The 72089-nt window shown below is 30.2% G+C and overlaps 4 protein-coding genes and 1 pseudogene across 4 annotated transcripts; 1 reads left to right on the forward strand and 4 right to left on the reverse strand.

Annotated features, from left to right (window-relative positions):
* Nucleotides 1-23839: 23839 nt before the first annotated feature.
* Nucleotides 23840-25393, reverse strand: LOC125871566 (AT-hook motif nuclear-localized protein 20-like). Its single transcript, XM_049552192.1, has one exon. It carries the CDS (start codon nt 24964-24966, stop codon nt 24109-24111), a length of 858 nt encoding a protein of 285 aa, XP_049408149.1. The 5' UTR covers nt 24967-25393; the 3' UTR covers nt 23840-24108.
* An 8285-nt stretch (nt 25394-33678) lies between these two features.
* Nucleotides 33679-34833, forward strand: LOC125870091 (uncharacterized; annotated as a pseudogene).
* A 2120-nt stretch (nt 34834-36953) lies between these two features.
* LOC125871569 (bet1-like SNARE 1-2) lies at nt 36954-44573 on the reverse strand. Its single transcript, XM_049552195.1, has 6 exons — nt 44348-44573; nt 41429-41585; nt 39367-39423; nt 39178-39237; nt 38956-39041; nt 36954-37401 (listed from the first exon to the last, which is right to left on the reverse strand). The coding sequence occupies exons 1-6, from the start codon at nt 44359-44361 to the stop codon at nt 37374-37376; spliced, it is 402 nt and encodes a 133-aa protein (XP_049408152.1). The 5' UTR covers nt 44362-44573; the 3' UTR covers nt 36954-37373.
* Nucleotides 44574-45614: 1041 nt separating this feature from the next.
* On the reverse strand, nt 45615-47933 carry LOC125871559 (uncharacterized). Its single transcript, XM_049552186.1, has one exon. It carries the CDS (start codon nt 47565-47567, stop codon nt 45771-45773), a length of 1797 nt encoding a protein of 598 aa, XP_049408143.1. The 5' UTR covers nt 47568-47933; the 3' UTR covers nt 45615-45770.
* A 19587-nt stretch (nt 47934-67520) lies between these two features.
* LOC125871570 (uncharacterized protein At4g14450, chloroplastic-like) lies at nt 67521-68108 on the reverse strand. The gene has a single exon (XM_049552196.1). It carries the CDS (start codon nt 68047-68049, stop codon nt 67702-67704), a length of 348 nt encoding a protein of 115 aa, XP_049408153.1. The 5' UTR covers nt 68050-68108; the 3' UTR covers nt 67521-67701.
* Nucleotides 68109-72089: the final 3981 nt, after the last annotated feature.

Genomic DNA, 72089 nt, shown 5'->3' on the forward strand with positions numbered 1-72089 from the left:
AAGGGAACCATCCTTATTCCTTACAAACAAGAGCGGAGCTCCCCAATGTGAGACATTTGGTCAAATAAAACCTTTATCCAGGAAATCTTTCAACTGCTCATCCAACTCTTTTAACTCTGTTGGTGTTATTATATATGGCGGAATAGATATAGGACGAGTATTTGGAAAGAGGTCTATACTGAAGAAAATCTCTCTCTCATGAGGTACTCCGAGAAGATCGTCTGGAAAAACTTCTAGAAACTCTCTTAATTACTACTAAAACTGCCTGAATAAGAGGTATCTCAACACTAGAGTCATTAACTCGGACTAAGTGATAGACACACCCCTTAGAAACCAACTTTCTCGCCTTAAGGTACGAAATAAAATGACTCTTAGGCACTGTTGAACTGTTTTTCCACTCTAATACTGGCTCATTTGGAAACTGAAACTTGACAATTCGAGTTCTATAATCAACTGAGGCATAACAAGAAAGAAGCCAGTCCATACCAAGAACAACATCTAAATCTACCATGTTTAACTCAACTAGATCAACCATGGTACTCTTGTGATTGACGGAAATGGGACAATCACGATAGACTCTCTATACTAGAATAGACTGACCGACAGGTGTAGAAACATTGAATGGTTCACTAAGTTGCTCAGGAATAACATTAAAATTCATCGCAACATACAGAGTTACAAAGGATAAACTCGCTCTTGGGTCTAGCAAAACATAAACATTAGAGTGAAAGACTTGGATCATACTAGTGACAACATCTGGCGAATCCTCTTGCTCTTGGCAACTAGTGATAGCATATAGGCGGTTTGATCTTCCGCCAGTACCTGAAGTAGATCATCTAGGTGCAACTCTGTCTGGTGGAGCGACTGAAGAAGACTGGGCTCTATTGCCCCCATTACTATTACCTTGCTTGTTCTTTAGATATTCTCGCATGAAATAACCATTCTGGCCACACTTGAAACAACCAGTGGAGCCCTCACGACAAGTACCTGAGTGATTCCTACCACACTTAGCGCAGACAGGAGGCTTATGACCCCTTTGTGCCTTACTCCCTTGCGAATGCGCATGTCTAGTTCTGAAGTTCTGAGAATTCTGACTATTGTACTCATATTTATTCCTTGGTGCAGGTTGTTGACACCCAATTTTGGCCCTCCACAATATAAATTAGTCATCGAGCTTCATAAATTTCCAACGATTTGAAATAATTGACTTTATAAAAATAAAAAATATTTTCAAAGTCATTTTAAGTAATTTTGTCACTTTTATAATTTTTAAAAAATAATTTATATATTCTAAGAATTTTGTATGTACTCACTACATTTTATAAATATTCGAAAATCATCTCAAAAAGATTTTGCTTAAATAAATATTTGGTTAATTAATTTAATTATTCAATAGTTTATATTTTTGAGTTAATTATTTTATTTTTGTTAAGAGTAAGAAGCTCATTAGTTAATTATTGATTCATCCTATTTAAATTTTAGCTGAATTTGCCAATCAATTCAATTCGGTTAACTTCTTAAATCCAAATGGCTATAATTTCAATCAATTTGGCCAAACCTTTTATTACAAATCTGACTCATTTTGCCTCCAATCTTGAATCTAATTTGGGCCAATTCCAAAATCCCAAATTCTAGCAGCCCACTTTACAACGCCCAGCCCACAACAACATAGGTACAGTAACACCAAAATGACCCGACCGACCCCATCGTTCTTCTTCTCCAACGCGTGCAACCAATACCTGATCGACCCTTATACGTTTTCTTCTTCTTCTTCCAGCGAGAACAACACGGGATCGCTATACGCGTCTTCTTCTTCTTCCCAGCTCCAGTATGCCGGGAAATCTAGCAGCAAATCTCGGCTGACCCCCATACGTTTTCTTCAACGAAATCAACCCTGTGAAATCCATAACCTAGTGGGCTAGACGATCACTTCGCTATCCCATTATTCCCCCTTTTCAGGGATTTCCCATGCCCTTTCACTATTGCATGGAAAAAGAGCAAAGGAAGTCAAATTCCAAATTTTAAAAAAAATCCACTCATTTTCCCCCCTCAAAAACCAGCCCAAGATTTTCTGTTATTTAAGGCCCTCGTCCCCTTCAAGGAGGAAGTTTTTTTTAGGGGGAGACGAGAGAGAAATACAGAAACATAGCTTCCCAAAAGAAATTGGTTACTATAGTTACAAAGTTTCGAGTTTTGAGTTATAAGGTTTGCTTTTAAAGCTTTCATTAGAACTTTACATCGGTGGTGTGGAAGCTGCATCATAGTCAAGCTCGTTGATTCCAGTCGCTTCCCGAAAAAGGTAATACTCATTTCCCTTATATTCTTTTTTGTTTCTATAGTTATTACGTGATGGATTGACTTTTTCTTGGGCGTTTAGTTAATGTTTCCTTAAATGTTGATGCTTTGATGTTAACAATCATGGATATACATCTGCTCAGCTTATAGTATTTGTGTTTCTACTTCTAGATGGTCTTCTAATTCATTTACATTTGTTCTTGGTCAATATCTTTTTAGTTGTGAACATTAGTCTAGTTGCGATCTAAATACACACTTAATGGTGGATGCTTGACTAGTATGAGATTTGCATAGGGCTTATTGGTTTAGTTTTTGTTTCATGCATGCTAAGTCTTCTGGGAGTCCTTCGTTTTTTCTTCCTGCGTATTATCTATAGCCCACTATCTAGTTTATCCTTTCGACCATAATTTTCTTAGAAATGGTCTTGTGATCTCTATATTACGACCATAATTTTTCTCTGTTCGATGTCGAATTTGCTATGATGAAATGTGCTAATCTCGTGATTAAATTAGACTTGGTTTAATTTCTTTTCTAAGTAAATGTCTTCAGCCCCTTTAGCATTATTCTTGGTGCATTTGATACTATTAATTGTGTTACTTTCCTTGTTCTCTTTCCATTGTTTTAAGAATGGTATATTGGTAGTTTTAGACTTAATTCTAATTAGCTCATGGGCAGAATGTTTTTCTCACCTTTAAATGCATGCTTTATATGGTGTTCTTTTATTCAATATTAACACTTAAATATTGGTATTAGTTTGATTAATTTGCTTTTAAATTAAATAGATTTAATTTCCTCTTGCACAGTGTTTTACTTGTGAATGATGAAGTCTAAGGTGATTCACTGTTTTGCTAGCTCAACATGGATATAATATATATTTTCTTTTTTAAAGCAATATCTTTTAGTAAATCTTTTTTTTTAGTTTGCAATTTATCTCCGTAACATGCATATTGATATTTGTCTTTTGTTTGTTTGCATAGGTTATAGCTACACTATTAATATATAAATCTAAGTAGTATATACTCCTTGTTATTTAGTCTTCTATGGAAAACATAATTTGGGGATTAGGATCATTTAACATGGATACATTTGCTTATTGTACACTTGCGGTGTTGTGTTTGGTTTCATTTTATCACTTGTGAAGCAATGATAAATTCGTTAAATCGTTGATTTATTGTTGGTTAACAATATCTTTGGTAGAATATTTGATACTTGAATCTAGTATGTATTTTGATGTTGGGATTTTGTTTCTTAGTTCTATATCAAAGTCTTGTTCTTTAAATTTATGCATAGATTATCCTATGTTTCTTTTTCTTAATTAATCTGTTCATTGAATTAAAGGTTATTACTCTTTATTTTCAAGCTACCAAACGCTAAAAATGTCAATTTGCTCACGCGCTTAAATTATCTAAAAATGCTAATTTATTGGTCTTTTTTCATTATTATTGGTCTATTGCTTCTTTTTCTCTTCTTTAAAAGATTTAATTGTTGATAGGTTACATGCTTTAGAGAGTAATATTTATCATCTTCTTATTCGTTTCCTTCGCAAATGCTAATTTATTTTTCATTTATTCTTTTTACATGTGATACCAATCCGACTTTACTTTGGACTCATTCCTTGCATTTCTTTGAGTTGAGATCCGCCTTTGAGTCAGGCTCATCTTTGTCCGAAGAAATTGAAAGCTGAAAATGGTCTCGAAAAGCAGAAAAATGGGTTGTATACATCCGATATACACTGATATACAGCAAGTGTATACAAAAAGGAAAATTGAGCCAAGATCCCAAATCAACGCTTCTGGCCCAAAAAGGGCCCAAATTCAATCTCTCTCTTACTCTTCAATTATTTAATTGTGATTCTTTATTGTTTGTTGTTTTATTAACTCTAACTTTAGAATTGTTAATTAACTTAGTTAAATTCCCAGAAGACGAACTATTTCTTTGTGTTGTTTTGTTTTTAACAAATCTCATTTTATCAATTCTTGTATTTTCATTTATAATCTTTAGTCAAAACTTTTTTATTAGTTTAAAATAGTTTTCATATTTTGATTAACCAAAAAATGATTCAAATAAAAAAACCAATTAATCTAGTTTTGTTAAAATTCTAATTACTTGTCTTTAATTCAAATTGTTCAATTAAGGTCTCATTTTCTTAAAAAATAAAAATTGTTCTTTGTTTAACTATCTTCTTAAAGTTAATCGAATATTGTAAATTATTATATTTTTTTTTATGTTAAATCATTTTTCTTAAAAATAGTCAAAAATATTTTAACCAAGTTGTGGGATAACCGCGTGTTAGCGGGTGCTTCAAATGCCTTAAAAACCTTCTTGAAGCGTAAATAAGAATCTCTTACCCATTTTCTTTAAATTTATAAAGACTTAATCTATTAGTGTCTTAGAGTCTTTTTAAATTAAGTTTTCTTAATTTCTTTAAAAGATTAAGTGGCGACTCTTTCTAAGTATTTTTCTCAAATTGTTTTTTACTTGGAACATTTCAAAAAGTGATTTTTCTAAAGATAATAAAATTACGGCATAACACAGGTGCACTAGCATATGATGGAGCAGGTCCTTTTTGCTTATGTTGCAAAGACCGATTCACATTACTCTTTTGCTGCTCGGATTCATTCCCTGATGTCTTAACCCTCTTATTCTTAAACTCTTCTCTATCCTTCAGTTAGTCCTCCTCAACTTGTTGCACATGGATCATCAGCCTTGCTATGCCCATACAACCTATTAGCATGGCTGCCTTACTTTCCTTACTTGACAGACGAGTCAAGCCAACAACAAATAAACTCATCCTGCTCCTCATATCAGCAACCATCTCTTTCTTCACTTAGCTCACGAGGAAAGAAACACCTCATGAAGACACTCTCGACCATAGGCCAGCTCACAATCAGTTACGCGTAAGCAAGTTAGAAAGAAATTGTATAAATGAACCCTATCGCACGAAATAAGTATGAAGAAAGTGAAGAATTTCCTAAAATGTTGCAGCCTCCTAATTATAGATGTGGCGCGCTTCACACCGATAACTAGGACTCTACAGACACGACTTCATAGACTCCCTAGGACTCTTGAACTCTGTGCTCTAATACCAAGTTTGTCACACCCCGAACCTAAACCCTAGGCAAGACTGGCACTCGAGAACTATTATTGGCCCCAAGCGAACCCTTGGCCTGACTTACTTACTCAGCAGAAGACTTAACTCAACAAAGATACATCTATAAAATAAATTGGAATGTTATAAAGGAACATTCAACTGGCCATTAAGGCAAACATAAGTCTCAACATAAGATAATGACAATGAAAAGACTAAAGAACTAACATCTGACTGTCTATCTATGAAGCCTCTAAAACAACTGAGATGGATGTTGGGATAAGACCCTCGATCATCCTAACAAATGAAATACTAAAAGCAAATGATAACAAATGAGCCCTCCGAAAAGCAAGGAGGCTCACCAACTGACTCTGAATGCTCAACTGGATAAAAGAGGCGTTGGATAATGATTCTACTTACCTGCGTCTGCATCATAAGAAGATGCAGGTCAACTGGCATCAGTACATTGAATGTACGAGTATGCGAGTTGGAATGTTAAACATAACTTAAGCTTGAAAGGAACTGAAGAACTTACCTGGCTCAACTCAACTCAACATAACTGAACTCATATCAATATAAAGTAGTTTAAAACAAGTGAAATATAATGAAAAGCTATTTAAAAACATGATGTCAACTTTGTGTGTATACAAAGATACATATAACTCTAAAATGTATGTAAACAATACAATAAATTATGTATATAAGAATACAATTACTTTTGTGGGAGTTTCTCTTAACCGACAACCATCACTTAAGAGCTATTATGATGATACAACATTTTTCCTCATGTTGCCAGAGCCATCATATACCTTGCCGAGGGTATAGAACCTGAACTACTAAGTGAATCTACAAGTCTATGCTAAAAAGTACTAAATGAATCATATAAAAAATATGACCATTTTTAACCCATGATGGCTACATAGTTTATGGGGGCTGTGAGTTGTCTAAACTCTCCCCATATCAGTGCTCAATACTACTCCCAAAATATGATATTAGCTCTTATGTTTAAAAACATACTTCTTTTTGTGATTTGAGATAATTGCTCAAAAACTTAGCTCAAAGGCTATCTTGGAAATCAAAGTTTCCTCTCTCGCTTCATTTAGAAAGCGATTACTCTTTTCTGAAAACTAGCTCAAAGGCTCTTTTAAAATCTCAGTTTCTGTTCTTATTTAAATGTGAAAACATTTTAAACTCTTTGGAAATACATAGTCCCCATTTACTTCTTTGAAGAAATGAACTTCAAACTTTACTCTTTACTTAACTTTAACTTTAAGTCTTAAAACAAAATTAAAAGCATTTGCAAAAGACCTCTTGAAAAGAGTCTAAAAACTTCCTAGACTTGGCTCTTGACTTTCCTTGAATTTGAATTTATGGATTCAACGTTATGATTCATGTTTCTGGAGGATTTCTAGATTTTTAGAAGTCATTTAGAGTAGTTGGATTTAATGAAAAGTGTTAGTACACTTTAGAAGGACTTAAATAGGCTAAACGATGAAAAACTGGTGAAAAACAACAATCCGATCACATCCCTGGCGCGCCGTGCCAGGCCCAACTTATTGGGGCTCTAATCTGGCGCACTGGTGGCACGCCGCGCCTGCCCCTCTGGCGCTACGAGGGCGCATCTCGCCAGCCTCCCTTCAGGCAAAATTCTGACGAACTTTTGATCTCGTTTTCTTATCCTAAATCGTTTTAATTCGATTCTTTTTCTCAAATTCACTTTAGATTCATGTACGCAAATCATATACACAAAATCTAACCCAAACAACTCAAGGAAACAACACTTTAACATCAAGAAACTCCTTAATCCCAACTCATATTCAAGAACGAAATCAATTCAAGAACATCAAATTCTCAATCTTTTTAGGACGAAAAAACGTTAAATTAAACATGCTTGGCGCGTGGATGAACTAACCCAACGCTATGTGATCTCACATACCTCGTAGGGAACACCCCTAGACGAAATCCACAAGTGATTCCTTACGAAGACGAAGAGTATTGAACTTTCTTCTCCTTTCTTCTCTTTTCTCTTTTCTCCAAGCCCTAGCGTGAACTTCAACTTTTCTAAACTGACTAAAATTTGATTTTACCCCAATTAATCTCCTAAAACCGAATTAAAATCATACGGTATGGAAAAGACTAAAATACCCTTCCAAAATCCGGATTGGAGATTTCCTTATTTGAACAACCCAACTTCCAATGGGCATATCTCACTCATACGAACTCGGAATCGCACAAACTCAACGGCGTTGGAAAGATTATTCCAAGATATTTCCTACGAGATCTGTAAACACACCTAAATCATTCTGATCTGGGAGTTATGGTCGTTTGAAGTTGACTAAAAATCCAACTTAACAAATTTTCCAAATTTTTATATTTTTTCCAAAAATGACTATTTCCACTTTTTAACTTGTTTCTAGTTACGGGGTGTTACAAAAATTAGATATTTTAAAAGTAGTATATAAGATAAGGATAATAAAGAAAAAAAGATTTGTTTAGTAACTTGCCTTGTATTTTATATATAGTATCACTTAAGCGAAATTATCAGTCTTAATGATATTAATACAGTATTGTACTGATTTAGTATCAGTTAAGCGAAAATTATCAGTCTTAAGGATACCAATACAATATATGATACTGATTTAGTATCAGTTAAGCGAAAATTATGAGCCTTAATGAATAGGGGGTATGGGCTGTAATTATTTATGAGAGAATAGGCATTTCTGGAGTTACTTTGGGTTTGGGTATGAACTTGTAATTATTTTTTATTTTATGGCTTATTTATGTAGTTTTCTCAATTAACTTTGAACTATGGACCTTGACCCGTCTAAAAAGCCCAACAATTTGGGGCTCCTTTCACTTTCTTTGGATTGGGCTTCGGATTAATTAGCCTAAATTAATCTGAAAATAAAAATGTAGCAGAAAGTATGTAACTGTGTATATACAATATTTTATCTTATCTGAAAATCAAAGACACAATAAAAATTCTAATTTGTATATAGAGAGAGAGCCGTCAATATGGGTTAGGCCCGTTGAGCCGGCATGGCTTAATCCGTGATTTGATAGGGCTGGGTTATGTTTTTTGGAGCTCATTTAAGAAAAGGGCTTTTTAGCCCGGCTTGAATAAGCCTGTCGATTTTTGGAGCTTGAAAAATATGGATAGGGCCGATCGGTGGGCCAAAAAAAATTAATTAAAAAATAAAATAGAGTATTAAAAATAACAAGAGTCTAAACTCAAAATCTGTTTAAAGTTTGAAATATTACAATTTAAATACAAATTATATTTATAAAATATGTAGTACATAAAATTAAAATTCCCTAAAATTTCTAGGGAGTCACTACATCGGCCATAGCCAATGGAATATTGTCATAGTTTTTGTGTTTATTATGATCATTGGAAAACAATTAGGTTAATATTTCTATTTAGCTATTTATGTTTTTACTTGAAAGCAAACTTAATAAATATTATAAAGATAATTTTATTTGTTGATTTGATTAACACGTAGTAACACTAACACCATGTAATTTTGTCTTGTCAATATTTATGATAATATTTTTAAATTATAATTTAATTTAAAAAATTATAAAAAATATACTTTTAAGAAAAGAGGGCTTGCCCGGCAAAGCCCGTAGCCCATGTACTTGTGAGCTGGGCCAATCATTTTCTGGCCCATACCAAAAATGGGCTAGCCCGGCCTGACCAGCCAAATTTCAAAGCTTGTATGAATTAGTCCATATAGGGTGGGGGCCATATTAACATATATATATATATATGCATTATGTGTTTCCAAAGCAAAAGCAGGAATACATTGTCAACTAAATCAAATAACCTATGATATCAGAGACAATAAGATAGAAAGATGTGAATATAATGAATATACTTCATTACTCAAAGGCCAAAATCTTTTGTAGTCAATGGGCTTATAGTTTAGTGACAATCAATAAAATGCTTTTCACCCAAAGGCCAAAATTTGAGATACATATATCTGCACGGGTTAGATATATGCATTTAGGAATCAAAATATGATAGGAATTATAATATTGAAAAAAAATAAAAAATAAATATATATATATAAATATATAATTAGCTCCTAAACTAGTGAGATTTGTGTTGTTTATTCTAAATTAAAAGGATAATTACTAAATCATTCAGCAATCTAATTTACAAAATAAATACCAAGTATATAAATGGTGTATACTTTACATTCAAATACATATACTATTTTAATTGAGTGAATATTTCAATGTTTGCAACTTTGATTATATCTTTATTTTGTAAAAATTAGAAAGTCGTTGATTTTCATTTTTCCTTTAATGGATTTGCAAAATAGATATGTATAAATGTTTATAGGTGATGAGAGTTTAATTATAGTAGCATGAGTTGGCAGGAAGTTTTCATCTCATTAAAAACAAGGATATTATAATATGAATTAAAGAAAAATATGTTGCGTGCTATGCATGGATTATATTTAATTTTATTATGTCATATACTAGTTGGATTTATGAAAACGATTTGTCTCCAAATTGATGTTGACTTTGAATTTGTAAGGATAGTAATTGGCTACTCTGAACCCTATAATCTATATAACTATCAATATTATAGTTACTAGCAAGTTAGGGTGAATTTAGATGGTGTTTGAATTGACTTATGACATAAAATAAGTCGGAAATCAAAGGTAGGTCTCTCCCACTTTTTATTCTTTTATTTAAAAGTTATTTCAATTTAACTTTTTCATTTTTTACTTAAAAACTATTTTTTAAGTCAATCCAAATAGGCTCTTAGGATGGTGAAAGCGAGTTCTCGGGATTTTAATAATTTTTTGTATAGATTTTGTAATTTATTGAAAATTTTATTTAAAATATGGGAAGTATTTGTTGAAAATTTAATAAGTGTTTCTGGCTGATCTCGATAATATTTAGCTAAATATATTTAACCTTCAATTAATTAAAATATGTGTTTTCAATTCGTTTATATAGAAAATATTTGACATCAAGAGTATTTTGAGAACTGTCTCACTCTCAAATGTGAAGTAACAATACATATTTAGCATAATATATTAATAATTGAATTTCTTAGCACATACAGATTTGAGAGATCAAAGTGAATATACATGGCGAGGTCCTGTATTGAGATCTTGACTAATCCAAATTCACGAAACATCTAAAGGGGAAACACTTTTCACTACAATTTTGTTTCATTCACGACTCAAATTAAAGATATTTAATTAAAAATAAACAAATCTTATTCACTTCACTATAACTCTCAACGTATATATAATTCTTTCTTAAAAAACATTCAAGGACTCTCATAAGTAACTATTTTAATTTGAAAATATTTAAAACATCATATATTTGACAGGAAAATTAGCAGACACAGCTTTCATGTACAAGAAGTTAAAATTGTCATTTCAAGCATCTTTATAAAATATACTGTAGATAATATTAGGCCCGTGATACGGGCTCAATATAATAAAAGGCCCGTTTATGAGTCCAATATTACAATATTGTATATATTTATAATAGAAATTTAATTAGTTTTCAAAAAGAAAAATTATTATGACATTTTCAAATAAACATGATAAAATTAATAATAAAATATCAGATGCTCCAGTGATTATTATAAAATCATCTTAAACATATATATTCTAAATAAATAATTAATTTAATGATATTCTTTTTCTATGTTATTTGAAAATTATTCAAGAGAATAGATTAAAATTATTCTCAATCTATTAACAATTTTCATAAAATATATGAAGCAATAAAGTCTATTGATCCATCGATAGATTAATTTTGAATACACTTATAAATTTGTTTTAAAGCTGTTTAACAAGCAAAAATAATGACTTACTTGATGAAAATTAGAATGAATCATTTCATTATTTATAAAGTGATAAAAGGATAAAAAAAGTTATGACTTTATATCTTGTCTTATATTCATTAAACTTAGGAGAACAATCTAGTATAGTAACAAAAGAATTTTTTTCTAAAGTAATTTATATACCCGATAAATGAATGTTTTACCTCAAATAATGAGATTTTAAAAATATTAACAAAAGTTAATATAATATATATTGCAGTAATTTAACATAAGGTAGTTAAAATAATAATTTATATAACTTGCTTAAAATGATTTTAACTGGTGATAAAATAATAGTAATAAATAAATATATGTTTCTCAATAAATTATATAATGACATATATATTACGTGAAAGTTTGGGATTATACATAAAAAGAGAAATCAAGTAAATTAGATACTTCAAAAAGTATCTTTACAGTCCAGAAAGAAAAGCAACCCATGATATTGAAAAGTCTAAAGAGAACCAAAGAAAAGGACATAACATGCTCCGAAATGTTTGAAATTTTTGTTCTTGAAGAGTTTGCTCACTGACTGCATTCCTTATGAATTACGCCTTTTGAGAATTGCAATTGAGATTGATATTAGATTTAACATGTTAACTGGTTCATTATCATATTCATTAGAATGTTTGAAAAATGTGGATCAATTGAATTTTGTTGAAAATTTTGTTATATGGACAAGTTCCAGAAGTGATGTATTCACTAAGAAATAGTAAATTTTACTTTTGTCTTATAATTGTTTTACAAAAGTAGGGTCATTATGTAGGGAATAGATAAAAAATGAAGTTATTAATGTTGAAATTGTGTTATTGGTCTTCCTAATAAGAGATCTATACTGAAGTGTGTAGTATTTAGGATGCAAATTAGAAATAAAGGGTGAGAAATTTTTTGGTATAAGACATGAGAGTGGAGAGAATTGACAGTGAATGAAATGAAGAATGAGTTAGTGTCTATTTATATGTGTCTATCTAGAAAAATCTTATAATTTATAGTTTCTAGAATAATCATGTAACTTATGGAGGAAATTTAGCCACTTGAAATAATATTTTGACAAATTTAAAAATAGAATTTATAGAGTTTTAAAATGAAATATATATGAAATGCCCATATTATCCTTGATCGTCTTCAACTTCATATTTCTATATAATAGAAAAATACCAAATTTTGGCCCGACAACTTTAAATTTAAATCAAACTTACATTAGTACACTATTCTGATTAATATGTTTGAAATCAAATAAAAGTAAAAATTTGATTATATATTTTAATGAAGAACTACTCTTTTATAATCTAGTTAACATTTTTAGTTTACTTTAAATGCAATTATACCATCCTATTCATGTTATTTGTAAAGTTATTGTTTTTCATCTTTTAAAACATTTTTAAAAAAATTGAAACTAATTTTATTTATTCTTTAATTTCAATCAAATATATATTATTAATTTAACACACTTATTTCTTTTCAGGTATATTAATTAGAGCCAAAATAAAAGTGAAAGTAATTAATTATATATTTAAATAATGAATTTTATATTAAAGTAGGCATTTTTGTTAAGTATAATGAATAATTAATTAAATTAAAGTAATAGTAAAATAGAGTAATGAGTAGATGTCACAATAACTCATAAAAAAGGTGAAGTAATAATAAAATGAGTTAATAGTAATAACAATAATTAAAGATGTTTCTAGAACTATTTAGTTTTATTGTTATCATTCTTGGTAGATTTTTGTTTGCGTGAAGTTACGTTTTTACCTTTGATCATCTTTCACTTCATATATAGAAAAATGTTTCTAAAATTATTTATTTTTCTTACTATCTTTCTTAATAGATTTTTGTTATAATGAAATTACATTTTTATTCTTGGTTGTCTTAAATGTAAATATATCATCCTATTCATTTTTATTTGTAATAACAATAACAATAACAAAAGATGTTTCTAGAACTATTTAATTTTCTTGATATCATTTTTGGTAGATTTTTGTTAGCATGAAATTACATTTTTACCCTTAATAATAATTCACTTAATATATAAAAAGATGTTTCTAGAATTATTTACTATATTTCTTAATAGATTTTTGTTAGAATGAAATTATATTTTTACCCTTGGTCGTCCTAGCACTTCAATCTTCTATATAATAGAAATATCTTGTTTCTTGAAAAAGAAAAGTGTTTAAAAATATTCCTGTTTGTGTTTTATATATATGACATGACTATTATATTCCTTCCATTTTATTTTATGTTACCCAAGCTTAAAGTCACTAATTCAAGGGATACTTTCGATATGTGTTTACCAAAAAAATCTAAAATTTTGCGCAATAACAAATATCGTCATATAAAATAAATTAAATGTAATATCTTTTTGATACAGACTAAAATTTTCAATTTTTCAGGATTCTTTTAAACTTTAAATTGTACATTTTACTATTTTTCTTCTCTTTCAAGTGTCGAAATACATATAATCACACCTAATATTTGCACAAACTACAAAACTACTAGAAATGTCTTTTAAATTAAGTCTTAACACTTAATTTGTGATTAATTAAGACAAAATATCACTTTAATATTACTACATCTTAGGTTGATATAAACGTCGATCCCAATAAATTTGCTTTGTATGAAACACAAAATATGTGACATATATGTGTTTTAAATTTAGTCAGAGTTTAACACTTAATTCTGGTAAATTGTGATATATTCTTATTTTAACTTTTGCTAAAGTTACTTACTATTTGATAAGAATATTTCAATAATTTGTTTTTTTAATTATACTTTATCGTGGTGATTACCAAGGGTGAAATGAGATGAATAAGAAAGGACGGAACTAATAATGGTTATAAATTCAATAAAAATAATTTCTTCAAAATTCAATAACTATAAAAAATTATTAATCCAGGATTGTAAAAATTAAAAATTATAGCTCCGTCTTTGAGAATAAGATCACTTCATATTAATGAAAGATATCAATTCAAACTCTTGTAGTAAAAGTTCATAGTAATAAAAAGACTTTTCCCTTTAAATGAATCTTAGTATGAATTAAATTTGAATTAATCGGATCACGAATTCAATCTATATATTTAGAGAACAAGACTGACGCGTTTACACCCCCTTTGTGTTACATCTACCACGTGGCACAATCTTAACGGATAGTTTGGTCAATACCAAAAAAGTGACAAGGACGTGTTTGGTCCCACATTATTTGAATCACCATTATAATTTTTGCTTCTTGTTTTATTAGCTAAATCACTGCCCCCAATTAAATAGTTTTTTCTATTAATAAATGATAAAAATTATTACTCCACCCGTTTAGTTTTACTGTTTCACTTTGAATTTGAACGGTTCTAAAGAAATAACGATTAATATGATATGATATTATAATATTTTAATTAATTAATGTATAATTTTAAAAATAAATAATTAATATTAAAGATGAAACATGAGAAAATAACTATTTTTTAATATATATTAAAAGTGACAAGTAAGCATAAAAAACAAAAAACAAAATATTTTTGAAATACTGACAAGTATAAGTGAATAGAGGGAGCACTCTCTACATTCCAAATAAATGATGTTTTTAATTAGCTTGGGTCCATCTCTTAAGAAATGATTCATTTCGAGAAAGTAAAGTATTTTTTTTGCTAACTTAATAATGCTTCATAAATATCTTGAAAAGACGTAATTGGTTGTTAGTAGTTTGTTAGATATGTAAAACTTTATTTATTTAAATAAGAATAAAATTGAAAGAATCAAAATATCACTTGTTTTAAAATAAAATTAAAAAAAAACTAAAACATCACTTATTTTGAAATTAAGAAAATATACTTATTGTTTAAAAAGCTATGAAGGTGTATAGGAGTGAGAATTAGAAATTTGGGAGTTTTAAATTTTAGGACAGAAGAGAAAAATATTGCAAAGCACTGTGAAAAACATTTTCACCACTATTTCTTATAACTGAGTTGTCAATCAATTTTGTTAGGGATTCACAAGATAATATACATATATATATTTATTAAATTTTCTAATATAAATACATGATCTACGAAAAAATTAGTGAATTCATCCAAACCCACGAACCTCCACCTAGCTCCGCCTCGGAGTATAATATCTAACTAGTAGTACTATATTTGGAATATTGTATGGACATTTAGATGAGGACAGAATACACGTGTTTGCTGATATAGATTTTTCATAATTGATCGAGGTAAGTTAAAGAACTATGTATAACGATGTAATTACTTGTGTGACATTTTTATAATTAACTTACATTAAGAAAAAAAATCTTGAGTGAGTTGATTTTTAGACGTTTCTATATTATTGTGCTAAATTCGTTAATACTTAGCATTTAGACGATTAAAACAAAATTCATTCGAGTGATAATATAGATTGGTTGTCAATCACATCCCCACTTCATGATCAAATTTCGGATCGTCGCATAGAAGAGTCTCAATCTTAGTTAAAAAAATATATATTTACTATTCACGAGATGTGAAATAGTGAACTCATTAAGATTCATATTCATTTTTAAATTTTCCATTCAAGGTATCAACATTGGAGTTTAACTGTTAAATTGAAAGCATTTACTATAAAGAAAATTCATACTAAAAATATGAAATCGTAATCTCTAATTGAGTGAGAATCAGTCTCAGCAAAGAGAGAGTCATATTCACATACCACCAAATAACAAGAAATCAGAAATGTGTCTCCAAAAAGCACAAAGATATTAGGTTAAAGTTAAAAACATTTTGGACCCATAGTATGACGTGTACTTCACGACAAATACAAGTCCTTTTCGATTTGTGCGTCAAAATTTGATTTTGAAAGATCACATATAAAAGTTAAGCCAAGAGCCAATTCTTGTTTTTTTTCTTGAAAAATGGACAAATGTTTATGCCCCCACCACTAATAATATTAATGAAATTTGGTGCACACAATTATTAATGTATTTGAAGGGGCTTATAAATTATAAAATGTATGGTCTACATTTTATTAATGCTAGTTTAATGGATTCCCTTTCATAGTGATGTAATTGTTTCAAATTGGCTTCTTAGAGGTCTTAAAAGTAGCCAAAAGTAGAAGTCACCTCCAATCAATCAATTAGTCATCTTAATCCCTAATTAGTCGAGATCAATTATGTAAATCTGATACCAATAATAGTAGGGGTGAATATTTTTCTTCAAAATTCACAATTTTTAGATAGTCACACAACACAACACAACTTCAACCACACGTACACATAATCGTCTAGGACTTAAAATTATTTCGTAGCAACAAAAATATAATATTATTCTCAGCCCTTTGTAAGCACGTTAGGATGATCCACTACAAAACAAATTTAAATCTATCGTTAAATAACTCATAATTAATAGTAGTTATATGAGATTATGTTAAATATATTATTATTGTTCTTCAGCTTACTGCAATTCTCTTTCTTTATCCAGATTTAAAATCAAAGATATTTTTAATTGATCGAGTACATAGAGTTTGAATTATAATTAAAGTAGTTAGCAAAAATTTGCTAGCGGTGGTGTTATGCCATGACGAAAAGTTAATGCAAATGCGAACAAATGGAAGAACCAATTTGTTCTATATTGGCCCCTTTGGTTTCGAATTAATTAACTATTTTAGTGTAGAGTAGAGAGAAGGGCGAATAATAGTTGAAATTATTGAACCTAATAGGACCCCACTAATATTGAGAGACTTTAGTGTTGGAATGTTGTGACCAATTAGTTGCTAAGTATATTTTTATTAAGATTAAATTAATTAATTAACCTTGTTGACACGTGAATTCATGTGAAGAGGGGACCTTCATGTTTGTAAATCTTTTGTTGGAAAAAATAATACTTAGGATCAGGGCCGTCTCAACCATAAGGCCACTAAAGCCACTAAAGCAATCGCTTGAGATTCCTATTTTCTCTCAAAGATGTATATATATTGTTAACAAAAATTTCATGTATTGATAAATTTGAAGAATTTTTTTTTGTATAGAAAATATAATTGAGAAATTGAATATTATTAGTTGATTGTAGTATCTTTCCTAGATTCTTATGTGGCTAGTTAATTGTAGTATCCTTTCTAATTTCGCATGTGGCTATCTATTTTATTGTTTAGCTCATTTATATTCTGACGATTATCATGTGAACCAACAGTATTGTGTTCTTATACTTACTTTTCTTTATTCTCCTTTCACTATTTTTTATTCTTTCATTATTGAATATTGTGAAGTCTGTCATATGTTCAAACATTCTACATTATGTAAAATCTATTGTTGTGTGTTTATAAAAAGATCAAATTTATTTTTGGTGTCTTATTCAAATTTAAAGCACTAAAGCTAATCAACACTATTTTAATATTATTTATGAACTTATCAAATTCATTGCAATACTATTTTAATATCATCATATTTTTTAAAAATTTTGAGTCATGTTTTATTATTTTAACTTTATATTACATAATTTTCATTGAAAATTTACACTATTTGCATTCTTACTTCATAATGTCTACATATATCCTGTCTCTCCAGACCTCATTTGTAAGATTACACTAAATATGTTATAATTATTCAATTTATATTTGTCAACTAAAAACAATAGAGCCTCATTATAAAATTTGGCTTTAGGCCCCAAACTTATTGAGACGGCCCTGCTTAGGATATAATATTTTGAGTGTTAAGTAGCACTCTTTTTTGAATGATTATGGATATGTTCATAAGTATTTATTGACCATATATGCTTAATTTAGGCATATGATTTTACTGAGTATGAAGTTTGGAATACAAAACTATAACCAAATATCTAGTTAATGGTGAAATAGAAATATGACTTTGGTTTATTATGTGAAAGCATCTAGTAAAAGATTGAGGTTTAGGTCTAATAGCCTTGTGTGACTTCCGTGACGGGAGGCAGGCTGATAAGGACGGGTCAAAGAGAAGAATATGTAGATTTTTAGATTAGTAATCTTCTGAAGGAGTATATATGTCATTTTAGGTAAATTCATATTAAAATAGAGAAGAAAAAAAAGATGACGGATTTTACTGGGCACAATATACAAGTTTACATCGATAATTGCATACCCCAAGAACAAATTTATGGAGTCAATATATTGGACCAAAGTGGACAATGCATGTCATGGATTAAGATAATCACAAATATGATATCAAAGCCTAGCGTTCACTTAATATGGTGATGGGATAAACCTTATTGAGGACGATGAGTTCCTATGAAGGATGTATGTGGTGCGGTGCCTATAACAGTGGGTGACAAATGAGAATGGATCAAAGAAAAAGACTATAATTTTTTAAACTCCCAAGTTTCTAAAAGAAGGGATGAATACAACAATTTAAGAAATTTCACATCGAAATGAAAATTTTAGAAGGCACAACTCAAGTTTTTATTTGATGCACACTAGTCTATGCTAGATAATAGCATAAGCAAAGAAAGACAAATTACATCTGAGCTAAAATGAATAATTTTTATTTAATTTACATCACGTAAATTCTATTTGGAAAAAATATTTTTTATCAATGATTTTTCCATAGATCGTATTTGAAGTTGAAATTTCAAATTAAGAGAAGAATAGATTCATCCACTAAACCACATCCGTTCATGATAAAACGGACAATATTGGGCATGAGCATGGATGGGACAAGATGGACCTAAAGATTAACAGTTGAAGCAAATTAAATATTACAACTTTTTTGGTAGGAACCCTTTTACAACTCATCGTGTGCAATAATTATTACCACATGTGCACATGATACGCAAACTCATTTTTATGACAATTTGTATTTACATATTCCTATAGTTACATTTTTTTTCTCTTTTTGGGTCCAATTTACACATTTAAATTATTATTAATAACGGTTTAATCCTCCCTCTTGTAACTTTTTTTCTTCTATATTTCCTTTCTTACCCAGGTATAATTATTTTTTAAAAACAATTCCTTAAAAAAGTTTTTTTTTTCTTTTTAGCTAGAGAAAGTAATTAGGATATTTTTGTGTGCTGCATTAAAGAATAACATATATTTACATACAATTCAGTCACTTAAAAATTAATTACGAGTATATTATTATAATAAATATTATAATCGATAACCTAATAAAAATGACAATTATTTTAGTTACCATGGAACCATTTAGTTTTTTTTTTTTTTTTTCAAATCATCAAGTGGTATAATATTTTAGGGTTTGGCTTGATCAACAATACCCCAGAAAGCAAACAGTAGGTTGCTTATTATATATCAAGTTCGAAACGTAAATAAGCCACAAAAAGATAAAAGTGACCAAAATAAGTCACTATTCTAGTAAGTAGCTAAAATAGACTTAGTGGAAGAAAAAATTTTGTTTTATGCAATATTCCAAACGTTTTCCGTTAGTTTCATAACGTGTATATTTTAATATATAACGGAAGTATTTCTTACACTTCGTAAAGTGTAAATTTTTCTTACACTTTGTAAAGTGGAAGTTTTTCTTACACTTTATAAAGTGGAAGAAAATATTTTGTTTTACAAAGAGGAATATTTTTCACGTTCTCTTTATGATGCTTTTGCAGTGTTTGTCATATAATTATATTGATTTGACATATCATTAAAACGGAAAAAATTATTACATTATGTATTTTTATTTTTTTTATTCTGAAAACTTCTCTAAGCTCTATTTAAGGACGTTCAAACATAGTACCTTCAACATATTTAGTCTTCTATTTTTCTTCATTTCAAACACAAAAAAAAATGTCTTCTAAATCAAAAGTTAGAGTTTTGATTTATTGGGATGGTGAAATTTTACATGACGAAAATATCGTTTATTATAATTGTCTTTTCAAACACAATGCTAAATATTTAATTAATGTCCGATATCATAAATTTCTTTCATCAATTTATAAAAGAATGGGTATAATTGATTATAATTTGATTATAGTCGAAAAATACCCTACTTTATTTTTGTCACAAGGACAAGTAAATTTTGGAGAGTGGATTATCTATAGTGACAAATCGTTGACCGACTTTTTGAGGGTTCCAAATGACTACATAGATCAAATCAAGTTAACACTTATCATATATAATGTAATAATTTTATCCTTAAATAGAGCTTGGAGTAGTTTTCAGAATAAAAAAATAAAAATACAAAATGTAATAATTTTTTTCGTTTTTATGATATGTCAAATCAATATAATTGTATGACAAACACTGCAAAAGCTTCATAAAAAGATACAATTTAATATAAAACATGAAAAATATTCCTCTCTGTAAAAACAAATTTTTTCTTCCACTTTATAAAGTGTAAGAAAAACTTCCATTTTACAAAGTGTAAGAAAAACTTACAGAAATAGTTCCGTTATTTATTAAAATATACTCGTTATGAGACTAACGGAAAACGTTTGAAATATTTCATAAAACGAAAATTTTTCTTCCACTAAATCTATTTTAGTTACTTACTAAAATAGTGGCTTATTTTGGTCATTTTTATCTTTTTGTGGATTATTTAGGTTCCGGACGCTTATATATCTTGGTAATTTATGTACAAAATTATTTAAATTTATTTTATTTCAAATATTTAATAATTCTAATGGTCTTTCGATTTTACATATGTACAACTTATGAATACTTAAAAGAGTAAAGACATAAAAACACAATCAAAGTTGTTCCGTATTTGCATAAAGATACCTTAACTTTTCAAGTGTCCTATCACCCCACAAAACTATTTAATATCGTTGTAAATGGGCCATTTTGACCCATTCCCTCGTCTATGTAGTGGCACGTGTTGCTCACTCCCTGTGATAGAATTCAATCCGACCCGACCCGACCCGACCCTATTCTTTGAAGAAAAGTCGTCTTCTCCTTTTCTTTTCTTATTTCTCAACTTTCCATAAAATCTGAAGAAATAGAAAAGTTTTCTCGCCGTGTTGGTGTTGATAATCTCATTGTTGATGTGTCTTAGTGAAGATTTTTGGAGGGATAAAATTGAAGGTTTAACAAATTAGGGTAGATCATATGATAAATATCTTCTTTTTTTCGATTATTATGATTTTAGGGATTATTATAGTGTAAAAGTATTGAAATCGACCTACTATAGTTGCCATTGTTAGGATTTTATAGTTTTTCGTTGTGTTTATGAGTAATTGCTACTGTAGGGCTATGGAAAAAAACATGAAATCGAAAAATTAGGGCTATCAATGGCTATTTTGGGTTTAAATTCGGGGAAGATGATATAAAGTGATTAAATAATTAATAATAAAGAAAGAAAATGACATGTGACACTTTTAAACTGGTCCATAATAGTGAAAATGCTGCATGACGCGCCTCATGTGCGTGGTAACAACCCAGATGAGGAAATGGGTCAAAATGGCCCATTTTAAATAGTTTTGTGGGGTGATAGGTCACTTTGAAAGTTAAGGTGTCTTTATGCAAATACGAGATAACTTTAATGGGGTCTTTATGTCTTTTCTCATACTTAAAATGGTATGTTCATTTTTGTTGAATACCATTCCCAAAATTAAATTTGAACTCTATTAGTTCCTCCTAATTAGTCACCATCTCCTCGCGCTATAATATTGTTTCTATGTTCATTGCTATACATCCTTAATTTAAAAATATATGTTGCTATAGTATCGTTTCTATGTTCATCGCTATACACACAATATAGTATAAGTTGCACAGCAAATTTAGAATTCGAATGTTATGAGTTTGAGTATCGAATTCTATCACATCCTATTTGATTACTGCATTCAAAATCTACAATATTTATTTAATGAATTTTTTAATAAATATATAAATTTTAAATCAAAATTACTGAATACGGAAGAACGTACCCTATTACACTAGGTCCACCCCTGATGTTGTACCATTTGTCCATAGGTAATTTTCATTTTTTTCTCCAAAAATTTATTCTAAGAAATAATTTGGACATACAAATTGTCAAGAAAAAATTCGAAATTCAATTGGAATTTTCCGAAATTCGAAAAACTCCAAAAATCTATTTTCATAATTCACTCTCTTTCACCAAAAAAGTTCAAAAAATAATTCCATATTTCTATTCATATCTAAATACGACTCTAGTTTTTAAATATCATTTTTAATACAAATTTCATAATTTTTATGTCTAAACGTCGTCCCAGTGAATACACACAATACTTAAAAACACATGTAAATCTAGTCTGGTTATAACAATTTGTCATCAGCATTGCATTTGACTCCTTTTTATTAATTAAGTGGACAGTCAGTCAGTGATTCCAGTTATAGTGTTCCTTGCAAGTGGGATTCAAAGAATAAATTGTCAACTCTGTCATTTAGTATTATTTAATTTGTTGGGAAAGGAATATAATGAATATATATATATATATATATATATAACACATAAGTAATAATTGAACTATTTTTGATTAGCTATATCATATCATTGAATGTAAGTGCATGAATTTACCCAAAAAACATGTATACAGAAGCAGCCAGGAAATGTGTCTCTTCCATAAGAAGCTTTACATGTTTCGTGCGAATTTAGTAGCTTTTATATTAACTTTGTATACATACTAACAAATTCATTAAATATTATTCTTGTTATATATTTTTATGCAATACAATTTAAATTTTAAAAGTCAATTTTGCAAAATATAATTTTGATTGTGAAATTGGATATAAAATTTGTAAGTATTTTGAAATGAAATTTACATATCTAAAAAACTATATAAAAGGTTAAGTTATAATAATTAATAATTGAAACTATTTAAAACGCATATGAAAAGATTGTGTTTAAGGAAAAAAATCACTGATTCGCAAAATCAAAAGGTATATATATATATATATATATATATATATATATATATATGACATAAATTGCACGAATAGATTATAAATATTTGATTTATTATTGTATAACATCTTAAGATTATTACAAGAATTTTAAAATTCAAATTCTGAGCCGTCACTAATTTTTTATTTTGAGTAAGGAAGCAATCTTTGCTTATTTTCTGTTTTAAAACACTCCCCTCCAAACAGTAACCAATAAACTACTAAAAATTTATTATAATTTTTTTAAAAAAAACCTGCATGCATAGAAGGAGCATTTCCAAGATAATATTTGAGTCTTATCCATAGGTATAATATAATATAAATTAATTGTTATGATGTAGGAATTTTGATCAAGTGCATATTAATAGTAACAATAAAAAAGGATTAAATTATTAGTTGAACTTAACACTCCTAGATTTTGTTCACATACCACCATGGATTTCTTTAGTTCTAGTTTATAATTTTCACTAAATTAGAATGAAAATAAGCAAAGTTTAGTACTTATCCACAACATCAACTAATTAATTAAACAAACTAATAAAAACCCATTAATTATAAGTATAGAGGCACATGGATTGGTCTTTCTTTAGTGCTTGGACAACTATAATGATAAAGATAAAAGAAATTAAAGTGCAAGAAGGGAATATTGAATATTTAATATTAAAAAACACAAACATGAACATTCATTGTTTCTAGTCACAAAATTTGAAGCACAAACAAGAAAAAGAAGACACATACTCCTATAAATCTTCAATGTTAATTAAACAAGCACTTGTTCTTTTTTAACACTAACTAAAAGATAGAGTAAATTATTGGAGAAAAAGGAAATAAACCATATTTTATTTCAACCATAATGAAAGCTACAAGAGAAAATGTTTATATACTTAGAAAAAGTAATATAGTTTTTCTCCATCCTATAACTATATATACTTCTTCCAAAAAACATTTTCCTACAAAACACAAACATTATAAACTCTACGTATAAAATCAAACATTGATAGAAACTTAATTACCTTAATACATATGATCTCTTGATCCTAATATACCCTTCTTTTATTCATCAAATTTCACCTTCTTCTTTTTTTGAGAAATCTCAATAAGGTGGTCTAGGATTTGCCCAAGCATATGCATCATGATTCAATTGTCCACCATTTGGTAATAAATTTGGTGTAAAATTATAAATAGGTAATGATGATGGATCAGGCAATTCATGTTGTTGATGTTGTTGTTGTGGCCTTCCATCACTTGAACCTAGGGTTGGAGGCGAATTTTCAGCCGGTACTTGTGATTGGCTGGGGCGATCGCCTCCAACCTCTTCCTCTTCTTCTACTAGTGGCAACCTTTCATAGGTTGCATTAGAAAAAGTGGCAGCTATAATCATTACTGGGCCCGCAGCAATTAACGGCCCAACAATACTACCACCAACCACTTGTCCTTGGCCACCGGCCAAATAGACAGTTAACCCGGTCGAGCCAGGAGGGGCTGGACCGGGTAAAAATGCTCCGGTCAATGATAAAATCTCGAATCTTCCTTGTAGAACAATAGCACCTGGAGATGATGGTTGTCTTAGGGTTACATTTGCAACCGAGCCATTCCCACTAAGTACACAAACGCCACGTTGGCGCCTCCTCGCAAATTGTGCAATACAATCTGCAACATCTGTCCCTCCTGCCACCTCCATGACGTGGCTCCGGAGGGCATTAGGGCTATCCCGGGTCACAAAAATTGGTGGTTTGGGCTTGTTCTTGGATCCTGGTGGACGACCTCTAGGTCTTCTATTACCAACCTCAACCGCACCTTCTTTAGGCTCATGATCACCATTTTCTCTATCATTATCTTCTTGATTTTCACCACTACTCCCACTCGAAACCTGCTTCGTTAGAAGCATAGGTGGGCAAGATCCTGACTCAAGCCCGGATATGCCCACCTGACCACCCCACCAATTAGCCATAATTGCAAAATATTACCTCAAACTCAAAAATATTGCTTATTTTTTAACCTAAATAAGTTGAACCTATCTTGAAGAATCTCTACTGATAAAATTAGGGTTATATATGGAAAGCTAGAATTAGCAAAATTTATTTTTATTTTTTATTTTTTTAAAAAAAGAACAAAAGTGAAGATCTAAATTAAGGAACAAATGCAAATTAAAGAAAAACAGAAACTCTGGACAGAATCAAACCCAAAGGGAGAACCAAAAAAAAGAGAGAATAAAGCACATATAGAGATTGAAAAAACTAATACTAACAAAGTTTATATTACATAGTATATTATATATCTTTATTTATTTTTTTTGGTTTTAGAAGAAAAAAAATACCATTACAAAAAGTCTAAAGGAGAGAATTATGAGAAGGGAGTAAGTAAGAAATGATTTAGAGAGTTGATGGGTTTTTTTCTTTATAGAAGTTTCTCATCAAGTAGTGGTGTTTTTTTCAAAAAAATAAATAAATAAATGTATATATATTTGTATATAAAAATTAGGGTTTCTTGAAGTCTCTTTCCATAGAGTCCAAAATTGTGGGGTCGCATGCGCGTGGGCAGGTGGCATTGTGGGAAGCACGTCGCTATCTCTTGCCCCCACCGTTATTCACACTCGGTAAAAACTTATCTGCATTGAATCGTATTAATTTATCGTAATAATATATCGTGAAATTTCATGAATGAATTTATTGAGAATAAAGTATATATTAGTATTATTTCGTGAAGATTTATGTTAGTCGCGCCATGATCGAGTTTATGCTAAATAAATACATGTGTAAAATGTATTTAATATATATATCACCCGTTTATAGTTTTCATATGCTATTTATTTTATTAATTCATTTAGTCATAGATTAACATGATTTGGTAAAAGCATCAATACATACTATTAAAAATATTGGTGTTTTCACGTGAATAAATGAGAAATTTATGCTATAAAAAATATTTCTTCTACCTATTTCAAACAAACTAGCTCAATGAAAAATTGGGAAAAAGATTCTCAAAGAAATACTGAGAATATGCATTGAACATTTTTTTCTTTTTTTCACTATTCAATCAAAATATTTATGTTTCTTTTTATTTAATAATTAAACGTCATCTTATATATATATATATATGCTAATACTTTAAAGAAATTTAATATCGCAAATCATGTCTGGCATGCTTACGAATAATTTATATTATTTTCATTATAAACTCATTTTTACAGAGATAGTTATCTACTGATATCGTTAAGATGACCTAAAATCTACAACAAATTAAAAGTTTACAATTTTGTATGTAAGTTTAAAAATTTTAACCTATATTTACTGATAATATAAAAATATTTACAGTATTCGTGTGTTTAATCTATTATAACAAGTAACTTGTCTTATTTAAGTATTAACTAATTTCACTTATTCTTTTATGAATAATTACTCTTAATTGTTTTCTAATGCCAACTGTGTACGGTTTAGTTAACGACTTTGTCTTTAGCCTATTCAATTATGGATATGTAATCATTGACGTTATTAATAATAATGTATTTTTTTTTAATTATTAATTGAACAATAGTATAATTTGTTTTGGTAGGTAGTATAAAATAATATATGGTTGAAAATAGTAAAAAAAGAAAAGAAGGCAAAATGCTCACATCAACATAATATAAAATGGTACCATTATAAAAACATATATATGTACTAGAGTTGTGAAATTTAATTGGTGGACTTTGCCATAATGGATAATATTTTTTTTTATATTTATTGGACAAATTAATTAAAGTAGCACGAGAGAAAAATCTACATAAAATAAACCTTGTTGTTTTCTTTAAGTTGTTAGATTTTCAATCTAAGTAGTGTTCCATTAATTTGGGACCTTCCAGGTGGTATTTGCTTCTATGTTCAAATCAAATCTTTAGTGTGTATATTAGCCATAATATAAGTGTTTACATGTCTAGTTAAACAACAATTAAGGTTTTGTCAAGTTGTTTTGTTACAAATTCTAACTATCACAATAAATTGATCATTAAATTTTGATAATTCAAACAGATTGTCATAAACGTTAAAAATATCAACAAAAGAAATCAAGTTGATTCGATATTCAATTTATTTTCCTTTATCAGATTTCGATAAATATCTTATTCTTCTCTACATATATCATCGCAAGAAATATAAATTTGTTAACGAAGAACACAAAAGGTATTAATCTTGACTTGACTTTAGTTAAGTTTTTCCAATGTGACATTAATTATCCACACGTGTACTAGCCTTCAAAATTGCCAGCACAATTGTGAAATTAATGCCAATGTTCATGTGACCTAAATAAAAATTAGTTGGAAGATATTTATTACATGTTCATGTGGCCTAAATAAAAATTAGTTGGAAGATATTTATTACGTATAAAAATATTTACAAAATACTTAATATTGAAGTATATACATTGCACATACGAGAGCGATTGTGAGGTGTTAAAATATACTGTTAATAAATGTATATTGCGACATATAATTAAAGTACGGAGTATATATTTTGGTTAGCTATAGTTACTGAATTAAAAAAATAATCTTTACAAAAATCAAGTACCTAAAATAAGTTGATCATATTTGATATAAATCTCGTATCTACACTTATGTATTATGCTGATACAGATATAACACGAATTTTAAAGAGTCTGCGCAACATATATATTAATGAAAAGATTCTCCTCCTGTTATATGCACCAATTGTGTTGTCTGTGTTGTGAACCAAGATAACTCTATAAGGCTATATGGGCTAGACGTGGTAGATAAGACTGATTCAGTTGATATTATTAGGTCGAGTAAAATGTTGGAGAGTTTTATATGGGATCCAGGCCCAATTAGCTATTGTTAAAAAGGTCTAGAGATTAGAAAGAACAGTTAGGCAAATTATGTCGAAGCTTTGGCCTTCAATTATCTTTCATCCCCTTTCTCTGTTCTAGTATCTCATCCCTTTCTAGTTACCTTCTTCTATGCTAATCTCTCCTTAGTTAACGTACTATTACTTTTTAGTGCATCTATGCTTGTAGTAACTTGTATTTAGCGATAACAATATATATCAATGTTTGTATAAGAAATCGGGTTTGTTTCATTGGTGCTTTCATCCAGAGGTCTTCAATAGAGGACCAGATATCTCGAACAATTGAAGATTCGTGGTCGAAGAATCTCGCTGAAATTCGTTCAATGTTACAGAAGTTGGTCGAAAAAGTTGCAACTGATAGATGCCAAAACAATGTTCCGATGAATGAGAAAAGAGATCTATCTCCGACATTATCGATTTCGTCATAAGTATGCTTCAATAAAATTTGGACGATTCAATGGTGATAATCCAAAGGCATGGATTTCCCAGGCTGAACACTACTTTGAATTCTATGAAATTGCAGAAAAGTATAAGTTATGTCTCGCCTCATTGTATCTCGATGGGGAAGCTTTGGAATGGTATCGATGGCTTTTCTGGAACAAACAATTAGCAGATTGGAAACACTTTACAGCGAAGGTAATAGTTCGATTTCAAAAACGGCATATAGAATCACAAAGATGTCACTTAGCCAATAGTCTGCAGGTATCTTTTGTGATTAACTGTAGTTTTGAGGATGTCTCGTCGGGATATGGTGACTTTGATGTACTTGAGTCAAGTATTGTATATGTTTCTCCGCAATGGAGTGATGTAACCAATTCACCTTTGTCGCAATGTAGTGACGAGCAATATGAAGGCAACAAGAAAACCCATGTGCCCAAGGTGTTTGATGACTTGTCTGAAAGATCCAAAGACGCAAATTTCGTTGATATATCCTGCAAGCTTAGTCAACATGAAGTTGAGAATACACACAAAGTGTGTAAGTTGACAATAAGAGATACTACTAACATATTTTTTCCTAATGATCTGATATATTTTGTCTCTCCTACTGTTGAGGCAACTGATTGTGAAAATGATGTTAAAAGTGAAAACAAGAATGATGAAGAAGAAATTGTTACCATCAGAGATGGAAAAATTTACCCTCAACATGGACTTGAGCTTGCTCAATGCTGGAAGAATATGTCTTCAATTCCTTCAACTTGCAGTTATCCTGTCACGATTCAGACTGTCGTGCTTGACACCCACACTAACCCTTCAGTGGGAGAACCACTGCTACAACTCAACTACACAACTTAACCAAATACTACGCATTTAAAAATACGGAAGCAGGTTTAAATGACTATAAAAATGGAGTTCCCATAAACTCCAAGGTTTTAACAAACAACTAACCAAACTAAATGTGGAAGAACAACCCTAGAACCTGAAAGTCATTGTACCAAAACTATACTAACAACAAGTCTAAGAACAAGGGGAATAACCCCGAAACTAAACAAACACCTTAAATAAATAGTGTGAGTTCGAAAAGAATGGACTTAAACAAAAGAGATCCATGGCAGCCTGAAAGAACTGGCTCACCTTTAAATCCAGTCATGATCAATAGTCACTTAGTTGAGGTATATCAATAACCACTTGAAGATACCCTGTACTCAACAAAGAACAAGCAAGTGCAGTATCAGTACACAACCACATTGTACTGGTAGGATCACGCGGCTATCCGAATAAGTGAAACACATACAAGTAACCACAATATTATAAAACAGGCAAATACCGAACATATACAATATTAGTCATCTTTTCAGGATCAATGTAGCATTCCACGTTCTCAATAATACACATTGGTTATCATTTTAGAACAACAAACACTCTTTCAATCTCAATCACCATTAGATATGAACGTAATCATCACAAGTAGATACACAACACAATTCAATGGTCCTCTCGTGGAACCCAATTCAATGGTCCTCTCATGGAACCCAAACCCAAAAATGTTAGTATACCAATTTGTGGTACCCGATCCAATGTTTATGCCGAAACGTAGCAATCAATCCCATATTTATGTCGGAACGTGGCAAGTGATCCCATATTTATGCCAGAACGTGGCAACCGATCTAAGTTAGTGTGTCGGAACGTAACACCTGATCCATTCAACAAACCACAATCACAATGTATATTTTCACAATCATACAACAAACGGTGATTCATGGCATATAATTATTCAATTATCCTCGTTTACGATTAGGGTGATCAATAATGCAACATTCTCATACATACATGCATTATAATGAGCAATTATAAACATATATCACACCAACATATAATGACAACCACCACCTACCTCAAATCCAAGTTTGAGTTCCCTAAGGAACTTGAATCTTCCCTTTCCGGATTCTTCCCGCTTGTTCATGGTCTAAAAACATACAATTAACTCAAAGATCAATAAACGAGGCCTAATTACCCGAATTATAATCAATATTATCAACCCTAGGCCAACCCAAGATCTCATTACCCAAATTAGGGATTTTTCCACCATCTAAATAGTTCCAAAAACCCTTCCACGACAAAAATCACCCAAGAAACCAAGTTCTACGGATCGAAAAATGGATTCGGGGAATGAAAACCTTACATTTAGCTTCAAGAATGGTGGAAAACTATCAAGAAAACCCCTGGGGTCATTCCTTAGCTCTCAAAGTCGAAAAGTGCAGAATAAAATAATTTTGGGGTTTATTTCCGACTTTAAGTCACGTCTGTCCCGCTACGGTAGGACCCATCTCGCTACGGCGGCATGCACAGAGACAGAATGTTGGAATTTGATTTCCAAGCCCCATTTCACAACACACCTTCAACCCTTGACATTCAAAAACTACCTGTTCACTCTAAGATCTTTTTCAGGAGTTCTACTCACTCGAATTCAATTCCGTAAAGTCCTACGGGTTCCTTAACGTCTTAGCTATCTATTCATATAATGAAAATCATAATTAAATCACCCAGTTGTTACTAGATTCCCTAGACTTTACTGACTCCGATTTCTTCCAAATCTGGACTAGGTTAGGAAATTCCAAGTTACTACCAAAAGTTTTCTGATGTAGATCAAAGTGACACTACTTCAAGGAGGCCTTTCACAAGGAGTCAAGCTAAGGATCTTCAAGCATTGCAAGCTTTATGGATGAAGATGGAACCTTTGGAAGACACCAACATGGAAGACTTGAAGATATTTAATATATTAAGTGCTCTACCATTTTAATTACCTTGTAATTAAAATGAAGGGCAATTGAGTCTTTCTTCACTATTTTAGGTTTTACTATAAATAGTAGATATTAGGGTTTCATAAATAGTTTTGGACATGTTATGCCTCTTGTGAGAGTTTGGAAGCCCTTTGTTAAACTTCAACATTTTGTCCTAGAATTTGCAAGTAAGATTATTACTTTCTTGAGGATTCTAATAGATTAGGTGCTTTTATTTCTCTATTAAGTGGTGTTTTTGGTTAGTTTCACCATTACATCTCTTAGTTGCTTGAATTTAATTGTGTCTATCTCTTTTATCTAGTTTTTTTATTTCTATTTTATTTTTATCTTCTTGTTTCACATCATTTTCTTTTATTTCTATTTTATTTTTATCTTCTTGTTTCACATCATTTTCTGACCCCAATTCTTTCTCCATTGGCTTTTCTCTAACGATGGAATCAGGTCGTTACATATCTCAACCTTATAACTAGAGGTATAACCAGCAGACTTGGCCATGATGTGATTCTCTAGATTTTGAATCTTTTTCCACCTGATCAATTTGGCTTAGAGTTTCCATTTGATCCTTGATCTAGTTTACTTACTATGTTCAATTTGAAATTTTGTTTTGCCTCGAGTGACTTAGATCATGATGAGTTTGTTATATCAAGTTTGAGAAATTCTTGCAGTTGTATATATACTGGGCAAGGAAGAAATTTCCATGGTTTCTTATTGTCCAAATCAGGAGAGAATGTTATAGAGGAGAAAAAAAATTAAAGGTGCCTCAAGAATTCGCTAAATGTTACTCCAAGCAGTCACCAATTATTCCGGTCAATAGAGTTGTTAAACTCTTGTTTGCTATGTTTGATCTAGTTTATAAATCAAGGGATGCGTCGTGCTATATTCACTTTAATCCTGAACAATATCTTGATTGTGGTGCCTTTCCTTTTGATAGTATGGTAAATCATTTTGTCTCTCTTTGTGTACAAACTTTTCAACATCGGCTGCCAAGATCACCTCCAAAACCACATTTCTCAACATTACTATTGGATTTCCTCACCCAAGTTGAGCAATCTGTTGAAATAGCACAGGAATTCGACTCTAATAGGCTTGTCATAATCGGTGAGGTTGATTACAAAACAAATGCTCGTCTATATGTTGCAAACTTAAGTAGTAAAATGCAGCCCGCAGCTGCTGCACTTGCTGCAATATAACATGAGTGGAAGGTATTAAAGTTAAGAAATAGATTTAAAACTTCAAGTTGTGCACCAAACTGGTTATACGTTCTATGGTGTCATTGATATGTTCAATTTGGTTGTGCGCCATAGATATTACATCATGGCTTAGCTGCAACGGAGAGACCTTGTGGAGGTAGATCTTCCAAAACTGTTCGTCGGTACTTAAAGGTGGACAATTTTAACTTTGATGGGTCGGAGCATGTTAATAAATATCACCTGCATCATATATCAATTGATAGAAAAAGAATTGATGTGCTTAGCTATATCAGTGAGTTTCTGCTGGTTAATATGTCAAATGTTCCTCGTATTGCTGCCAGTAATGTTTCTAAGATCGAAAAAATTATATATGGAAGTTTAAGTGATATCATTAGGTGCTTTACTCGTTTGCACATATATGAAATTATTACACATCTTTGGCATGTAATCTTGTGCAAAGTGATCAATGATCAGAAGGTAAGCAAGACTGATGAAGTCAATTTTGGAATCCTCCAAGCTGCCAACCAAATCTTGATACTGTTCATAAAGGTTTTCGCCGGTAATATCCAAGATATTTATAATACTCCAGATTATCCGATGAAGTTTACTGACATGAACTTTGAGGACAAGGTTCTTTTGCAGGGCGGGAGTATTGTTGTGAAATAAGATAACTCTATAAGGCTATATGGGCTAGACGTGGTTAATAAGACTGATTCAGTTGATATTATTAGGCCGAGTAAAATGTTGGAGAGTTTTATATAGGATCCAGGCCCAATTAGCTATTGTTAAAAAAGTCTAGAGATTAGAAAGAACGGTTATACAAATTATGTTGAAGCTTTGGCTTTCAGTTATTTCTCATCTCCTTTTTATGTTCTAGTATCTCAACCATTTCTAGTTACCTTTTTTTATGTTAATCTCTCCTTAGTTAGCGTATTAATACTTTTTAGTGCATATTCTAGTAGAAACTTGTATTTAGCGATAATAATATATACCAGTGTTTGTATTGGAAATCGAGTTTGTTTCATTATATGTGTTGTGAACGCAGATGGTCCCTGAACTGTTGTGCCTGGGGCTAAACTATGCAGAGGCCCAAGAATTAGACAGCCCAATACTAAATTGGCTTGGGATCCAGGTTGAATAGAGTTTATATGGTTGTCATCTGTGGTTTTGGAAAATTATATGTATTATGAAGAAACTGTTTTTTCCTCTCATCTTCTTTCTAGAGTCTTAACTTCTCATTCCCGTTCTTATCTCTATCTTTAGTTACTTGTTATTACAGTACTTCTTTTTGTAATTCAAGTGTTGTTATTATACTTTGGTTATCAATGAATACAATGTTTATGTATTTGTATTGAGATTTCGAATTTGTTTCATCGGTGCTTTCATCCAGAGGTCTTCAATGGAGGACCAAATATATCAAACAATGAAAGATTCAATTAAGGTCATGACGGATACTTTGTCAAAGGATCTCACTGATATTCATTCAATGTTACGCGAGTTGGTTGGAACCCTTACTATGAGTAAACCTGGAACTGTGGAATTTCAACAATTTTTTTATGAGAATCCAGAGTTATGGATTTCTCAGGCTGAATGCTACTTTAATTTTTATGAGATTACATAAAACCATAAGTTAGATCGATGGATAGCTTTACAGTGGTATCAATGGCTTTTCTAGAACAAACAGTTGGCGGATTGGAAATATTTTACTGAGAAATGTTGATTCATTTTCATAAATGCCATCTCGAATCGCCAAAAGAAAGCTTGTCAAATCTTCAGGAGTGGAGCAATATAACCAATTCATCTATGCTTCAAAACTATGAGGAGAAATCTGAACACAAAAGAAAAATGGATACGCACAAGGTGTTTAACGAAAAGTTGTCTGGTTACTTTCCCACATTATTTGATGAGACGTAATTAGACACTCCAATTGAAATGGTTAGTGAAGAGGTTACAAATATTAAAAGTATTGTAGTCCAATTGTTCAATAAACATCCCCAAAGAGAATTGTCAGAGAGGTACGTCAATGTAATTGATCTTGATCGTGGCTCTAATGAACAACACACTCATGAAATTGAGACCTTGGAAGGTGCGATTTCTGCTGACGAAATAATACCTTATGCAGAATGTGGCAACTCTTATGGGGGAGAAGAACACGATGAAGGTAATTTACTGTTAAACGTTGGCGCGACTACCTTCGTTGTCCATGTTCAAGGAATTGCATCAAATCTCACTTATGGGGGAGAAGAACACGATGAAGGTAATCTATTGTTGAACCTTAGTGCGACTACATCGTTGTTCATGTTCAGAAAATTGCATTAAAATAAGGAAGAATTGTTTACTTGTGAAGCTGTATGATTGGGAGCATGTAGGTGGTGTTAAAATGAATGTTACAAGCAGTGGTAATGTGATAACTCCTTGTGCGACTTACAAGCTATTGTGGAACCTTATATTGAGGTTTTCTCTTTATGGCCTTCATACTCACCTTGAAGAACAATACATGCATGATTTCTCAATTGAGATATGTTGGGTGTGGAATGACATGGTGCTACTCTAGATATGCTTATATAATTACTGTCATGTGTTGGCCGATGGGCATCAGTTATTCCAAAGATGAGTTCACTTGCTACATGTACAAGGAATGCATGCAATAATTTAATGATGCTTTGTTTTGGATGGAAATTTCTAATTCAACCATAATAAAGTGGCATCAACAGAGTAATAGTTTGGCTTTATCTACTATTAATAAAGAAGGATGGAAGAGAAAGGTGGAAACAAATCTCTTAAAACTTGAACATGGGCTGCAGTATCTCAACTTAATAGAAGAGTCTAAGTTTGAAGATGAAAATGCCTATTATGTGATCATTGCAAATAGGCTTGGTCGATCAAGTTTGGTGCAAATTCACATATATCAATATTGCTCTTATTGGTGGAAGATGGTGATTCCCATTGCTATATTATCATGACTGAAAATAGATGCGAAGAAGTTTCTAAGAATTGCTTACTTGCTATTAACAATATTGAGCAGATACCACTACAATTTATTCTTTACTCGAACCTTGAGGACAAGGTTCTTTTTGAGGCGTGGAGTATTGTTGTAAAAGTGGATGGTCCCTGAACTGTTGGGACTGGGGCTAAACTACGCAGAGGCCAAGAATTAGACATCCCAATACTAAATTGGCTTGGGATCCAGGTTGAATAGAGTTTATATGGTTGTCATCTGCGGTTTTGGAAAATTATGCGTATTATGAAATTGTCTTTTCCTCTCATCTTCTTTCTAGAGTCTTAACTTCTCATCCACATTCTTATCTCTATCTTTAGTTATTTGTTATTACAGTACTTCTCTTTATAATTCAAGGGTTGTTATTATAATTTGGTTATTAATGAATATAATGTTTATGTATTTATATTGAGAATTCGGGTTTGTTTCAGTCTGATTGATGATTTTTAACACAAAAAATACGTTTCTCATGATGTGTGAAAAAAAAATAGTATGGTGTCAAATTGATACTGTCAAATGCACATGAAAGAAAAACGTGGCATTTTATTAATAGCTCAATATTTCACAAATTTATTGATTTGTTACTTTTTTTAATTCCTAATATGAAACATTATGAATTGAATAATAAAGATAAAATAGATATCGACCTTACCTTACTAAAACATAAGATAAGATAACATTGTTTTTAAAAAGTCATATAGTTTAATCTTTTGTTATGAGTGAGTTCATTGCTTATATGGTTACTTGATTATAATAATTATATAAAAAAGTTTCTTATTATTATTTTGACGGGGAGACTATATTCTTCAAAGTTGAGTTATTTATCCCCACCCACCCCAACAATAAAAAAAAAAGTAAGAAAAAAAATTGAATAGGTAAAACCTACAGAGTAAAGGCACTTTTAACGTTTAATTTTCAAAGTTTAAAATGACAAGATTAACATACTTAAATGTCGTGGAAATACGTACCAACCTAACATTTATCACTTTGCCAAAAATTGACATTTCAATATGATTTATATATAGGACTCATTTGTTTACATTAACAGTAGTATATTTAAATCTGAATGTATATTTAGATGATTAAAATGTTAGATTGTATATTTGAATTCTAAATGATTAACACCATTTACTTTTTAATATTTGAATGTGCATGATTATTATTTTTTAAACATAATAAATATATCATTCAAATAAATTTAAATTTAATATAATAAAATTATTTTTTATTAAAAAACTAATATTTATTTTGATTAGTGATGTTGGAGATGGTTTGTAGTGGTGCTACTAGCTATCAATAGTGATGATGATTTGTGACAGTGGAGGTGGTTAGTGTTGTAGTGATTATGATTGACACGATAATGGTGATTATGATGGTAGAGGCGGATGGTAATAGGATTGACCGCAATAGTAGTAATGGTTGATAGTGATGATAAAGATAGCGTGGCAAGGGTGTCATCAGAGTAGTATTCTTATCCATCCTATCAAACGAGCCTTTTTAGACTTGTGGCTTGTTCAATAAGGTATCATAAATTAGGATACCAATTAGAAGTCAATTCGAATAGTGAACAATTCAATTTCGTGACGATTAGTAACCAAACCAAATGAAAGCTACTTTTAGAGGAAATTTTCAATGCACGAGACAAGATTAGTTTTAAGTGTTCATACAATGAGTCAAACATTCAAAATCATGTTGTAACTAAACAAATATTATTTCCCTTACAATTATTGTTCAATGAAGCCGGCACAAAGACATTGGTAATACTAACTGATTTTCAACATTTTTCAGTAAAAAAAACTGTAGTTGTCATCAGCATAACATTGAAATATATGCTTACTATACACGTCTATAAACCAAAAAAATAAAAACAATTCTTTTGTCAAGTTTTTACCACATTGCTTTCTGTATGATTTTTCAAACATATGACTAAAGATCTCTTCCGTTTCAACGCGAACATGATATCATTCTGTCTTTGATGACTTGACACAACATGGTGCCACCTTTTACCGATAAGAATGGAGAAGATAAGATTCCAGTTCTAACTTCTATGTGTTGTGTTTTGTGGTGTGGCCAACCAATTTTAGTGATCCTGCCCCTCATCCATACATGAAATACATGAGAAACCTGCAAGAAAAAAAGCAAATGGAGATTAAGAACCCTTCTATGTTTCATCTCCGTCTCTTCGGTTTACTGATTTATGTTTCCAGGAAACAATGAAATGATTCTTAAGGAAACAATGAACTAATTATGTAATAGCCAGATTGAGTGCCACAGACCTAGTTCACACAAAATGGCCATACCAAGAACGAATTTCCACCATTTATAAAATTCCTGCACAAGGCAGTTACAGCAGTTACACCGGCAGTTACATTGGCGGTTGCATCTGACATGTGTCTAACACTTGTCCTTACAGAATTCAAACTAAGTTCCAGCACTAATTATTCTAAGAGATAGAATATATTTCGAATTCAAATCTACCACACCTCAATCCCAAAACTAGTTGAGATCAGCTATATGAATCCTCATTATCCATGTCGCTCCATTTAAACTAGTCTCAAGATACTCCATTTTGTTCAATTTCTCGCTAAGTCTGCAAAATGACTTACTTCCTTGTAACTTTTAGGTTTCCTTACTGCTTAAACAAATTCATTAACTATATTTCCATACCTATGACAACGTAGGACTGACCGACCAATCTCAAGGGGCCTTCTTTCATCTTACATTGTACGCATGCTGCGTGAACCTTCTGCTTCTGCTGAATGTGATCGTGTATAATCTTATTTTACCACACATACATCTTAACATACCCATTTTTTATTTTCCAACACTCATCTTGTGTATGTGGTTGACATTACGAGCTCAACATTCGCTCATTTATAGCATTGTTAGTCCTACAACTGTTTTATAGAACTGAGGTTTCACTTTGATAGGTTTCCTCTTATCAATAACACTCCAATGATACTTCTTGCAGCTATCTTATTTAATTCTATGTTAAATCTTCATCTATCGTAACGTTACCTAGATAATTTCTTTATAAGTAGAGATAAAACACCTGAGTGTAGATATTAGGCATCAAATTCCTGGTCTAATCTCATCTTAACTTCACTTTTCTGATACTAGCTAAAACCTGCAGTATATATATTCATCTTACCTTCTGTATAAATATCTCTCTTACTCCAACGTATCCTAAAATCAATTTTCTTCAAAGCATTTTTCCATAACCAAAGTTTTTTACAAACATTCTCGTTAGTTTATCAATTCATACAATATGGTCAGCGCATATCATGCATGCATCATGGATGAAAAATGGTTATACCCAGCTCTAATACATTGATTTAAATAGGTCTAATTTTTAGCATAGGCTCATAGATAGCCATCAATTGCCTCAATGATATCATCATGTCAGTAACTTCATTTGGCTTGTTGTAACCAATAGTCTCACTCTCATTAGCAATTTTGCAACAAAAAGTTAGTACCAAAAGAGAAAAAGTAACAGTGCAAGTTTACGTGGTTTCTCACTGTAGGGATATATAGTTAATACCAAAAGAGAAAAGGTAACAGTGCAAGTTTACGTATTTTCTCACTGCAGGTATATATATATATATATAAAAGCAAGTCTTTGCATTCAGTATCTCGTATAAAAAATGTGAACTGTAGAATCCAAGTAGAGATGCTCACCTAAATATGTAGTATATTAGGAAAAAGGAAAGTACGAAGTATCCAGCAAGTTTGCACACTTTCTGATTCGATTTCTTCTCAAACGCCTAAGAAAGTAAATGGACTGTTAGACTAGCATCTGATAAAAGGAAATTACGGGAAAACATAGCATATCCTATAAGTATGTCAGACACAATCCCAAACACACACGACATAACAACAATATATATCACGTGTGCTTACCATCTTGAACCGATCCATAGTTCCTGACATGATTCCCCTAGATGAATCCATCTCATTCCCCTAATGGAAATAATCCAAAAAAGAAAAAGTTAACAAATAGTGTACAAAAAAGATTCAAATAATAGCTGCATTACCGAAAAAGTTAACCAGTAGTGTACAAAAAAAGATTCACAAAATTAGCCGGCTTACCATTCGGTCTAGCATCTTGTTGTGGGTCTCCACCTCCTCATGTATGTCACCTGTTAACTGGCAAATATATTATCAATGCCTCGAAGAACATTTAAAATTACATAGCAGATATGCTGGAACTCCAAAACTAATATCATTAGTGCTTAAGAATATTACACGTGATATGACAACAGAAAGAACAGCTTTCATTTATAAAGCTCTGAGCATCATGTCATAACTTTTTTATGCACATATGCAACTTCAGGAGGAAAAAGTTTTACAAAAATGTAGCTTTCTCAGTGAAAGTAGCACCAGAAATTTGAGCATGAATGATTAGCCTCCAGAGGGTCCATAACACTGAGCACACATTGTTTCTCCAACTTCCTGATTTTCAGTTTCACTTGTATTTTTGGTGCAAGGAGAAAATACCATGTTGTATTGATCGTTGGTAAAACTTGGTGGAAGATAATGTATGACTCATGCAGAGTCACAAGCACATTTTGAACTTAATTTTTGTCACTTGGTGTTTATTAATGAAACTTTTTGACTAGTCAAGAAAAAAACAGTAGCATCAGACAATGTGGTCCATAAGATAGCAATGAAACCTACCATGGACAGAAGCATGATGTTGCAGTTCAATGACAAACTGTTAGTGAAATTGTCATCATGTTGCAGTAATACGTCAACCATCTGGGACCATCCTTTGCTGACACCTCACATAAGGACTGAGTGACAGCACTTAAAGGTGAACAGAATTTTTCTCCTTAGTCAATGATATTATAAGTTTGTAATTAACAAAAATTCTAGGCACGACCACTTTGGTCAAGTAGATCAAAGATAAGATGATATGTATATAGGCCATATTGCTCTTCAAAAGTTCTAGCTCTTTTTCTTTTTTCCACAACAATAATGTTCACCTTAAAGAGTTGTAGTGATAAATAATACACAACTGTTACTCTGCAGGTCCAATGACATCTAACTCAAAGAGTTGTAGTCATAAATAATGCTCCTGAAAGTCATCGCTTCATTACTTAAAGCGAAGAAGCGAGTGTTAGCGCTTCAAGTGTGAATTCACCACTTCATTGAAGTGTGTGTTTCAACAACGATGCGCAAAGTAACATCAAGGGGAAGTGGCCAGTTCTTTAGATCTCACTTTGAAGGAGTTGAACCAATATTGACATATTGAATACTGAATTTGTCACTACCTCCATCCCAATTTATGTGGTGATGTTTAATTGGGCACGGTGTTTGATAAAAAAGAAAAGACTTTTGAAACTTGTGATTTTTATGTGATGGAGGGAGTATTTTAATTGCAATATATACTGCTAAATTCATATATGTTTGGTATTTTCTAATGTTGTGAATTGTGTGCTTCATTTCAAAGAATTGTGTGGTTCAGTTCAAGTGTTTCACCTAAACCATAAAGAACCTTGTTTTTGCACTTTACGCCTTTAAAAATAAAAGTTGATAAACTTAGTTAGTGCACCAGCACCAAGGATCATGTACAACATAACTAGGTGGGCATTTGGTTTGAGGGATTACGAAAGTAGTCAATATAAAATCCTGCAGAGAATAATACAGTGTTTGATTGGAGGGATCAGGATATATATAAAAATAACCCACACAATACTAAAGCAACATTTGGTCAGGGTATAAAATAATGTCCGTATTAAGTGGTGCACAAATTTGTGCATTACTTATAAGAGTATCAAAGAAAAAAATATTCTTAAAGTAAGCAATTGCTGCATAATATTCCTTGTATTACTATTCATCGCATAACAATACCTACATTATTATTTACCACATAACGACCTCTTTATTATTATGCGTCATACAATCAATCCTTGCATTATAAGAAAGAATTTGTTTGCATTATTAATTTACAATCCACAATAACTAATATGTGAACCAAACTCAAAAGTATTAACTTTTCGTGGTTTTTGAAAATTCTGCTTAATTTCAAAGATAATGAAGCTTGGGCAGAAACCACAGCTACTCAATGGAGCATATGCTCTAAAACAAAGAGAGGAGGTAATATAGAAAATGGGCGGAAAGAAGATAAATAAAATATTGCAAAACTTACTTTCTTTAAAAAGCTGACTCTGTCTTGTAAGCTATCCACAGCTTTGTCATTGTCTCGTTCATCAAGATCACGGGGATAGGAAGATGAAGCCCTTATACCACCTTCCTCAATACTATCATAGTTATCAAAGAGAGCAGCTCTATGGGCCCGATGATCCCTGTGGACCAAGAAGTTCAAATGCAATTTCTAAGGCCATGAAACAAGAATAACAGAGACTTCTGGATATTATGTGTTTGCAGGCAGTAAAGTAATTACATCTATTTATTTGCTATGTATCTCATTGTACAAGAGACACCCTGCAAAAAGAGCATTCACTTGGCACATAAAAAATGAGATCATGATAACTGAAATGCAATTTTTTCATGTCTTCTATCTTCTAACCCCAGTCTAAGCTTCATTATATGTCACAATACACCCTCCAGATATCCAAATTATTTCTCAAAGTTACGCATTATGAAATCAATCTCAGTGCATTTACGCTGGCATCTTAATGCATCATATTGTCACAATCATGAATTATTCTTCCCAGGTATTTAGCCAACATCTCAACATTGGTAGGCTGGTCGTAAGCATCTATTACAATATTGCTAATTGATTTCCTCCTTCAGACTAGACAAGTTCCTGTTTCAACACTCTTTGAAAGAAGTAATTCAGCTACTCTCAAGTATGTTCACACCAAGCTGTTCAACTAACTTCCATAGCAATGATTTAACATGAACCAAGAAAGAACAGGGGCATCTGCCTGTCTTTTAAGAAGCAGCAAATCGAAACCACAACAACTATGTCAAACTGCAAAAGGTCAGATGAATGTGCCACTAAAATAGACAATCCCTCCATCCCAAGGTTCCTCCTTTCCTTCTTTGATGTCTGAACATTGTTGCTTTTTCCACAGATAGAACTTTTCATTCCAAACTACCCATAACTTTAAGGTAAAGGGCATAATTCTTGAAAGCCTTTTATATATAAGGGCAATTGTGGACTCGACATGTAAACTTCCACTTCTTAATTTTGTGAAAGATTTAAAAGTGCCACTACTTATGATCTATGGAAGATACTATGAGCTGAGTGCAAATTCCACGTAAATCTTTGAATTTAAGAAAAAAATATGATATGACATTCACACTGACACCTGGCAGAAGGCTTGTGTCTCATGGTAACTGCGTCAGCAGAGGCGCCATATTATGACACATTTTTCTAGTCTCAGCAAAAACTCATCTTTCTTTAGTTGAAACCAAGGAATACCTTACCATTGATATAACATGCAGACAGAACAAACAATTTCCCTAAAGTTTCTCAGATCTAATAAACTCCCAGTATGTATTTTGCTTAGTTATCCAACGGAGAAATAGATGATACAGAAATATTCACTAGTTCCATGATTTATAGAACTGGTAATCAAGCAGTCCTGGAAACGAAAGTTTATCACGGGAAGTGAGATCAAGTTTAAGTCACTTAGGAGATGAACCCAACAGATGATCTGATCCGGAATACTTGTTTGACAACTATTTTGGAAATAGTGGTATCATTAAAGCTACAAATCTCAAGACGAAAGAAACCCCTTCTCTGATAACTTGTTATTCAAAACTTCCTTTCAACACAGTAGAAATACAGGAACTAACTGCTGTTTCATTTCACAAATGTTGAAGTACCAATTCAGAGAACAAATTTTAGCATTTCTTGTTGATTAGAAAAGCAACTCCAAATTGCAGACAGAAAAATGGCATCCAAAATCACACTCTCAAGTTTAGAGCATTGGTTCAAAAAAACTTATCAACATAGCATAAACCTCAAAGTGGAGAGTTCAGCTTACTTAACATATTTAACCTGTCCAGTATTTGAATCTAACATTCAGATATATTTTAACAACCCATCCATCCTATGTCAACTTTTATATTAAATCCTCTCTGGTGATTATTGCTGCTATTAATAATCTTGACCGAGTTATGTGAAAACCTTCATATTATCATTTCACCAAGTCAAGCACAATTAGAAAGGGAGCCAGAAATGCACCATCTATTTCTTTAACCTGAAATGGACCGATAAACATTCTATTCTTTCTTCAAGTTTAGTGGTTACGATATCATTGGGCGATCTTACGTGCAAACTAACTCTCCTTGGACAAGGGACTTCAAATCTTCACGGCATAGCCCCAACAATCGAACTGATCAAATTTGTTTGTCGTATTGAGATTCTTTTTTCATTTTTAATGTCAATTAACTTAAATGGAGAGTTATAACATCACTGTATTTGCTAAACCAATAATCCCAATAGCATTTGGGAATGTTAATGTCATGAGATAACCCAGTAATTTCCTACACAATTTTGAACTAACCACGTCCTTGAAAGGGGAAAAGAAAGAAGAACACAAACTACTCTTTCTATCTCATTTTATATGACAGAGGCACTATTTGGGGAGTCTTAACATTCTTTTTAATCAGTGTTGTCCGCTTAAGCCCTGAAGCAACGCACAAAACATGTTGAGCGGTTCACCTCATCATCAAGGCTCTAGGACATACTTTTCCTTACCGATGAGCATAAATCCGAAGACGATACACTAAACAATTGATATTTCACTTTTATCTTAGTTATTTTTTTTTTCAATTTCTTTGTCTATATATTTGTTATTCATGCTTATGATTATTAAATCTTGGAGTACACATACACATTTGTATTTTTTTTCTCCATTTGTGCCTTTCTTCAATAAAGCTAACCTTTATTTGTGCTTAAAGCTCCAAAAGAACTTGTCTTTGTAAATTTTATTTCAACTTAACTAAATAGTACATCACTATCACATTCACCAAAAATATTAGATACCTTGACTCTATTCATCATTATTTTCCGCAATTACAATTGCACGACAATGCAGAAATACTCCAAATTGTGAATGCGTTTAACAGAGAATCGCAGAGACTGACTGACCTCCGATAACTCATTGCAGAAACCGCCGGTCACAGTTCTCGCCGGTGATCCGGTTGAAACTATGCATACACGACAATGGAAGATTCTAGAAGCCGGAAGTAGAAGTCTGTAATTGGAATCAGGAGTTGGACCAGCAATTGCAGATCTGGAAATTTTCAGAGGGAAAAATTGGTACTTTTTGAGTGATAAATACAAATCGAATTGGAAATGTTGGGAAAAGCGACTGAAATTTGAGTTACAATGGCGATAGAAGAATATTGGACGTGTCGGTGAATAATAAAAAAATATACTATAGGTTATTATATTAAATTAATATACATTTGATATGAAAAATTAAGTGAAAAATTGATATTTTTTTTTATTACCTAACATTCTATTACTGATGATAAAAAAAAAAATTGTTGTCTGTCTAACTAACTTAAATTTATTCAAATAGTGATATTTTATTTTATATGACGGTAAATGAAATGTTTCTTAAATAGAAAAGAAATGGTCATTTTAGATTTCTTATATGTAAAAATGAAAAATGGTTTATAAGCGTGTGTAAGGATCATATGGCTCTACCATGAGAATATCAATCTTAATCAGAGGTCTCGAGTTCAATTCATATGCTTAGAAGATAATAAAGGGATGTTTGCTGTTTTTAAACACAAAACAATTGATCCTTTTTGTACTTGATTCACAACCAGCTTGTTAGTGTTCATTAATAAAACTTTACCTTAACAAAAAAAAAAATTATGACAATACAGTTTGGGGGCAACCTTCCAGCTTCAGAATTCGAATTTAAAGATTTATAGGCACCCATACATCAGTGTTGCAAGAGAGATTTGTAATAACATACAGTGAAACATCGCCTCTCTACCTCCACAAAGGTAGAAATAAAGTCTGCGTACATTTCACCCTCCCAGACCTTACTCTTGGGATTATGTCGTTATTGTTGTACAGTGAAACATCATACAGAAACTTTCTGTGACAGACCACTGTGGCTAATCTTGGAAGAAACATAATATATTGGATGAATCAACAATTTTCTTCACTTCCAGAAATGAATCCATTCAGTACTCTGAATATTGGATCTAAAATACTCCGTTGAGTATCTCAATCTAACGATACAAATGGAACAGTAATAATCCGTTGAGTATCTCAATCGAACGATACAAATGGTTAACAAAAGAAGGTCTATTCTGAAGACGAAAAAACATATACAACTTACACAGCAATTAAGTGGAGGTGCATAAATATGTACTCTTGGAAGTCCTTGCAATGAAATTATCTAAAATGATCAACACCAGAGAACCAGACATCTTGAATGTATGGATCTCTGATGTTGACATCGTGTCGAACTATATTCTAAACTACCATACAAATGCATCAAATTCAAAAATATTACCACACTAGTGTTGTTCCAATGCGAACAATGTGATCAAGAATGAAAAGAACCTCCGAATTGCAGTTGCCACTCCATACAATCTTCAAAATCAATGCTGCTGGCGCAGTCCAATAAAGCATTTTGTTGTTGTTCAAACCGGCATATGTAGTTTAATCCAATAAGCAGCTCGCAAATTACACCCTCCATCTTCTGACAATCGGCAAAATACAATGTCTGAAGAAGGAGAACATTAGTTCTCTTAACAATCTGTTGCTGCTCAAAGTTCCGTTCGCTTTGCCACCTGATCATATTATGTGCTAAAGGTGCAAGCCATTTGAGTATCTCTTCAAGCCTTTCTTTCCAATCATGCGCAAGAGGCGCATCATATATGGCTAAACCTTTCATATAAGATCTCAGACTAGCCTTCAACGTCTTTCTTAAGCTTGTCGGTAACATCTGATATAGATCATCCCTCCCCTCATCACCAACCAGATGTGGGTACTGGAGCAGCTTTTCTACGACAATAATCACATTCGCGTAATGCAAAGCTAAAGCAGAGCCTCCGACTGTTGTAGGAGGAGCATACAAAGTTATCCTACTTTTGGGACCATGTTTTGCAGCATTAGCCACACAACTCTTTAGCTGTCTGGTATCTCCGCTAAAACGGATACTACCAGGGGACCTATTGAATGAACCCGAAACGCTAGATTGCTCCCTCTTCATACCACTTGAAACACTACAACATCCAGATATCTGACTACTTCTGTCATCAGTCCCAACATCATTGTCGAAATCCATTTTTGAAGCAGAACTCAAGCTCAGACATTCCATGAATAGTCTCCCAGGTCCCATTCCACAAGCAAAATTAAAATTCTCAGTACCAAATAAGCTCCCTTCATTTCTTCCAACCTTAGTTTGAGTACTATGGCTCATGCTCCTTTTCCCCGACGCTCCCCTCTCAGTTGACCCCGATCGATAGCTTCCATTATTGTTCCTCAATACAGGCTTCTTGAAATCAGCATCCATGACTTCAGACTTGCTATCTGCAACAATTACACCAGACTTCTCATTGAATCCTCGATTACCTAAAAGATCCCTCTTTACGAGAACACTATTGCCAAACACCGTACTGATCCGAGAATATACAGTACACACAGTCCTAGCCAACAGTTCAACAACTTTATCATAAGTCTGATTCCAAAGTGAAACATCTTCTAAATGCCTCACATCTTGTTTCTGCCAAGCAAGTTTCTGCTCAAATGCCTTTCTACTTTCCTCATGCTGATTCTGCTGAAATTTCTTTGTTGCCACTTCCAACTCATTCAAAACAGCCATCTCACAATACAAACTAGCAGTAGAATTCACATACCTCTCCATTTTCCTAACCATCCCCTCCATATCTTTAACCAAAAATCCCAAATCCTTCACATCAATAACCCCAGAAATAACATCACCATAAACATGCTGAAACCCTTGTAAGGCAGAAATTGTACATTTTTTCCCAAGCCTAGACACTACACTAGCAACCCTATTCAAATCATCAAGTTTTTCAACAAGTACTAATTCAAGAAGCTTATCTTCATCATTAGAAACTAAAGCCTTTATTCCTACAGACTTAAAGATCTCATTTTTAAGCTTAAGAATCTCAGAATCAGTCAAAGATTTATGAAGATGAATAATCTTAGACATCATATTAGCAACTTCAAATGACAATATCCCTATAAACAACTTCTCTTGTTGAGTTTGTTTCTTCGTAGATAATTTCTTTGAATTTTCAATAAGTAAAGAATGTTTCTTGACATTAGTACTTACCTGACTACCCATCCTCAAACACCAAGGCTCAGCCACCATTTTCTTGCAATGGGGTTTCAACAGATCTACAAAAAGAGTGAAATCAAGAAGAGAAATGCAAGAAAACAAGAAAATTGAAGTGGGGTTGAAGTATTGAAGGGTAAAAGAATGGATTTTGAGAGTGGGTTCATTGATTTTTTGTGCTGAAAAAAGTGGGAACAATGTAGATGAGTTTCAAGTAACGCGCATGGTGTGAATGGTGGGGAAAAAATGCAATTGATTTTGATGCACTGAAGAAGAAGAAGAAGAATGGAAAATGTTGAGTGGTTACAGAGAAGACTAAAGACTTGTCTCTGCGTGTGAGAATTTGTAATGATTTTTTTTTGAAAAGGCAATGGGAGTTTTGAAGAGGAAGAAGAAGCCAAAGCTCAAAGCTCCCTAACCCACCCCCCACTCAAAACCAACCCCCTCATAACCCCGCACCCCTATCAACTGTACCATCATCCCAAACAAGCAAAGAAGTCGACTAAATCCGAAATCGCATCGAGAAGTGTCACATTAAAAAAGAATTTAAATTTGAGATCTTTAATTATAGATAACGAAGTATTTATCACTATACATCAGCCTTCGTTGGAAATAAGTTAACTATTTAAAATATGATTTCTCATGTAATTATGATTATCACTCTCAATTAGAAAATGTCTAGAATTTTATAACTTTTTGGGGTGAATATGTATGATTAAAAGAAGATGATACAATTTAAATAGTTAACTTATTTATGTAATAAACACTTGAGAACAAGTGGAAAAAAGTAATATAACACAATTTGAATCATCGCGAAATTTAACTAAGAAATGAAAATTTATATTTTTAAAAATGCCGTAAAATTTATATAAAGAAATTTTAAATTATTGACAGTTTTTACTATAAAAAATAAATTATGAAATATAAAGTTAATTATTTTCAAAAATTATATCACTTTGTTTAATGAATCTTTTTTAAAAGGGTATGATACGAGAATAAAAACAATATAACATAATCTAAAATACTCCGATAAGAGAGAGTTGTTTGGACAGTAAATATTTCTCGCTTTGTGTAGAGGGGTAAAAAAAATCTAAAGTTCTTTTAGTATCTAGTGGTTTTCATCTCAAGAATATATATCATTAAACTTAAATTTTTATTGTAATTCTTTTTCAAATATGAAAGGTGTCTAATAAACTTAAATAGAAAAGAAACAAAGGTAATCAAATATGATTCTCTTTTTTTCTTTTTTTGGTCGAATCAAATATGATTCATATGCTACCCTTGTAGGCTATATAATTTATTTACTACTTTATTATTTTTTTCTTTTTCCTTTTATGTGTGTAAATTTTTTGACCAAATTCACTTCCTTAGCCTTATCATTTTCATTTCAAAAGTTTTTACTACCATAGTACTACTTGGAAAAAAATAAAATAATATACCATAATTTTGAAACTACCTTAGCTGTACACATTAATAGACGCATGGAAAAATTTAATATAGTGTTTTAAAAGTGGTTTTCATGTTTTCCAAATATATGGGGATAAGGAAGTTAATAAAGTTAATAAATACACTCATCATTTTATTATATTAGTTTTCCACAATACTGTAAATAACTTTTTCAGATTATTTGTTAATTTATAAAATTAAGATATAATCAATTGTTTTATTATTATTTTACCCTTATAGCTAATTATTTATGAAAGAGCAAATAAGTTTGTAAAGTTTCTTAAGGAAAATAATAGTAAAATTGTTATTTTTATTTATGATTATGTAGTGGACGTGTAAAGGATAAAGTGAATAACAAATATAAAACAGAGAGAGTGTTACATTATAGAATCATCGAAAAGATAATTATAGATAGACAAAGTCTACCGCAATATTTTTTTTTTCCAATGAGAGTCGAACAAAAATTCGATACAAAAGTATGATTATTATTTGCAGATTTCATAATTTTTCCTTATCTTACTCTATAATACTGTTTTATTTTTAGTTAGTAAAAATTAGTGGAAAAAATATAATTGTGCTCCCAATTTGAGTGGTGATTATGAGGAATGGAAGTTGTTGTTCTTTATTTATGGTCAATTTATTGTGAATAATATACCAAGTAACAAACATTACTATAATTATATAGATACAGATATAAAGAATCTAGGGAGGAAAAATGAGTACTTTTTATTGAAGTTCAGCGCTTGTCCGCTGTTTTGTATCTGTATTGAAACTTGATTAATTTAAATTTATGTTGCGTAGACCCTCATTTTGGCGGAAAATGTTATCTACTAAACATTTTTTTGATATCTAGAGCTCGAAAAAAATAATCTCATCCACTGCACTACAATCTTTAATGATATTTGATTTGTATTTTGTTTAAAGAAAATAATGTAAAAAATTGGGTAAATATTAAATCGTAGGTAGGTTCCATTTGCTTTAAAGGAAGACGTTTTATTTTAATTAACGGGTACTTCACACAGCTAACAGGAATACTAGCTCTACATAGAAAACATCAAAATTAATTAACGATAATAACTTAATTATCATTAAATATATATTTTTAGAGGTAGGTAACTCTCTTTGTAAATGTTCTTAAAGCCTATAGCGACATTTGATCTTATGACAATATACTAATGATGGTAAAGATTTTATCACTCTTTGTTAATGTTTATATTTATTCCCACTAAAAAATTTCGATCACAAACGTCTATTATACAAATAAGTTAATCACACAAAAATACTTTCTCATTTAATTATGTGAATTAGAACATGCATGAATTTTACTTCTCATTGAGATTAATATGTATAATTAAAAATATTAATTATGATATATATTTTAAATGATTAACTTATCTACGTAACGAGTATTTGATTCCACAAATTTGAAAGAGTTAAAAGAAGAGTGTGAAAGAGTTAAATTTCATGCAAAATTTTCCAAAGTCAAAGTAGGCACAAATTTGAAGAAAGGAACAAAATGTAAGTAGAAGTGTTGTAAAAATCACAATCATTGTTCTAGAAAGTCAAATAGGCACACTGCATCACAAACCAAAGCCTGCTATTTTTGCAGTGGCAAATTAAAACAACTTGTCCAAATTTACCTTTGGATATTAATCCAAAAGGATTTCAAAATTTATATCAAATTAATTTAAAATATGTGGTTTTCATGTATGTATTGATTATTAATTAAAATTTTATTTCAACTTATAAAGTATAATTATTAAGGTTAAAATTTAAATTACTCTAAATATTGTTTGTGTTACATTGTGCATTTTGGCGATTCGAAAACCAAGTCTTGCGCAAAGTTTTGGTCAACACTTATGGAGTAGGGAGGTCGGGGGAGATCTACCTCAAAATAGACTATTTTTTTATCAAGGTCAAATTGGTGCCCAAGTCGAGTAATTAAAGGACTCAATGTGCAATTTATCTATCAATTCTTTAAAATCACTTATGGTGGATAGGATAAGTGGATAGGAGCGAGCACGATATAAAGTGGAATAAGATATGAACTTAATAACAGCAGAATATAAAAGGTAAACATACAAAGAAGTCAAAAAGATTCAGCATCTACTATAAATAAGAAAATAAAATAAATTTGATCTTATATATATAATTAGTTTTTTCGTTCTAAATGAACCCTTTCGGTACTCTAGCTTCGTCCATGGAGCATGACATGGTCATTTCAAGTCTCTAGAGTAAAAGTTGGGGCAAGAAAGATCAATAGCCATCTTAGGAAGAAAACAAAGAGTGAATATAATGATTTATGAAAAAGATGGAATATTTTTTTCCTTTTGATTTTCTATTCAGTGTTCAGTATCCACACTAGAGCTCTACTATTCCAAATTCACGCCACATAGGACCCTATTCGGGAGTGGGGGGAGCGTTCCGTACTTAGGATTTTTCCAGAGATGATAAAGAATGACAAATGAATTAACGATATATTATAGGATCGGGTGTCATGTTCCGACACGGTATTATAAGATCGGATGTCACGTTTCGACACGATATTATAGGATCGGGTGTCACGTTCCGACACTGTATTATAGGATCAGGTGTCACGTTCTGACACGGTGACATTAATGGAAAACATATTGAATTAACTGAATGTACTCAATCTCTAAGAACTCATTTCTCAAATGAGCGTGGTGTGGAGGCATGAGTCCTCGTGTGTGTGCTTGATATTGTGATTGATTGCGTACTTGCTTCAGTTGTCACTTGTTCATGTTGTTTGTTGTTTGTCACCTACTAAGTCCTATAGTTGATTTTATACTATTACTTCCGCATAGTTTGTGATATTTGGGTTTTAGGCTGACTTGTCTTGGTGAAAAAAGACGAGTGCCATCACATCCTTTTTTNTTGTTTGCTGCTTGTCACCTGCTAAGTGCTATAGTTGATTTTATACTATTACTTCCGCATAGTTTGTGATATTTGGGTTTTAGGCTGACTTGTCTTGGTGAGAAAAGATGAGTGCCATCACATCCATTTTTGAATCGTGACAAACCAGGACTCGAACTTGAGACATCTGATTAATTAATGAATAATTAAGCAGCCATATTCACTACACCATATTTGTTGGCAAAGAAAAAAGATGAAATATTATTAGTTATAGAATGAAAAGGACTTATAACATCTCCATCAAAAGTAGTTCATTATCTTTTAGATGGGGCTATTGAGTTGGATTTGGTAAGTTATAGTTCAATTTTACAAGGTGTAAAGACAAAATATTGAGATAGAAACTTGACTAAACAATTATGTCAAAAAGATAAAAATATATAGTGGGAGTTGTTGACATTATTATTATTATTTTTCTATACAAAGACAAAATCATTATTCAAAAACAAAGTACACAATGACAAAAAGAGATCTAACCTGCCCAACTAGCTATCCACCTTGAGTATATTGTGGGTTTGGTTAAAATGTCTTTTTAGATACCTCATATTTTTCCACTCATGCATTTTAGTATCACAATTTGCTTTTGTTTGTGTACTTCTTTCTTTTTGTTTTATTCTTTTTGTCCCATAATTCTTTTTAGTCCACCACAAATGTGAATTAAATGGTCATATATGGAATAGATTTAGAATATATTAGATCAATAGATGAATGAAGTCTATTAGAAACTTCTCCATCTCATATAATATAACGATAAACATATATTTATCATATCTAACATTTACATTCGACATGTAGTTGTTGTAGATAAATGAAGCATTATCTCTTAGTAAGAGTGGAGAGGAAGTGACAAAGTTGATCCTTGATATTTGGGGTAAATTTAAAATAGTCTTGTAAATATACTTTCGAACAATTTTGATCTTTTGAATGTAAATCTACTTTCGAACAAAATTGAGCCTTGATATTTAGTTGATGATCTATGAGAGAATTATTCTCTAATATTTCATAAATGTTTTAAATGAAATTTGAAGCGGATTAATGTAATTATTTTTAAAAAAATTATCTGATGTCCAATATTTATTTTGAGATCTGATTAATTTGTATCAAAAAACTTTGTATTAAAGAGCGAAACGCTTCCTATTTAAGACGATTTTATATCCTGAGCTCGAATCTGAAACCTTCGATTAAAATAAAAGAGTACTTATCACTTTACCTGTGATCAAAATAATGGATTAATATATAGACATATGTTGGACCATTTTATTTATGTAAGTGCCAAACCATATAAAGGTGAGTGCTCTTTTAAAAAGACTGTTTAACATACCTTTAAATCAAATGATGATAATCAATCCATATGATATATCAAAGTTTCATCAAAAGAAGTGAAAAGTAGAAGCATAAAAAAAAAAAATAAATAAATAAAAGGTAGGCAAAATCATACTACTAATTGATTAGGTTAATTCTTGGTTACATTAAAAAGGTAATATATAGTTGATTGGTTGTTTCATAATGGTTAACTAAATTGATGACTTTTTGTTGTCAATTGAGGGGTACAATATGTCAAAAAGTAGAATCTAAGTTCTAAGTTTAATTAAATAATTAAAGAACAAAAGCACCTTCTCCATGATATTGACATTTTATTTTTAAAAAAAATCAAATTAAAATTCTTAATATTTTAAAAGTTTGTGGGGCTAATTTCAACAGTCTTTTAATATTCTTCTAGAAAAACAAAAGTTATTCGTTGAGAAAATGGAAAAAACGGTTAAGGAAAAAAAAAGGAAGAAAAAAGTTTAACATGTTTATGGAGGGAAACTTGTTTATTATTCATTCTATATTCTTCTTGGACAAGAAAAAGAAAAGTAGAAAATTAATTAAGGCGTGTTTGATATGGAAGAAAAAATATGCTCTACATTTTTTCATGGTTGGAAAATAGGGGCGGGCAGCTCAATGAATTTGGTGGCCTAAAGTCAATATCAACGGAAGGTTTAGAATTTTTGGGTCTCATCTTTTCTTAAGCTAGAAAATTTGTGTCCGAGCCTCAGAATTAATTTTTTTTGCTAGAGAATGTTTTCCTCTTTAATCGATCTTGCATGTCTCAAAATAAAACTAATCAAAAAATTCAATAGAGATACCAAACATTGGATATAAAAAGTTGGGGCCTAAACCTCTTGCTTTATTGGTTTGTTTGTCTAGTCGTCGACATAGTTTGAAAAATATTTTCTCTAAAATAACATGTTTATTACTAGAAAAAATAATTTATATAAATAGCATTTCAAATTCATTAGTCTTTATCTCGTGACTCACAATTTAATTCGCATCCCGTGATTTTTCTTTAATGGTATATAAATAGTTTTAAAATAATATTTTTTTATTTACTTATCAGACAACAAAAAAAAGAAAAGGCAGATGAATCACTTTTTTTTCTTTCTCAAAGAACAAATTTTTCAGAAAAATATTTTTCATTAAGAATATTTTAATTCATAGCAAACACAAGTTTATTAAGAAAAGAAGAGGAAAAAGAAAATATTATTTTTTTGGAGAGGCCTATCTGGTGTTTGATTTCTGATTATTTTGAAATCACGCTGTGTAAAATTATTCAAAGAAAAGTACTTATCATTAAAGATTTTTTCAAATTCAAGATTTAAACTCGAAATTTCTAATTAAGAAAAGAGCAGTCTCATCCACTGCACCAAATTTTTTGCAAATACTTGTCCAAGTTGTAATGGTTGAAAATGAAATCCAGAGGATTTGTTATAACTTTCTTTTTGATAGATTAGAGAAAATAAAAACCAAATCTGTTTTAGGTAAACAAGATTGGAAAAAAGAAAGAGAAAGTTGTTGTAGAAAATGTCCATAGAAAGGGTTAAAAAGATATTTCCTCTTGTTCACAATGACTATTTTAAGGTTTTGACAAATTCATTTTTAAAGTCATGATTTAATAATTAAAATAATATTATTTGTTTCTCCTCAACATTAACTAAGAAATATTGAAAGACCTTTTAAAAAATTGGTGTCTTTTATTAGATTAGATATAATAATTTTGAAAAAATATTTAACTTTCATGTTTTTATTTTTTAAAGTCAGTCATTTTGAATCAAATTCGATAAGCTAAAAAATCACTTATTTTAATTCTAAAAAGATCACTTATTCTAAATATTGTAATTTAAAAAATAACTTATTTTGATTCGAATGAAGTACTGACAGAATTACACATGCAAAATCGATATTTCACCATAATTTTAAATGTTTTTTAAAAAATAACTAGTCTTTTGATTCCCCTTTCCATAATCTAAGGTCGTTTCCTCCAAAAAAAAAAAATTGAAAGAAAAAAGGTAGAAATTGAGCTTAATCCTCTTAAATGATAAACTTATAAATGAAACATTATTACTTCAGAATTTATTTATTTTCTTGGGAGAAGATAATGGATTAGCTTGTTGAAGAAATGAAAGATAAAAAGTACTCCATAAAGACTAGCTAAAAACAACTATTTTTAATGACCAAAAACAAAAACTTTTTGAAATTGGAGTCCGTCAACCAAAGAAAAGTTTTTAAAAATGTAGACTTTAGAGTCCTAATTAATTAATTAAATAAATAATATAATCAACGGTAGACTGATCACATCTCCCAAATTCAACATTCCATTATATATATTAAAAAAATACATTATATTAATTAAAAGTAAATGCAGATCATTGAAACATAAATAATTTCGTACAAAGAATTTGGTAAGCTAGCTTTAAAGTTATAGTTCTTCATGAATTATATCAGTAATATTAGAGTCATTCATAAGTTATCACCTTCCATGATCATTGAAAAAATAAGTATTGAGTCCACTTTCTAAAACAAATGAATTACGACTAGATAAAAAAATTATTCTCAACATTAGGAAAATTTTAATAAAAGCCTTTTATTTTCTTCTCGATGATGAAAGTTTTATTTTATCATAAAGTATACTAAATTGTTAATTTATCACCATTATCTTTTCTTAACATGAAAAATAATACTTATTATTTTTGTGTAGTCATTCGATTAATATTTAAAATTTATTTGACTCAACTAATTAAAAAAAATTCTAAAGAATTAATCAAATTATAATGTCCATGAGAGAATTCAGTTCCTCCAAAGCTTAGTGGTGAAAATAAAGGGGTAATAGAATTTAAAATTTATGATCTTATTTAAAATTCTATTATAACTCATTTAATTTATTGAATCTGAAATTAACAATTTGTACATATTTAACTCTAATATTCCACACATATATAAAGTCTGATTTAAAGTTTGTTGTTTGCATCTCCCAATTACATACACCAATTAAATTCAGTATTCCATTATTTCTACTTCTTGCTAAAATATTTCCCCCTCGTTCCCCTTTTCTTTTCCCACATAAAAAATTTCAAAAGAAGATTTTTTTTTTTAAAAAAAAGGTAATTAATTTTTCAAAAAAAAAAAACAACATTCAAAAATTAAATAGGAGTGATAATGAGCCACCAAAATGAGTAGTTTTGTTTAGCCTCCATTCCGCCCCCTATATATTAAAAGAAAACCTAACTTCATTTTAAAGTTTTTGTAAATTAGTTTAGTTCCATTTAATCATATTTATATACAGAGGCGGAGTCAAAATTTTAATTTTATGAGCTTTAAATTTTTAAACGATGATTTAATTTAAGTGTTAATACCTAAATTCTAAATTTAGTATTTACACAAATCTGATAAAAAAATTAAATATAAGTATATTATTTGAATAAAAGATACTGATTTTGACTGAATTTATATTTGAATTTTTAGCTCCACCCTGTTTATATATATATATATATATATATATATATATATATATATATATGACATTTATATATTATATATGTCTCTATCATAAAACCAAAAATAAAATGACAAAGCAACTTTATCTTTTTTATTAGTTTCTTGAAAGTATTATGATCATGATCATACGCTAAATAGGATCACGTAACACCTTAGTGGTACTATAATCATGATTAATTGCAAGAAACATGGGCACATAATCTAGGATTAGGATCATTTTAATAATTTACCACAAGCTTCTTCTTTTTTTTTGGTTTCCATTGCTGGTTCTGGAGTCCTAATCGAAGCTCCGATTAATTTGGATTGCACACTATAGGGGTTCATTCGCAGTGACACTCCCAACAAAAAAAATTTCATACTCAAGGTTTGAACTCGAGACGGTGAAACAGTTTCACTACTACACCACAAACCATGGTATAAATCTCTTCTCTCTTTTTTTTTTTTCGTTTTATTGTTTCTTTAATTGATATAATTTAATTATAATTATATTACAGCTATATAGTCATTTGCTTTTAATTTTTTCCTCAATTAAATTTAGAAGTACAAAAGTAAATAACTTAGCAACAGGAAGTCAAACTTATTAAATTCAAATGGTAATGAATTAATATATCCAACAATTCACAGGAGTAATTTAGGCAAACTTATTTAATATGCCATTAATAATGTGTCTTGAATAAATTTATGGTGTTTAATTAATTACCAATATGTTAAACAATTATTGCGAAGAATTAATAGTAATTTTATAGTTGTTGAAAGTATTTAGAAGGGAAAACAGTGTATACATGTTGATCACAATGTTTATATTAAAATTTTAATTTACTGAAGAAAAAAAAAACCATGTCCTTAAACAATTTAATTTGTTCTATTATTTGTTAATGTTTAAAGAATATTAGAGACTAATTAAGACAATGAGTTTTTAACTAAACCTAACACTTATCAATTTGGCCAAAAATTAACAAAGCATTAAATTTGGCAATTTCAAGATTTGGTATCAATAATTCTCTAGATTTATCATGCAATAACTTCTACATTTAAAGTTTAAACCAAACACATAATTACATATTTAGAAATCAAGTTCAACATAAAATGCTTTCAATGTATACTTAAGTAGGGTTTCGGGTTTGAGTCCTTTCAATTCAAATAGAAAAATTCCTTATAACAATACTTTTTATTACTTGGTACATGTTATAGCTTTGTTGGATAGAATTGTCTGGTACATGTTATCGGTGATAAATATCCGTGAAACCAGTCGAGGTAGAAAAGTTGATCCGAATACCACAGTTATAAGAGAAAACACCTTTTCTTTTAATGATTTTATGCAACACGGATCAGAATTAATCAGGATCAAGGCGAATATCGAATACCAAATGCTCACGTATTATCACTAGTCCTTGTCAAATAAAGAGGTTACAAAATGCAACTCAAATTGTTTAAACTTCTACGTAAAGACAATTTGGAACTATTGTTTTTCTACAGAAAATTCAGCAAGAATGTTGTATTAGTTGACCTCCAAAATTGGACTTATATGCTATGAAAGAAAAGTTAGTTCAACCAACGTTAGTCGTGGGGCGCGATCGTGGAATAGTTGAAATTCCTTTATTTTTAATCAGAAATTTTAAGTTTGATTCTCTGATAACGAAAACAATCTTGTTGGGAACACCAACTCCACATAAATAAATTATGCAATACATACGAACATGATTTAATCAAACACCAATACAAGCGTCGGACATTGAATAAGGATATCTTTTTAGTTCAACAAATATATACATATTTGATTACCATCCGGTGTCCAAAATCCGCGTTGGAGCCCCCGATTAAATATGGATTGCGAACTACAAAGCCCATTGGCGATGACACTCCCAATAAGATTTTCTCCATATCTAGCTAGGGCTCAAACCTGACCTCTACTTAAGGATGAAACAGTTCCACCACTGCACCCCAAACTCAAATCTATAGTTCAACATATATATGATATGATCATAGGATAGAGATAGAGATGTTTCAACATATTTCTAACTCTAGAAGATGATCTTCAATTCAAGTGGTGGAACCTAGCTAGATTTAGACATAAGAAGATTCATGTTTGAAGATCCAAGTTGTTGGTAAATTTATTACTAGTTTTTATTAAATCAGTACGTAATGGTCCATCCTTTTCTCTTTATTAGAAATACAGGAGTATTCTTTTCAACTAAATATACTTGCTAGTTAGTAGTTATCATATTCACGATAAATGCTGGATCGTCAACTAAATAAAATCAAGAGTACGTGAACAAAATTTCATATGAAAATTAGAAAAGCAAAAAAAGTTACTGGTGAAATGTCGAATAATATTCTTAATGGTTTGAGGCTTTTGGTGAAAAGACGTGCATACAGACTTGATCAAAGTAAATATTATAATCATATTATATTAAGAATATTTTTTGTTGTTTTACCCTAATTTAATAACTGTTATTTGAGTCAATGGTTCGCCAAGACAAGCATAAAGATGTTAAGAGTAATAGCATGATGTCGAGCTTAGTGTCTTATCCCGTCTATATATAGTCCGGTTTGTTGCTTTTGCCCATAACATTAAAGATTCATACACAAAAAAGAAGTCAGCACGCTTTGATGGTCATAACGTGAAAAATATAATATCATATTAAGAATATCTTTAAATTACTTTGATATTATAAATAAATAATATTAATAATTTACATAATGTATACACAAATTATGTTTATTTAATTTCACTACAGAAGAGACATTATTCATAAATGTTGCCTGAGTTACAGGGAAAATGAAATTGCAAACTTAATGCAAAGCATTATTAAAAACTTTTTTTTTTTACTGATGTAAAGGAAAAGGTCCACATGACTTGGTTCTGTCTTATCCCAAATTGTTCATTTTTTCCAATTAGTTAATTTTAGTGTGATTCACATGTATCTGAGATACATAGACACATTTTTCTCGTCTTCCTCCTGTTCTCGCTCTCCTCTCTCTCTATTTCAGTGTATTTGATAGCAAAAAAACATGTATCTAGGTGTATCTGACTTGAAATATGGTATGAAGTTATTAAATAGTGAGATAAAATATAATAAATTTAAATTATAGAAAGAATTAGTAAATATGGTAGAAATATTTGTGTAATTAAATAATTTCTCCGTAATTAATTAAGAGACTAGTTCAAGAGGAAGGCCCAATTCAAAATTTAGGAGTGAAATGTGCCTTTCAATAACAGGCTAGTCTATGCTGGAAAGCCCAATGATTAGTCCTTTTTGTGGATCCCAAAGTAGAAAGACATGTTTCACTTTCCGTACTACTTCCTCGGTCTCAAAATACTTGGTACATTTTGCTTCTCGAAAATAAATTTGACTAGTCTACAAAGCTATATTAAAATATTATAAATTGTGATTCTTCTCATATTAATATAGTGAAAAAAACACATGTTAAAATATTAATCAAAATTCACGTAGTTTGATTTTGAAAAGCAAACCAGAACGAATATTTTGGGACGGAGGGAATAACATTTTAAGTGCATTCCACATGCATATATGGAATTGTGGACCAAATGATTATTTCATTGCGTTCACTCACCTAATATTTGTTAATAATATTCTCCATACTCATTTATAAAAGAGCCAATGTTATTAGAAGTCCTAAATTATTATATAAGTTGTAAAGTATTTTTAAATCTTATTTTATTTGTTTTGATCCGTAAATGACTAAAAGGTAATATGTTCAACAAGCTTGAGTAGAGCTTTACATAGGTGGATTATTACATCAAAAACTAGAGATCGATAATTATTGTCGTTGAACAATAAAAAATAATAAAAATTATTCTTTGTTTAACAAAGGATTGTCGAAAGTCCTCCCGGATCCTCCTAAGTAAATTTGCTTGGGAAATTAAGAGAATGGACTGTAAAAAAGATTTTGGATTAGAATTATTTGAATGATAAATTTCGTAACTAGTTTCTATTTTTTAACAAGTCAATTTTACCTAACTATTTCAGCTTTATAAACATTAGGAGGATAAAATTAAAAATTATTTATTGACTCGATTATTTAAACACGTCCAATCTTATATAGTATCCATTGATTTTGACACTCTTAAGTGTTAATTTTTACACACAAAAGATGTAATATTGTTTCTTTATCCCCTAAATAGGAACAAACTTTAGCTTATTTGCATCATAAATGGTCAACTTCAGGACCATCAATATATGGCCCAATTATCATCTCATATGTATGGTCCAACAATGTAGAAGCCCATATATTTTTTGGATCGAGTTTGGCATACCTGTTGTTTTCATAATTTAAAAGGAAAAAAAAGAGCAACTTATAAAAATGACTATATTTATAGGGTTATTAAAGTTCAATAGCTATAAGTATGGTGTTTATAAAAAAAATGACTACAATTTAACTCTTTTTCTAGCTATATTATAGTATGTTTTTTATTTTTCTATTTATACACTGATACAGTTTTAATTACAATGAACTAAATAAGGAAACTATATTAATTGTACAAATTCAAATTAGTATCTTTATTTATAAAATAAAAATTTAAAGTACTAATATATCAAGGATACAAGTATTTGTAAAAACTTAATGTATTGATATATTAAACAAGATAAAGTATAACAATTTAGCATATGAACACAAATAATTTGAAAAATGAATACATTGTTGTTAAACAAAAAATGAATACACCAATATAGTATACATATGAATACATTGTTGTTAAACAAAAAATGGATATATTTGACAATACAGCAACAAAAAAATGGAAAATAATAGAATGTGTAGGTAGCAAAAGTGTGCAAGTATTCGATTGTATAAAAAAATGAAAAAACCCAACAAACGTCAATCTCTTTTTGGTCAAGTTTTTCTTATAATACTTGAGGCTTGGTGTTGACTCATGTATTTGTTTATAAAAATATAGTATTGATGTATCCAATTATACTTGTATTGCCTAACTAACCTTTCAAATTCGTTAGATTACTTATGTATCCAAATATACTTGTATTCACAAATCACCATTTCAACTTGTGTTAGTATTAGAATACAAGTATCTATGTATATAACTATTCTACTACATACAAATTTGACAATCACACAAACCTCAATCTCTTTTTGCTCATGTTCTTCTTAGCTTGTATTACTTTTTTTTTATAACTATAGTCATTGTAATGTAGAAACAAATAATTCTTCAATCGAAAGCCTATAAAAATAGATGCAATATATATGTATACAAATATGATCTTCATAAAAAGGAGGAGAAAATCAATTAAGCGATATCTGATGAATTCAAATTACAAAAATTGCTCCTAGAATCATCAAAAAGATCTAAAATTGGAAGAAAAATACAGAAATTTTGTGATATAGGAAGAATGATGAAAGAGAAAGTATTAATGAGGGTAAACATGGGAACCAATCACATAAAACATGCCTAGACATAATCAATTAGGTGTGTAATAATAACTTTCCTGTTTAATATTAATAATTTTTCTGATTATTTATATATAATTAACTTTGCTATTTATTGCGTAGTTATATCCATATAACATTAAAAATAAATAAACAGTAGCTATTTATTTTAAATGTATATTAATGTTTGCCATATTTTATAGTTTTTCCAAAAAAGAAACAACATAGACAGATATTTTAAATCCCTGCCTAGAAGTTTTTATCTTTTTTGTTTTTTTAGTAATTTAAAATTTCTACTCACAATTAAGTTAGAGGTGGAGGATGGGTACAACAAACCCCTTTTATTACTATAGTATGAGTGACTATATAGGATGTTTTTGTGTCAATGTTTATAATTTGATCCCATTTAAGTTAAGTTCAACAAAAATATATTTTCTCCGCTTCAGTGTCTTACTTTCCTTTATAGTATGTTGGAAAAAGATTCTCTCTACTTTCTTAATCTTAACTTTCCACTTGACAAGTTTAAAACCACAAGATTAAATGTATATTTGTATCATTTTGTTATATTGTACATATGTTCAATTTAATCCATCTTTATACCATTTCATACATGTCTGAAGTTTCACAGAGTCCTCAATTTATGTGGTATTTATTCATTCTTACTTCTTTTTATGTCAATTTTGATGATTAGAGATCGCTCTCTTCAATTAATTTTGAGATGGAATGGGAGAAAAGAGGTCTTGCTTCATATTCGTTAATTCATTTTTATTTATTAAACTTCAGACAAATAAAATAGCTATAAAAGCTATGCTTATCAATTAAAGTAGGTGATTTTAGATTAGCTTCTGGAATTCTGAATTGTTTTACTCTATTTCAAATAATTTCTCACCACCACAACTTAACATTAAGGAAACCATACATATATATATTGATGTGTAGTAATTTAAAATGCCAAATTTACCCCATACTTAGTTATCATCAAAGAACAATGAGGTACGACGACAAACAATAACCTAATTATACCAAATTATAATTAACAAAAAACTTATGTAATTGATAAGGAAGCTGACAATTAATGTCAACATGTTTGACACTTTAAAACCTAATTTTCTTTGTTTAAGTTGACGTTCTTTTGTTAGTTCAACAGATTGGATTGCCAAATTAATTAATTTTCCCAAGAATTACAAGACAGACGACATGTTAGACTACTCTTTTGGATTCATATGAACTCGATACTACGACATGTTAATGTGTTATATTCATCCCTAATTATATGTGTCGCAGAGAAACATGTTCTTATAATATTTATTATTATATATATCTAATACTGATCTGAGAATCATAATTAGTTTGAATTTGCTTCGTCTAAGACCTACTAAAAGGAGTACTTCCTATCAAAAAAAATTTCATTCTCATACCTTAAACCCGAGGCCTCTAACTAGACTCTAGTTAAAAATGAAGGAATTTAATCCATTTCACTATAACTTGTTATGGAATTACTATTTCTTATTAACTACCCATTAATTTCACCTATATGTCATGAGTAATAACAAAATTATAAATGAAAATTGAATCCTTCACAATCTTACCGATAAGGTAGCAGTAAAATTGTCGTTTTATTTGTAGATCTTGAATAATTTTAACGTATGTTAATAATATTTTCTTCGTCCCTTTTTATATGTCATCTCTTTCTATAAATAGTTGGACCACAATACTTGTCATTTTATAAAATTTATGCATAAATTACCATATTTTGCCTATTATACCCTTGATAGAGTAGTTAATTAATCTTGAAAATGTATTCAATATCTTTTATTATAAAGTTGACTTAAGAAAACATTAAATAAGGATAAAGTTACATCATTTCTTAATGCAAATGCAAAGTAAAAATATGACATATAAAAAGGGACGGAGGAAGCAATTATTAATTCAATTACTGACTTATTTTTCGTGGGTAAAATTACTCAATATCTACAATGGGTTTACAATGTCTATTTTAAATGAAAAAAATTCCCTAAAATACATAACTTATTTTATCATATTCTCTAAAATTTCTTACCATTTAAAAAATTTACAAAACTCGGATAGATACATCACTATACGTGATGCATCGGTCGGATACATCACTTTATGCGATGTATCGATTGGATAATCACTTTATGCGATGGATCGGTCAGATAGATCACTTTATGCGGTGTATCAGTCTGATACACATCACTTTACGCGATGTATCGATTGGATACATAACTTTACGTGATGTATTGGGACGTTGAATGATGTATCCCAAACCAAGATGCAAAGTATCAAGACGTTGATGGATGGATATGAAATCAGAACACGATGTATTGGACTGTTTTGGCATGTATCTGAATTTCATCAAATATAAGCTCTTAACACTATAAGATTATTAATAATTAAAATTTATATTATTTTAAAAAATGCATATCGTGGGCCAGCGAAGAGATAGACCTAAAACCTTTCCCAAAAGATATATAAGTCAAAACCACACAATTATACTACCAAAATGTTATCAACTGTATTCTAAAACAAGTTAGTACTTCTATAATAATACTCTAGTAGTAATATTTTACCGGTCAAGTTAATTGAACAAGTGATTTTTCAAATAAAAAGATTTAAGTTCAAAATTTTGTGCATGCATTCTCGGCCAAACTCATCACATGAGACTTAAGTCTTACACTAAGCGAGATTAACCTTATGTGAACACACATAAAAATATATATAAATTAGGAATTCATTTGTCAACCAAAACAATAAAAGTAATATTTCATGAAGTTGGCATCTAATACTTTTCTAGTGTATCGACGTTGAATGGATTATTATATATATAAATATGAATGAATAAATAAAAGAAAATCATGTTGTGCATGGATTGTGTTTCTTATTTATAGACCATTCAAATTCAAAATCAAACCAAACAACTCAAAGTATACCATATAATAAAATAATCAAATACAACTACTAATATAATAGGTTTGGCCGGTCTATGTATGCAACAGCCTACACTTAATTAGAATGTTTGGCTATTCAATTAGTGTATTACCTCATCATCCTTATTATATAAATTTTTTTTCAAATTCAATATTAAAACTTGAAAAAATTAGGTACTAGTTTATACCACCTTGTTAATTATATATGTTATAATAGGTTATTTTATATTGCATTCAAACTAGATGTAATATATATAGTATTATTATAATTTATATTACATCATCTAGTTTGAATGCAATATAAATAGTATGGTTATTATATTGCATTATCATTTATGTTTAACATATATTATTGGTTAATTCTGAATTAATATACATTAAAATTTTGAATCTGTCTGTATAAACAGGTAAAATAGAAGTAAATTTACTTTGTTTTATGCTTATCCCAACAAGAGGTTTAGGGAAACTCTTGCCCCTATTAAATTATTTGTATTATATAAATTATGATCTCGATTCATCAATTTATGAATCTCTCAATTTTAAAAATCATCAAAATAAGAGACAAAGACCATTTCTTTCTATCTCTTTATCAAATTCAATAAATATTGTATATTTCATTATAGTTATATGCTTCGGAATATTCCTTTTTATTTAACTTCTTTAAAATAAATTTCATATTAAAAATCCACAACTAGTTGTGATTTTCAATTCGAACTCTTGATATTATAAGGTTTGAAATTGTAGTGAACTATTGACACATAATTATTTGGCATGAATAAGGAGAAGTAGTGGACTTAGTTGTCGATGATCTAGGCTTATTTTGTTTGATTGAAGAGACCAATAATAAAAAGATACGTATCTAAGCAACAAAAAATAGACAAAAACAATAAGACGTGAGGTGTTTGTATAAAAACTATTTATGTGCAAGGAAAAAAGCAAAAAAGTTAGCAAATATGTGATCATTATTTACAATCATCCAAAGTGGACACCCTTTTAGTTTTTGTTTTCTAGGTATTATTACTACTACTACTTTTTCTATCCTTTTCATCACAAAAAAAAGGAAAAAAAAATAAAGTAATCACGAGTCAAAAAACACATTTTCTTGAGTTTCAGACTAAACTATATAGAGCTCAACATATTTGGAATATCTATTTTTTTGAGTTTTAGACTTAACTATATAGAGTTAAATACATCTGGAATCTCATTTTTTTGAGTTTCATACTTGATTATCAGGTGTTGTTATATACATGAACTATTAGATATATGCATTTTATACTTGCCTATTAAGTGTTGTTGGTAAATACATAAGCTATTAGATGTGTGAGCTTTCTACCTGGACTAACGTCAACTTTTTTATCGAAACACACTTAAAATGTATACCAAACCGATAGTTCAGATATAAAATTTCTAAAAATTAAAATACTGTAAGTGTATATTTGTCCCTTCCGAAAAATAAAAAAAATCAAGTAAAAATTAGGCAAATGACATAGTATAAGAAAGAAATTACTTCTTTTCCCTACTCTTTCATTAATTACCAAAAATCCTTTTTTTTAGTGTTTTTCGAATACATAATATAGCAGCGCGGATACTTTAATTAATAACGGGCGGATACTTAAATTATTAAGTTGTTGTTATCAATTATTAAATTAATATCAGTGTGGATACTTAATACTTAAATTATTAAATTAATAGTAGCGCGAATACTTTAATTAATAACTGGCGGATACATAATATAGCAGCACGGATACTTTAATTAATAACGGGCGGATACTTAAATTAACGGGCGAATGCATAATATNTATACTTGCCTATTAAGTGTTATTAAATACATGATCTATTAGATGTGTAAACGTCAATTTTTTTTATTGAAACACACTAAAAATGTATACCAAACCAATAGTCAGATATAAAATTTCTAAAAATTAAAATACTGTAAGTGTATATTTGACCCTTTCAAAAAATAAAAAAAATCAAAGGGGACCCCCTATTCATGTATATATTCAATTCAAAAAGAAGAAAAAAAATAAAAAAAATGAGAATATATATAAATTCCAAAAAGAAATAATTTTCAAATTTGATCATTTCTTAAATTATATTGAATTGTATCGAATTTATTTTCTACATTCAAGCGTTATGGAAAAAGAAATTACTCCTAACTATTGAATCTAAAATCCCATTAAAATTCAATTAAATTTAAATTCATATTAAATATTTTTATTTTCTAACAAAAACAACTCCCAAGAGGAGACTGAACCAACTAATTCGTAACAAAGACAACTCCATATCGAGTAAGCTCAAACCAACAAATGTGCAATTTCTCGAGATCCGATTGGTCAAACAAACATTGTCATTTAATTTATTATAAAGCAAAAAAAAAAGTGCCAGCTGTATTTCACACTGTCACATTATCATCTCATCAAAGTAATTAATGGAAACAAAGAAATAAAGAGAGATATTTTTTCCTTAATCAGTTTTCATAACTTTGTTAATAATCTAATTATACAAATTCTGCATCCTAATAGAAAAACCTATCAACAATTTGTTAATAAAAAGCTTCAATCAGAGATCTAATCTATACTTTTAAAATTAAAATCTAACATTATTTTTTAGATCTATGATAAATTTCACCGTCTATCAACGGCGGTTCCTGTACACAAAAACTGAATCAACGGCGCCGGTTCATGACAAAACGGCGCCGCTGGATGTTGCCATTTCTTAAACACCGGTAACTCTTTCTTCACCTCCTCTTTCTTACTATTACTCGAATTAGAGTTAGAATTAGAGAGACGATTAATCACCGATTTCAGATTTCCGGCATCAGGAGAAGCCGGAGAAGTAATCAACGGCGATAAAAGCGGTATAGCGACATTCCAATCGGTCGGTCGGTTGATTTGAATCGATGCCGGTGCTCGACGCTGTAACCGGCTAGGATTCCGGCGATCTCCGGTGGAAGTCCGGTGGTTGATTGACATAATTGGATCGGAGATTTGTATTTGTGGAGAGAGAAATTAGGGCTCGAAAGAGGGGAAATGTGAATGCGGTGAAGAAGAGATTTGGGGGTTTATATAGGGGCATGTGGAGGACACGTGTCAGATTTTCAGTCAAAGGTCAAAGAAAGAGCCAGAATATTTATGTTGCACAGCTCGGCTTAGAGCTGGATAACTGTGAGTATTTACTCTCACGAGTCTTGTCCATGTGAAAATATTTGACTGAATTTCATTTTAAGATTGTGATTATGAATCATGTTAACTCGAAATTTAAGTTTTATTAAATATGGAATTTAAATTTGAAAGAAGTATTGAAAATACCCCTAAATTCAGTGTAAATATAATTTCATTTTCAAATTATTGATAGCCTTAAAAACACCTCTTAATTTGACTGATTGAACTTAATTGTACATTTGATCTTGCAACATGAGGGAAATACACCCCTAAATTCTTGTCACGTTTAGTTTTTTTTTATCACTTCTCACGACTTCAGTTAAGAATCTTATGCTCCTACAAGAGTTTGAGACTACTTATTATGTCATGTTGCAGATCGGGCGTGTATATCTAAATTTAGTTAGTCAAGTATATGAGTGTTTTTAAGGCTGTCAACAATTTAGGGACAAAACTAATATTTTTTTTATTAAATTTAGGAGTGTTTTCAATACTTCTCTCATTAAATTAAATAAATAATCATTTAAACATTAAAATTCCATATTTTATAAAACTAAGTTTAATTGTTATGATAAAATTTGACTTATAACTTAACGTTTTATTGGCTATCTTCTAAAAACATTTTTAGGAAAATGTCAAATACATTATTATTGCCTTAAAGATTTGATTCCTTGAGAATAAATTACGTAATAAGAGGATACTTGTCATTGTATATTATAAATAGGACAGTAGGAAATTGTATACCAAAAAAGATATTAGCATAATAGGAAAAATAAGTTTGTTGATACCATGAGCACATGAATAGATGATATAAATTGCAATGGGTTTGGTGAATGAAATATTTGAGACGTTCACGTAAAGTTTTTGAAAAATCATACATTAAAATGGTGTGATACAACTTATTCTAACGTTTGTATTAATGAAGTGTTATAATTTAAATATATAAGTCCTGATTTATAAATATCCTAATTTAAATATATTAAAATATTTTTTTCAAAGATAGTTTTAAAACATTATAAAATATTTTTTTTATATTTTTATATTTTATAAATTTAATAGTCAATTAAAATATGCCACATAAATTAAGACATAGATTAATTGACATTCTTAGCCGAGCTCACGTCTAAGCAGCTTAAGCAAAAAAACTGATATTTTTATAGTATATACTATATAGTATATTAAAAATAAAAAAAAAACTCATCATCACTTGGTCAAAAGCGTTACATAGCTGACTGAATCCTTTAACCCAACGTCACTCTTTCTATTATTGGCAAATCCTATACCAATTTGTCTCATAAAATAAGTGAAAACACTTTTACAAAGTTAAAAGTAAAAACACCTCTTAACCATCAGCAATTAATTAACAATAATAACTTAATTAAACTAAATATAATTTTTAGAGAATATTATCCCTCTTTGTAAATGTCCTGAAAACCTATAATGACATTAAATTCAATGACAATAAAGATTTTCTTACCTTTTATTAATATATATATTTATTATCGTTAAAAGTTGTCTTTATTATAGTGATAGTTGAGTAGTTGGGAGCAGAGGCGGAGCTAGGTGAGGGTTCATGGGTTCGGACGAACCCACTAGCTTTCCCGTAAAATTTGTATTTGTTTTAAAAAATTAAATAATTATATATGCATATTAACTTGTGAACCCCCTAATAAAATTAATTGATAGTTCAGTGATAAGGAAGAGCGGTGAAAATACTTTCCACACATTTCTTCTGGGTTCGAACACCTTTCTTTTCTGTTTTAAAATTTAGAACCTCAAACTCTTAATCCTAGCTCCGGCTCTGTCTGAGAAGTGGATAAAAGACCTTGGATCAAATCCAACCCTCATTGGCTACTCAGTCATAAGCTCATAGCATGAAGCTTAATAATATGACTTACTTTTTTTATGTGATTTAATAAGTAAAAATTATTACACAATTAACTAATTATCATAAAGTGTTCATCCGAAAAATAGAGGTTTGAAGAAATTGTAAAAATTTATTGCACAGTATTACATATTATCCAGCCGTTAAGTAATGGATTTTTACCCGCACGTGAAACCATATAATCATCGTTCATTTTCTGACAAATGATGTAACGATTAACGGCTATGATTAGACTTACGTGGCTATTTTTAATCCTTAAAAAGATCAATGCACGTTTGGGTCGGAGATATCGAGTTATCTTCATTGTCTGATTGTGCTGTCACACATTTCAAACTTTGGATCGTTTTAACGTTCCTTTCGAGGATATCACCCACAAATGTGGTAGAATGAATGAGACTCTTTCGTTTTTAATCAAATATGAAATAGTAATTTTATAATAAATAGAATATTACAATAAAGAGTGTCGAGATAACTTTAAAATTTTGAAATTATGCATTTTTATGGTAATTATTTTAAATTAATTAGAATTTTTTTGGATATAGTTTTAAGTTATGAGTTTTCGTAAATTTGTAGATAAAAAGACTTGAGAATATAAATTACACTTTTTGATTTAGAGACAAGTTATACATAAATTACTACTAATAAAGATTATATTGTAAAGCAATATGGGAACAATGATGTAAAATTAGCAATTTACGGAATTAATAAAGTGGTTGTTCGATTAGTTATATATTCATAGTTAAGAACTCGCACTGAAAATGGGGTTTTGAAATGGATCTATTGGTATACTAGCTAGGCGAAACAAGATTAGAAATTATGAAGATATTCAGGACGAGGTGGATATTGCCTCTGTGGAGGATAAATTAAGAAAAGTGAGGTTGAGTCTGACATGATTCAGATATGTGACGAGGACATATTTAGATGCTTTACTTGGAGATGTGAGATGTTGAGTTTGGTGGGTCTAAGGAGAGGTAGAGAAAGATCAAAGAAGTATATATGGTGAGGTGATTAGACGTAACTTAAAACACATATAACTTATCGATGACACGACTCTAGATGAAAAGATATAGTGATCGGGGATCAAGAGTAGGTTAATAGGTAATTGTGCAATAGAGTTTCCCTAATCAATGGTATTAGTATTTTTTTTTTTTGAATTTTTATTATAGCCTATTATTATTCTCCTTTTCTTTCATATCATAATATTTGTGTTCCTGAAATATTCTCTTTTCCTTCTTATTTTGCTATATTTTATTTGAATTGGAAATTTATAAAAAAACAACCTCTCAATATTTACTCTCATAAAAGGTCGGGATAAGACTCATACAAACCATCTTGATGTTGATTTTGATCTTTTAATCCGTGTTTACTAAATCAATTTAATTTTGATCTTTAATCCGTGTTTACTAGTACTTTTATTCTTATTCATATATCATGAGATAAATTCTTACCTAACTTTATACAAATATTTTGTATGCAGGCAATAAAAATAATAAACCAAATTGAACATTTTAATCTGTGTTTACCAATTCTTTATTCTTATTTCATACTTCATATCATGAGATAAATTCTAACCTAACTTTATACAAATATTTTGTATGCAGGCAAAATGCTAAATTTTATGCTTTCCTATATGAAAAGGTACCCAAAATATATTTATTACCATTAATGTGATTCTTTTTTCCAAATATTACCTTATGCAACCAAAAATCTCACATACCTAACTAAGTTATTTTGAAATTATAGTTATGAAATTATAACAGTTGAACTAATTTATTTTGCAAGACAACAAGAACAAAAAAGAGGAGCTTAATGTAGGTGTCAAGCTAAGAAAAGACGGAGAATTAATAGATTAAAATAAGAAGAAGATGTTTTCAGCTATCAGAGTCTTCGATAAGAAATCTTTAATCAAACAAAATATAAATTTAATCTCGAACTTATTCAACCTTATCTAGGAACAAAAAGATCACTT

This window comes from Solanum stenotomum, chromosome 7 (assembly GCF_019186545.1).
Source record: "Solanum stenotomum isolate F172 chromosome 7, ASM1918654v1, whole genome shotgun sequence".
Classification (NCBI taxonomy): Eukaryota; Viridiplantae; Streptophyta; class Magnoliopsida; order Solanales; family Solanaceae; genus Solanum; species Solanum stenotomum.

Coding starts and splice junctions, on each gene's coding strand:
- LOC125871566 (XM_049552192.1), bottom strand. CDS start 24,966: ATGGCTAATTGGTGGGGTGGTCAGGTGGGCATATCCGGGCTTGAGTCA.
- LOC125871569 (XM_049552195.1), bottom strand. Junction 39,042..39,177: donor CTATGGATCGGTTCAAGATG/GTAAGCACACGT, acceptor TTACTTTCTTAG/GCGTTTGAGAAGAAATCGAA. Junction 37,402..38,955: donor CTAATATACTACATATTTAG/GTGAGCATCTCT, acceptor TTTTTCTTGCAG/GTTTCTCATGTATTTCATGT.
- LOC125871559 (XM_049552186.1), bottom strand. CDS start 47,567: ATGGTGGCTGAGCCTTGGTGTTTGAGGATGGGTAGTCAGGTAAGTACT.
- LOC125871570 (XM_049552196.1), bottom strand. CDS start 68,049: ATGTCAATCAACCACCGGACTTCCACCGGAGATCGCCGGAATCCTAGC.